The 72,089-nt window shown below is 31.6% G+C and overlaps 2 protein-coding genes and 1 long non-coding RNA gene across 3 annotated transcripts; all 3 read left to right on the top strand.

The window, feature by feature from the left end:
- The first annotated feature begins 26,846 nt into the window (after positions 1 to 26,846).
- On the top strand, positions 26,847 to 30,164 carry LOC143081797 (uncharacterized). Its single transcript, XM_076257493.1, has 2 exons — positions 26,847 to 27,100; positions 28,702 to 30,164. Exons 1-2 carry the CDS (start codon positions 26,990 to 26,992, stop codon positions 29,698 to 29,700), a joined length of 1,110 nt encoding a protein of 369 aa, XP_076113608.1. The 5' UTR covers positions 26,847 to 26,989; the 3' UTR covers positions 29,701 to 30,164.
- Positions 30,165 to 43,870: 13,706 nt separating this feature from the next.
- LOC143083349 (uncharacterized) lies at positions 43,871 to 45,312 on the top strand. Its single transcript, XR_012980658.1, has 2 exons — positions 43,871 to 44,179; positions 44,639 to 45,312. It is a non-coding gene; the product is annotated as an uncharacterized LOC143083349 (long non-coding RNA).
- A 9,245-nt stretch (positions 45,313 to 54,557) lies between these two features.
- Positions 54,558 to 71,378, top strand: LOC143081796 (uncharacterized). Its single transcript, XM_076257492.1, has 2 exons — positions 54,558 to 54,720; positions 69,367 to 71,378. Exon 2 carries the CDS (start codon positions 70,195 to 70,197, stop codon positions 71,257 to 71,259), a length of 1,065 nt encoding a protein of 354 aa, XP_076113607.1. The 5' UTR covers positions 54,558 to 54,720; positions 69,367 to 70,194; the 3' UTR covers positions 71,260 to 71,378.
- Positions 71,379 to 72,089: the final 711 nt, after the last annotated feature.

Here is a 72,089-nt window from a genome sequence, read left to right as displayed (position 1 = left end):
AATGATTTGTCCTCTTCTGTCATCCATTTACATAACATTTCCTTCTCTTTACCTTTCCATTCAGCAAACGTTTTTTTTAACTCTTTCATTCATTCAGAAAACATTTTTTTCTTCTCTATCATCCATTCAGAAAACGTTTCTTTCTCCGCTTTCATCCATTCAGAAAACGTTTTTTTCTCCTCTTTCATCCATTCAGGAAACGTTTCTTTCTCCTCTTTCTTCCATTTAGAAAAAGTGTCTTTCTCCTCTTTCATCCATGCACTTAAAACATTTCCCTTTCTTTTCTTTCCAAATAGTTTGAACTCGCGTGTTGACGTGTCAATTTAAAGGTGTTACAATATCGGCAAACAGGTCTGACTTGAAAACAACATTTAATAGCAATACTTTAAATTTGTAAAACCAATATTTCACCGTAATCCCATTTTTAGTCTCAATATTTATGATATGACCCGCTGAGTATCAAATATTTCAACATTTCATTATAAAATGTTTGTATAAGTTATTATGCCAATGATAGTATATGACATTATAGTTTCAGTACCGTAATATATGGTATCATACTTTCAATTTGATACGCTGTCTACATAAGTAAACAAAGTGGATTATCCTTACCTGTAAGAAACATATACATCTATAATTGATATGGCAATCAATAGCAGAGGATGGCACCCCGGACAGGACAATGACACAGTATGTACATCAATTTTTGAAAGTTTGACAAGTTATAAAAAAAAAAAGATAAGGTCTCATCGCCTTTGCGAAAACTCTTCAAAGAGACAAAATGACACTTAATCTAACAACTGCGTTGGTCAGTCTATAGCCTTCAACAATGAGTAAAACCTATACCAGAAGTACAGCTATGAATTTACAATATGACAAATGTAAAAAAATTCAGACGAGAAAACTAACGGCCTGATTAAAATACTGACCAAAATACAAATATGATAACGTCAACAAACGACAAACTAATAAAAGGTTGTAGTTCATGAGCAAAATACTGTATTCAGAGCAAGATAAAAATATTACTTTTAAAATTTAAGGTTATACATGGACCTATTGTTTACAGGTAATATTCTGATTTAGAACGAGGGTGAACGTTTTCAGTCACCTTGAACCTTCATGATGTTTTATGACAGTTGAACAAAAGTTCGTTAATGATCAACAGTATTGAGTATCGAGAGCACACTTTTCAAATTTTTTACATAAATAGAATTATTTTTTTAGAGTTAACATATTTCTACAGTCTAGGTTAAAACACATAATATTAGAGAGTTTAAAATAATAGGCAAATGTTCAGCATTTAACGCCAAATGCTCCTGCACGAGATATTGTCTGACAGATTAAAAAAAAAAGTTGGTAGGGAGATTTCAACATTTTGAAAATTTCTGCCGTTGTCAGATTTTTCTGTGTTTAGCATTTATAAAAAAATAATAAACGCATCTTATGGCCTTACATTTATAATGATAACAAAAAAATAAACGGTCATCATACATATTCAAACTCATTTCTGAATACTAAAATGAAAGTACTTCAATAAACTTTGAATCAATGATGTTTTTTTGTTACATGACTTGTTTGTGTAATTGTGTTCTTTTATCATTGATAGTTCCCTTTAAGCGTGTTTCCAGTGTTCACTTAAATATGCATTTTGTATCATGTATGAACATTTGTACATTTGTGTTCAAAACATCAATAAAAACCACGTATTAACTAGTTCCTGACTTGGTGCAGACACATACAGAATATAGCGAATTTGAACATCTGTCATGAGACAGTTATAATCTGTCGCTCCTCTTTTAAACATACGAAGATACTATACAAATCAATTGCAAAGGGCTGAACTAACAATATCGATAGAAAGCAGAAATACAAATGGCAAAAACACTAAAAAACCAAAATCCTCAAAAAGGATGGATTTCAAAGTATTAGCTGTAATAAAGCATTACACTTTCTAGTTATAACTACCCTGGATACTAAAATTCAAGTTTTGTTTCATAAACAGAACATTAACTGCTTATAATAGATTCAATACAACATTCAGTTTATTTATTATGAATCTCATACACGATAGTGGTGTCCATATTTAAAAATGAGTTCAGCATGTTAAACACTTTTCTGGTGATTCTAAAATTTTGAAATCGTTAGAACGAAAAACGTAGGTACACAATGTACATTTACAAATTGCTGAGATTTGGTAAGAATCGCAACAGTAACAAATCGACTTCTCCTTTTTTTCTTACTATTGAAAGATAGGTGTAAAATTGAGAATAGAAATCGGGTATAGGTCAAAGAGACAACAACCCGTCAAAAGAACAGATAACAGCACAAGGCCACCAACGGGGTTTCAACATAGCCAGTAAATTCTGCATCCGGAAGCGGGCTTCAGCTAGACCATTGAGATACATGTGTACTAGTACAATGAAAGTTGACGTCAAACTGAATTGTGGAATATATACATGATATACCTGTACGTGAACTGAAATGAAAACACAAAGCAAGTACTCAAAACTAACAAAGGTCATAGGCTCCTGACTTTGGACGGACGCAACAGTGCAATCTTTTTGAATTTACCTAGGTGAGAGAAAAAACCAATCATATGTTGGATTCTATAATGATGATAATATTTATTTTGTACCGGAATAAAATAGTACCAGGTAAAAGGATTATAATTTAAAACGCCAGACGCGCGTGCCATCTACATAAGACTCATGAGTGACGCTCAGTTCAAAATAGTTATAAAGCCAAACATGTGCAAAGTTGAAGAGCATTGAGGACCCAACATTCCAAAAAGTTGTGCCAAATACGGCAAAGGTAATCGATTCTTGGGTTTAAAAAAATCATTAGTTTTTCGGAAAATTTAAATTTTTGTAATAGGAATTTTATAAAAATTACCATTCATTAGATATTGGTGTTAACACCGTGTTGACGACTGGGCTGATGATACCCTCAGGGACGAAACGTAAACCAGCATTGGCATCGACACAGTGGTTTAAATAGTTATCAACGGTACCAGGACTATAATTTAATACACCCAATCGTGCGTTTCGTCTACATAAGACTAACAAATTGACTTGTTTGGCACCTTAAGGTTTGGGTTTTTTAAATTAAAGAAAAAATAAAAAATAAAAAAATAAAATAAAATGTCAACAAACAGACAAACGCTCATTTTACTAAAAAAAAAAAGAGACATACACACTGTAACTATGCCCAATTGTTGTCTATGATTATTCTCTTTAACTTATCTTTAAGTCTATATTATAATGAATAAACACTGAAAGTTTACTTTTAAAAATAAAACTTTGCTTGTATTAACCTAAAGGTGGGTAAATACTATCTTTTAATAATAAAGAAGACATAAGTACAGGAATATTACAAAATTCTTTGACCATATAATACCAGATAGATGAATATATAGTTCTTTAGGGAAAAAATATCAAATAATATAAACATGTGCCCTTTGTACTTAGAAGTTGATTTTGCAACACAACATTTGTTCTGTCACTTGAAATTGATCCCACATTAAAGGTATTTAAATTAAAGGGCTAACACTCATTCGAGTGGTTGTTCCCAACCTGTTGAATAGATTTCTTCATAACGACAATTTTCTTTTCCGGACCATCTTAAATGAAAAAGTTGAGACGTAAAACTATGCTTGAAACACGTGCGTCGCAAAAACGACTTTAAAGTACACTCTCAAATTTATAATCTATATCAAAGTCGAATTAAGTCGGAGATTTTTCTTGCTTTTCAACATTTTCGTAAAAACAACAGTTTTTCTTTCCAGACCATCGTTAATAATAAGAAAGAGAGGAGACGTCAAATGTCTGCTTCAAACACGTCCGTCGCGAAGTGGTTAATAAATCCTTAATGTGACATGTGCAGACGCTATTTAAACATATCATTTTGTCAAACAATACAATCAACACCTTTATTAAGTAGTCCTTTGTTTCCTACAGCTATAAAATTCAATCAGCTGTTTACCTTACAGAACGACAAATGGATTTACAAAAAAAAGAGATAAGGAACAGTTGTCCAGAAGTTAAACAGAGAGCTTTTGTTTCGAAGGATCTTACAAGGTGTTAGTCATTGTAAATTTGTGCCAAATATATTGGTTATTAAGCGTACTTCGATAATAATCGAAGGAAGAGCCTGTAAATCTGAATCTTTTAAATGTGCAAACTTGAGTTGAAACCAACTTTTCAACATCTATGGACTTTGCTATTTACCTAAATGAAAAACTAATATAATTTAAATAAAACAGAAGGAAACAACAGTTACCCAGAAGTTAAACAGATAGCTTCTATTCCAAATGATCTAAATACAATTTTAACAAATCATCGTACGGTAGCAAAGTTGGCCGCTCATTCAGTCATGGTACTTGTTTCACTCGCATGGTCTCGCCAATTGATGACACTTTTATAATGTTGCCTATGGAAATTGAACCTTCCCATGAAATATTAATAAAACAGAAAAAATCTTCTAAAACGGCTATTTAATCTACACAATCTACATTACAAAGCTCACTGTCAACTCCTCAAAAGAAAACTAAGTTTCAATTGTAAAATAAACTTCCCAAACAACCAACAGGAGGGATACCGGTAGTGAAAAAATTTGGTCAGGGAACAAGGCAGAGGAATCGCCGCAAAGTTAGCCTTCCTAACAATCTCCAAGTAGTCTATTAAAAAATTCGCTAACGGATTGTTGTTTAGAACCTAAATGATGCACAATAACATGCAAGAAATTGAACCAACTTTATGCAAACCGTTTGGTAAATTATAAGTGGGAAAGGTCAGTGTGTTATGTCTAGATGTCGTACTGGCCACCGTTTCACAAAGCCTTCTTAACTTACGATCGTCGTATCAGTTTACGATCTGTTTACGTGTGGTTCTACGTTCACGTTACGTGTGTTTCACAAAGGCATCGTAAAGAACTACTAAGTTGATCGCAAGTAACGTCCTGTGCATCATCGTAAGTGTATCGTAAACCGAGAAGAGTGCTTTCTTTCACGTCTGCACTTTTATCGATAATGGCATGCCAAATAAACATTTTAAATAATTATTACGGATGGCGAATTAGGATGATGTTTATATATAAATATAAATGCAAGTAAAGAATTTTAGCCCATTCAAGTACAATATTCAAGATATGACACTTTTATTATAGACATAAACTTTATACAGAATTTAGTACGATTAAAGAATTATGCAAGTATTCCTGGAAATTATTCTGCTTAACGAGTTTGATAGCATATTGCACAGGTACAAGCTTTCAAATACTTTCTTTCATTGAAATTAAATTACTACGATGGCTGAGAGGACATGGTATTTATTGTCCATTATATATATTAACAACACTTTGAACGAATACTCTTTTTGAATACAAAAACAGCTAACGAGGGTGTTTGTGTGTGTGTAAAAGGGGGGGGGGGGTCTTTATTTCTTTCTTCTGTATATTTTGTCATTCTGATCTATTCAGTAAGAAATATGATTATTTTAATATTTGAATTGTGTACATGACTGTGTCCCTTTTGTCACTACACTACACTACACAAGTGATTTTTATTAATATCTGATTGAAACCGAAAAAGGAAAAATATAAATATAAATATAAAATTGTATTTGTCATAATTTAGATACATGGGATAACAAGCAGTAGATAAGATGAAAGGAGTAGGTCCGGTAACGGCCGATGTTGGCCTTAAATTTCAAGCTCATCTGACGAAAGATATTTGACAATTTTTAAACACTTAAATGTCTATTTCAGTTGATTCAATTAGTTTTAGTGAAACTTTTAACTGATTTATTCATTAAAAAACGCTCCGATTATAGCTTAAATATGAAAAATCTATCAAATATGCCAAAAACTCTCACTTTCCAGATGGTTTTTGTCAAAAATGAAAGTGGCCGCATCTGTGTTCATCCACAACCTTTATACACTACCAATAATTTACCCACACTTTTTTGGTACATTTCTACCCTCGTGCATATCAGTACTGTTAGGAAAGACTGAAAACTTATAATGTTATACTTTCAATGAAATCAGTACTGATTTTGTCAGTACTGTTTCAGTACTGATTTTGACAGTACTGTTTTAGTACTGATTTTGATAGTACTGTTTCAGTACTGATTTTGATAGTACTGTTTTAGTACTGATTTTGACAGTACTGTTTCGGTACTGATTTTGTCAGTACTGTTTCAGTACTGATTTTGACAGTACTGTTTTAGTACTGATTTTGACAGTACTGTTTTAGTACTGATTTTGACAGTACTGTTTCAGTACTGATTTTGACAGTACTGTTTTAGTACTGATTTTGTCAGTACTGTTTCAGTACTGATGTGGACAGTACTGTTTCAGTACTGATTTCGTCAGTAATGATTCAGTACAGATTTCGTCAGTACTGTTTCATTATAACACTTTTTAAATCAGACTGTATCTGTATAGTGATGCCTAGTTGTTTTGTGTATTTGGGGTGGGTTAATTGTTCTCTTTGACACTAACCCCATTTCCATTCATTTTCTATATCGTGTTATGTTAATGTTTTCGTTATGTTTTTTTTTATTTCTCTGATTTTTGTTGTCCTGAAGTGGTTTTGCTTTAGATCCAGCTCTTCGACAGTTACTTTAGCCTTTTTTTTTTTTAAATATTCTGGCTTTATGTCATATTTATTGTCAGAATTGCATCTTGTGTGGTCTATAAGGTTTATGTTTTTAATACTTATTAATACTTCTATTTGACAATACCATATTACATGTATTTATATCTTGCTTGAGTCAAATCAGAACATATTGAACATTGGAACTCGGTATATTACTTTTGAGAAGATGGGTGGATGGATTGATGTTATGTGATCCAGTGGCAAGTTAAGTGCAGGAAGAGGACATGATACTCAGATATAAATACATCAAACACAACTTCCATTTCAATAAAAAGAATGAACACGAATGCGGCCACTTTCATTTAAGACGAAAACTGTCTAAAATTTAACTAAAATGCTAAAATTGTGAAGATTTCAGTAAGTTACCAATGACTTAATGGTGCCAGTGCCCGATATATGTGCATTGTAATGACAAAACAGCTCATATTTATGTAGCAGAAGCATTATACTTTCCAATAAATAACTAAAAGTTTACATTTTAACAATTTTGTAAAACTGCTATATTTTGGGGCCAAAAAGGGGTCTTACTGAACCTATTCCTTTGTTATATAAGATTTTATCTAGTTTGGGAACCGGTAGTTTGCGATGGGGAGGTAATAGTACTGAAAATTCGAAGCTGAACATTCATTTTATAACATGTACAGCAGCATTAGTTATCCGACATTTATACGTAGTAAAACAACAACTTGTTTACCCCCCTCCATAAAAGAACACCTGAACAATGTCATCCCTCCTCGAGCATTTGTCTTCCAGACCTTAGCAATAAATTGTTGTTTTAGATTTGAATGAATTATGGATCTTACAAATATGAAACTGAAGACTTAGGAATCATTCCGACGAAAGCGACGTTTTATTCTGAAATCACCTTTAATCATGTTATTTGTCCATAAATTTTGATATGATAAAGAAACTAAGGTTTTAACTCCATCAGGCAAAGTTGACCTTCGACTGATTTGGCTATTTATTAGTCCTTTTTGGCACAGATAGCTCTTCAATTGTTTCTATAAAAAAAGAAGATGTGGTATGATTGCTAATGAGACAACTCTCCAAAATAGACCAAAATGACACCGAAATTAACAACTATAGGTCACCGTACGGCCTTCAACAATGAGCAAAGCCCTTACCACATAGTAAGCTATGAAAGGCCCCGAAATGACAATGTAGAACAATTCAAACGAAAAAACTAACGGCCTTATTTATATAAATAAAATAAACGAAAAACAAATATGTACACATAAACAAACGACAACCACTGAATTCCAGGCTCCTGACTTGGGACAGACACATACATACATAATGTTGCGGGGTTAAACATGTCAGCGGGATCCCAACCCTCTCCTAACCTGGGACAGTGGTATAACAATACATTATAAGAACGAACTATAAAAATCAGTTGAAAAAGGCTTGACTCATCAGATGGACAAAAATACAAGTGGACGTGGTCGGGTACTTGTACATCCCAACAACAAAAAGACACTAGGAACAGATCTGAGAGTACTCGCAGTTAATTGACAGCCACTAACAACTAATAAAAAAATCATGCATCTCAGACTTCTGTTCTTTTTGCCTCCTTGGTTCCAAATATTCGGCTCTAAGCATAATTGATAAATAGAGAATCGCTCTTTGATTGTATGAAATTCATAACTAGTTGTTTTATAGTTTTTCTGTTATTGCAGAGCTTTTTGTTGTCAGATGTTTTTTTGGCCTGATATCTATCGCGAATTGTTTTATCAGTAATAATTTATGTCACAATGTAGGAGAAGAATGAAAGGTTAACTTTGTCTGCTATAGTGGACGAAATGGTAAGTTCAAGATTTGTCAACTCGTGCAAGATCGTGATTTTGGAGGAAAATACCGATTCTTGAAATTGAACATAATGTGCATGGTTAAAAATCAATGAACCAGTTCTTATAAGGACCAGTTCAACATTTTATTCAAAATGATATACTTATATCAATGATTAATTTGGTATGCAGAAAACACAGAGTTTAGTTAATATTTTAATCAACTTTGCTTTATATTCTCTCATATATCGGGTAATTTCAAATAAATACAGTCTTACGCGTACGGTCCAAATACTCATAACCATAGACACCTATCTATATTGTTGAAAACTATACTATATGTTGCCCTCTATAGATGTCCTTAGTTTGTCTTTGTTAATTGATTGCTGTCTTATTAACGTATAATCTGCATCTCCAACAGTTTTGTATAACTAAAACGGTGATTGTGTATGGAATAATTTTCTTTCTTCCCATCAATATATAACATATACTTAAAGGAAGATGGACCAAGGAGAGATGTACACAGGCACTTGTTTATATCAACGGAAAGTCGACCTTCCCATGAATAGAAACAGGCGATGTCCCTAAATAAAAATAAAATTAAGTAAACAGTAAAAAAAATGCTTCCCTTTTCAATTTTCTTCAAAATTTTGTTCTACTGTATTATACAAAGTCAAATTAATCTGCAGCTTACCCCCTCCAACCCCCCCCCCCCCCTCCGCAGTTTTGGTATTTATAAATAATCCACATTAAATTTTATTTCTTTCGATATTCTAATTAAAATATATTTCTTTTTTGGCAGAAATTACCAAAAAATAATTACTACCTTGTCTTGTTTGACTGTGAAATTAACACTGATTTCAGATTAACATTGTACACAAAAAAATATAAAGTTTTATGTCCCATCTTTTGATTTTGAGTAAGAACAAAGACATTTTACCCATGTCATGTGTTAAACTATTATAACTGTGTAGATTGTGTTGGTGCATAATTTTTATCAAATAATGATATATATTGTATTAATATGTTCATTGTGTTCTCTTTAAATGGGAATAGAACGTCCTTCTTTAAACGTTTTATCTATTACCACTGTGCCTGCAGTGATATAATTATAAATAGATGTCAGAACGCGGACGTGATAGAAAGCCTATTTATTATTATATTAAATTGTTAAGACGGACGCCGGTAGGAAATAAGATGAGTAAAAAGTGATTAATATCTAGGATTTGCATTATGTAAGTTGCTTGCATATACAAATAATCAAACGAAGAAAGACTTTAATTAAGTGTAGTTCTATAATATTGAAGATTCTTCTTCGTCTTCTAACATTTGAGGCATCTTGACCAAGAATAAAGAACGCTGCAGTCATGTTAGATGGATTTATTCATTTTCGTAGAAAAGCTACAATGGAGTTACTATAATTCCAAATCAGATTTTATGTTCATTGTGTTGAATAAAATATCCTTCTTTAAACGTTTTATCGATTACCACTGTGCCTGTAGTGATATACAGTAATTATAAATAGATTCCAGAACGCGGACGTGATAGAAAGCCTATTTATTAAATTGTTAAGACTGACGCCGGTAGGAAATAAGATGAGTAAAAAGTGATTAAAACCTTAAATTTGCATTACTTAAGTTACTTGCATATTCAAATAAACAAACGAAGAAAGACTGTAAGTTTATTTCTATAGATTCTTCTTCGTCTTCTAACATTTGCGGAATCTTGATCAAGAATAAAGAACGCTGCGGCCATGTTAGATGGATTAATTTATTTTCGCAGAAAAGCTACGATGGAGATACGACTGGGTATAGCTGTAGTAAGTTACGCCAGGTTTTACGCATTATTTACGATCATCTTAACTTACGACGGCTTTGTGAAACAGCTGTAAAACCTACGATTTATTTACGATGGACTTACGATGACACGTAGACTTACGAAGGCTTTGTGAAACGGTAGTACCCTGGTCATGCAAGAATAACACACGGAAAAATTATATACAACTATTATATATGCATTTGCAAGTAAAGAATGACACACATTTTAGTTTAATGTATTGACTTTTCCGATATTAAAAAGCAACAAAATAACAACTTTTAATGCATGTTTAATGTAAATGATATGTACAACGATGTATTATTCATTACAAAAATAAATATTTCTATTGAAACAATTTTCCATTTATTTAAGATTTGAATATATTCCAAAATACATTTGTTTTGTTTAAGTTTAAACTCCTTTTATGTTTTGATCATGTTATGTTATTGATAAATTATCAATTGTAAATATAATTTGCTTATTGTTTATTGCTGTACAGTGATATAAACTTGTTAGGCAAATCTTCTTTATTATAAGTTCACTTTGAATTTAACTTTTAGAGAAATGAAAGACTTTTATGTCATATTTAGATAATACAATGTTTTCATATCATATTGAAATTATATCTCGCCTTGATATAGCCTTTTTGTGCTGATGAGATGTAGAACAATTACCAATCAAACAATTATACAACCTATACTATATAGTTAGGTATACATCTATACATGACAACATGTGAAAAAAAAATGGAAAAATGATGCATGATTAATACTTAAACTATTAACCAATAACCAAATGTCCGGCATTTACAACAAGCAAATTACCGGCTCCTGACAGGGGAGAGGTAAATACTAGTAAGGGCAATGAATTCCTCAAACATGTGTGTGACTGATCAATCTGTCCCCTAACCCTGAAGATTGGTGTAACAGAACACCATAAGAACAGAGTGACACAATTAAATCAGCTAAAAAAGGATTTGAATTATCAAATCGGCACTATGCAAAAGCAAAAAAAATCAATAGACACAATGAATTGGTCTTCACAATTTGCAGTTACTGGCGTGATTGATGTCAATTGCCAAATATTTCGTGGGTGTTCTTGGCGAGAACAAGTGACGATACATAACTTATAGAGGTCTATCCGATATGTGATTTGGGATTTTGTCCTCCCACTAAAAAACGAAGAGATTTTGCATTAAAACGGAAATAGAAGAGTTGTGCAAGGGTTCTTAACGAGTTTTTAGATTAAACTATAAAACATTACAAATTATACAAATTCAATTTAAAGAAACAGAAAATCCTGACCTTGTGTGGTTTAAAAATAAAATTACCATCAGAATGAAGAAACAGAAGTGTGTATATGTGTTCAGCAATATTTAAGTATGTTTACATTTATGAGGAACATAATCTCATTATACGGGCAATATTAGTTATGTTACTACATTGGTAAAAAGAATATTTTTTTTTATGGACCTGACCTTCTTTAATGACATGACCACATAAAATACCGTGTGTAAAATATTTTTTTTTTTTTTGTGGTTGGATAAGGATAAAGTTTAGCATTTTTTATACGTCTATATACATATAGTTCGAGCTGAATATAATTACTTGTCAGAAATTTAAACTATTAATAATGTATTGTACTTTAATTACATACATTAATTTTTGGATACAACCCAACGCGATTCTTTACTATAAGAATTAAATTTAATGTTTATATCTCCATAAGTTTAAATTGAACCCATCAATCTGATTTCTGGGTAAGATAAATTAACTCGAAACAATAGCAAGCACACTAGTACATTAACAGGAAAATACAAAATGCTCTTAATTCCTAGAAATCATTTGCGTCTTTCATAATGACATTGATGTTAGTTAATGTTCAAAATTATGTTTTTTATTTATAGAATTATTTGGCATGAATAGTTGCAATGATAGGATAATGCATATGCATATAGTGGTTTATGAATGACGCTTTAGAGAAACATTCCTTCTTGGTAGTTGATATCATAGTTGTACATCACAGTGCACCATACATATATTTTCTAGTATGGGACTTGCATGCAGCTTTCTGCAATTGGTATATACAATTACGGCAAATGCTACAGTAAGTGTTTTACGTTTCTATATGTATTGGGAAGAATGAAACAAAAGTCCTTTATTTAAAGTGTACATGTTGAAATATAACGTTTAATTGCTTAAAGTCGCAGGACCATTTACCCGCTTTGTAATAACATGAGAAACACGACGGTTGGCACATGTGGAGCTCGATATGTATGCCCTTGATGGGGTTCGTGTTGCTATTGTACTTTTATTTGTGACATTTTTATTTATTGTGTCTGTTTGCTTTATCACACATATCTACACAGTTTCGTATTGCTGTGACTACAAATTACGTACGCTAATCCAACATATCTAACGTAACGGATTGACTCACAGATCATATATCACAATCGCCACTTCCTAGTGAGTGCGAAACAAAATCAAACAAATATGAAGGAGATTAGAAAATACAGACTATTCAGTAATAGCATATATAGCAAACAATATATTTTCAAATCTACTTACAGTTTAATGCATTTAAACAACTAGAATATCCGTTATTCGTATTCAACCCGTATTTTTTGTTTTATCATTTTTTGGTTCTATACCACAATATCAATTTATTTCCGAATGATCAGTAGAGGACGCATCACAATAGCTTTTACCTATACATAGGCCCTGGATTTATAATACTATATGTAATCAAGTGTCAATCCAATTATGTAATACACGAGATAAAGATAAAAGATAAAAGATCTAGGAAGATGTGAGTGCCAATGAAACAACTCTCCATCCAAATAACAATTTATAAAAGTAAACCATTATAGGCCAAGGTACGGCCTTCAACACGGATTCTTGACTCACACCGAACAACAAACTATAAAGGGCCCAAAAATTACTAGACATAAGTGTAAAACCATTCAAACGGGAAACCAATGGTCTAATCTATATAAAAAAAAAATGTTTAATTAAAATCTGTTTTAAAGTGGGTAAACCAACGGTCTAATCTATATATATATAAAAAAAAAACATTGATTAATTAAAATCGGTATTAAAGTGGGTGTGCTTACGAATAATCTCATGGATGCATAACGTGCATTTGACGTACACATTGTAATCCCGATTCGTACTAGTATATTGATTTTCTGTGATACATCCTCTTTTGGATCTCCAATGAAATAATTTTTAAATTGAAAGTAGTGAATAGATAGTCAACAGTAGACCTTATTATTACATCCAGGGTATGTCATTGTACATGTCAAAATGTAAGCGATAATTGTGTATTTTTACCAAATAATCTGCAATATTGTTTACAAGGAGAAAACATGATATTGTTTGTTAAAATCATCAGACCATCGCTTAAGAATAATACTTATGAACTGCATAATATATTTCTAATTTAATCACAGATAATTGTTTACGTAAATATACATGACATAGATATATATATAAGAACAAGTTGTTATACTACAAATGATTTTGTTATACACTTCATTTGGGAAAACGTCAGATACTCTAACACTGAATCTATAAAATGCAATGCAAAGATTCAATCTTGTTAGCAGTATTCAACAGGCAGGAGGCTTTTTGTAAATGTATTTCGTTAAGAAATCCTGCGTATGATTGATTTGAATGCATTGCATACTTAATTGTTGTACAACAATAAACAATCGATAATTTACATGAATAGTAGTTAAATAGATAGTCGATTAATAAGGATGGCTTTTTGTGCACGAGCCTCTATTTCGAATGTCATTTAGTTATACAAAGATGGTTACTATTAAAATTTTACTTTAATTGTAGGTGTTATCATGCATTGGAATGTTGTCTGTGATCACGTACCAAAGTTATTCAAACAAATGAAAACAAGAGGAAATGTTGGCTGAACCATAAAGAAAAAGAACATTTGGCTGAATTAACAGAAAACGAGAAAAACCAGCTGTCTAAATGGATAGAAAAAGAAAAGAAAACCTGTTCTGTATTGAAAGGAAAACAAAAAGATGAATGTCAAAGAAAACAGAAAGAAATGCGTGCTGATTTTGACAGGAAAAATGACGAAACGTTGATTGAATTGAAAAACAAATGGAAGAAATGTTTTCTGAATCAATGAAAAATGTAAAAGATGAATTAAAATGCAGCCAAGAAGAAACGTATGATGCAATGAAAATAAAGCAAGAAGAGGCTTTGTCAGCATTAAAAGGCAAACAAGAGGAAGCGTTGGTTGAATTGACCGAGAAAAAACAAAACGAGTTGGCTACATGGATAGAAAATGAGACTACAGCATATACTTTATTAAAAAGAAAACAAGAAGAAACGCACAATGAATTGAAAATAAAACAGAATGCAACGCTAGATGAATTAAAAAGTAAACAAGAGAAAACGTTGGCTGAATTGAAACGAAACCACGATCAAGAATTGTCTGAGTCGACAAAAAAAACAAATAGAATTAAAGAGTAACAATGAGAAAACAATGACTGCTTTGAGAATAAACCAAGAAGATGCTTTAGCAGAATTGGAAAGAACACAAGAGGAAATGATACTTGATTCCACTAGAAAACAAATTCATGAACTAATTAGTAAACAGGAGAAGACGACAGCAGAAATGAAAATAAATCTAGAAAAAACTTTCACGGATTTAAAAAAAAAACTAGAGAAAACAGTTCAAAAAGATAGGGATGACGTAAAAGAATCTAAAAACATCGAGGATAGGCTAAACACATTAGAAAGCAATCAAAAGGTCATTTTAAAATTTAAGGATGAGTATGAGAATTTTGAGAAAGAAATGGAAAAAGCTAGAATTAAACTAAAAGGTACATTGGGAAAAAAACCAGATGAAACATCTGATGAATCCACAGAAAAAGAGAAGAACAAGTAACTCAGTTCAAAGAAAAAACAGCGGAACAAGTAATTTGGTTATATATAAAACTTTGCAGAAATTTCTTTGTGAATCTAAATCTTTTAAAGATCAAACGTCATATTCAGCTCTTCTAGTGATTCTTCTGTTGATTCTGTGTGAAGGCATTTCATTATTTTGAAAAAATGAATGTCACCTAACAACCTCATTTTATGACTATTTCAAACTCAATTTCGTGTTTATCCCTGAAAAAAAAAACAACATAAAAAGGTTGTTATTTAAAAAATAAAATAATGCAATATTTTTGTTTACGTTAAACAACATGTTTGTATCTTTCCGATTCTGGAGTTAAGATTATTGGTGTTTAGATCTTAACAAGTATGATTTATTTCATTTCAGCTGCAAATATTACATAAGAACTAAATACCGTTTCAAGTTTAAACAAAATATCTGATACGGATTTCCTCCTAACAATTTAATGAAGGAAAGTGCTTTCTGCTATCTTTTAAGTAGAACCCATCAAAGAATATATAACACATCTTTTCTAAAACATCATTAGTAGTTTTCATGTCTTTTTATTCTCATTTATATTTAAAACGAGTGTTCGAACGTTACTGTACAAGTTTTCAGACAATTTCACAAAATTATCCCATTCTCTGCGTTAAAAAGTATGTTTTACAGATAATCTAGAATTTCACGTGTCCATTTGTATTCATCTGTAGCTAATTGCGGAACTTAATTTCATGACAAAACGTAATTTGACGCGTACCTTTAATTTGTTTCAATGAAATACGCAAAAAGCTAAAATCAACGTCAAAGACTTCTATGTGACAATGAAGTTGCGTTTCATGTAGCTAATGCGCTGAAATAATAGGTTGCTTCATCTTTAACTGATACATACTTTCATTCATTTATCAAATGTATTCCTGTGTGGCTTTTCCCTGAATTACTAACTTTATGTGGTGCAAATATACTTAATAGATAAAGGATACTTTTATAAAATAACATTTTGTATTTTTGTTTTTGTTTCTACTCATGACGTTTTGTTTTTATTCGTTTGTTTTAAAATGATTGAGAGTGCAGTAAGGTTGTGAATTGATCGCAACGCTCGAAGTACCAGCGAATCTAGTCGAATAGACTGCGTTACGGACTCACAGCGACGTTACTACGTCCATCACGTTCTTGTCGCGACCCAACCACGCTTCCAATACGACTATATCACGTTTATACTACGCTGTTCAAGACCATCGTACGATTTTAGCACGAACATGCCGTCCTTATAACGGTTTTCTTACGACCTAACTATGCACGTACTACGCTCATTTTCATTGTCAAATAAAAGTTCTCAAGATTTTGTTTGCTTGTAAGTAATTTGGACCTCTTGTTCTTTTTTCCAACGACTCAACCATGCTTGAAACATAAGTGTCATCCCTACCATCGTTCACTAAAGCATCGTCAATGGATCTTGACGGGCCAGCAATGGGTTTTGATTCAGTTTAAATTGGTCGGTCTGACATGCTTAAGAGAAAGAACCAACCAGGAACCAGTAATTAAACAGCTAAAGAGAAGAATAGGGCAATGGATTGGGCACACTTTGAGGTGTAGGTACCATAACTAGACAGGCATTAGAATGGAACCCCAAGGACATCAGATCTAGAGACCGGGGAGACCATTTCACATCTGGAGAAGATCAAGGCGCAAGGTGCTGGAGAAGATTGGATATACCTGGAGCGAAGCGAAAAGGATAGCCCAACATACAGTAAGGTGGAAAGCAACTGTGGCTGCCCAATGTTCCACAAGTAATGAAGAGGATTAAGTCACGTAAGTCATATCATGGCTGTTAGCAATATAGCATACACGATCAAATAATAATAATATTTATCATACATGTGTCGGTGATCTATGCACTCATATGAATTTACCGTTAACAGATCCTTGTACTCAACATAACTAGTTTTTAGCCAAATGACCCGTTTTGATGCTTTTTTTAGTCTTGTTTCCTTCCTATAAACACTCTTTACTCTTTGACCATAATACAGTTTTTGAAGGTCAGGTTCTCATTCTAGCACACTATGATGGGTACCTTCATATATGGTCTATGAATTTGACGCAAACAAATAGAATGGAGGCAACCGAAATCAGTCAAATTAATGAAATTCTTCCTGAGAGTGCACTAATATGACTAATATGACGCCATAATACCATCCAATTTGTCCTATACAGTAGCACACAATGAAATAAAGTATAAAACTTAACATATGAAAATTTCTGAACAAGTGGAACATATCAATTGGAAAATAGTTAGATTATATCTGCAATCTATAAACATCTAGTTAACATGTTAGTAGATACATATCCTAGATATGACAGGTCAATGTATATTATATTGTCATACTAAACATATTGAGTTTAAGGGTGTTTCTTCCCAAGAATTATGCAAATTGCCATCCCAGTACTACTAAATGTACATGTTCTTTAGATTGCGCTATGTTAAGTTATATAGCTTTTTGTAATCAATATTATAAGTATCGTATTTTTTCTAAAAGGAGGTAAACAATTTTACCATATGGCATCATTCTATGACTAAACCCAACGTCATACAATTAGCTATAAAAAGCTCACGGACATGAGCTAATTTCTACAGATGAATCCAGACCTTGTAAAAATCAAGATTGCAGCGTTTAAATTATCAGATACTATAAGTACATTCGTTCGATACCAAATGCGTACAAAAAACGCAAATTACATACATGTTTATAATCAAAAAGTATAATAAACTCGTAACTACAGTAGAATAACAGAAATATTTAGATACTGTTACACACGATTATGTACTGAATAATGTGTATAAAAAATAAGTAGAAGTAGTAAACTAAGCTCTATTGTGTGTGCAAAAGTCTTCTATTATACTTCACGTGTTTTAATATACACTTTTTATATCATGATGTATATATTGAAAACGATTCTATGATAAACAGACCTTTAGTTTAAAGTAAAATCACAATAGTGTACTTTTGTATAAGCGAGTATCTACGGGCAATCGGTTAAATTATTCACACATTCAGGTACTTAATTAAGTAAAATTATTGTTTACAAAAAAGAAGATGTAGTGTGACATGTGTGATTGTCAATGAGAAAACTCTCCACAAATAACAAAATGACACAGAAATCGACAAGTGAATATCACCGAACGGCCTTCAACATTTAAATGATTTTAAATAGATAGTTGGAACTGAATTGTATAAGTGATGAGGCTATGCACATCTTATTTTATAATTTTTACCATTGGAATTTAATTAACCTATTTTAAAAGTTTACAAAATATCACTGAATCGAAAGTTATTTGGTGCAAATATCATATTGTTCTCATTTATTGAATGAACAATGGAAAAAAATGGGGAGAGTTTAAGATTGGAAAGTGAAACTTTTTTTCAGTTTATTTCACTTTCTAAATTGAGGTACATTTCTCATTGGTTCATCTTTCTCTAAACATATAACCTAGGGGAAGAAAAGAAATACATCTATATTTAAAAGTTATGATTTTGCATACACCTTTTTGAAAGTACACCAAAATGGAACTAAAACTGTAGGAGATGTAGGTTATACGTCAATAACACAGCAATCAAACGAAAAAAACCAACCAATGACATTTAACAGGCAACATAAAGATTTCAACAATACTAGTAGTTATAGATGTCTACACAATATGTCAAATTCTTATTCATTACTAATTTATCTATATAAAGATTTTCTTGAGGATTAATTTATTTATAGTTGTGAACCTGCTAACATATTTACCCCCGCCACATTCTCTATGTATGTGCCTGTCCCAAGTGAGGAGCCTGTAATTCAGCGGTTGTCGTCTGTTTATGTGTTACATATTTGTTTTTCGTTCACTTTTTGTAAATAAATAGGTTTTCTTGTTTGAATTGATTTACATTGTCATTTCGGGACCTTTCATAGTGGACTATGTGGCATGGGCTTTGCCCAATGTTGAAGGCCGTATGATAACCTATAGTTGTTAATTTCTGTGTCATTTTGGTCTCTTGTGAAGAATTGTTTCAATTTGGCAATTATACCACATCTTTTTTTTTATTGTAACAGAAATGATAAAAAAAAATAAATACATGAAAGTCGAAAAAATATTATATGGTATGTATGACAGAAAAAAAGGGCTTCAGAAAGGTTTTCCTTAAATATCAACTGGTCACTTTTAGATATTTCTTCACTTAACCAGGTCATTTATGGTAAACTATACAGTTTTAAACTCAGTGTCAGATCCAGAACTCTGTGTAAATGGAGGGGGGCTCCAGTCACACTTTAGTGATTCCCGATATAATCAACCAATTTTTCCCACGAAAGGGGGGGGGCTGTCCCCCCAGGATCCCCCTGTGAAACTGATCTGGTTCTCGGTTTTAACAATTATTTAAAGTATCAAACAAAGAAAAGTAACGCAAAACGGGCATAACTCGGGAACAGTTAAAGTGACGCCAACTAAATTCAAACTTGATCTCTGTTTTGTGGTAATAAGCATTGTGTATATGTTTCATAACATTTGGTTGAGGCAAACTAAAATTAGAAAATGGAAACCAACTTTGTGACGACTTAAGTACTAAGGTATGAAACAAAGAAAAGTAACGCAAAACGGGTATAACTCGGGAACAGTTAAAGTGACGCCAACTAAATTCAAATTGATCTCTGTTCTGTGGTCCCCCCAAGGGTGACTGGGGTATAGAAATATGGTCACTTGGTCTTCTCCCGACCGGCAGTAAAATATTGCCGAAGTGGGGCGTCCGTTTGGCTGTGCGGGATGTATCAAGTTCGCAGTCACGTCCGGTCAGAAGGGGGACGTTAAATCCGATGCCTCGTGTAAAGAGAGTGCCACGCTCTTTGCACGTTAAAAAACCCTTGCAACAACTCTTTGAGGGGTCCGTAGGTGGCCTGTTGCAAGGCAACATTTCTGTCCCTATCCAATATACCCTCATTTTCTAGTGGCAGTCCAAATTTCCCCGACCCTATATGACCTCTATTGTATCAACCTACCTATTGTATTTATTGTGAACTTGTTCTCGTCCTGAATATGCATGAAATATTTGCCACTTGACGTTAAGCAACCAACATTCAATCAATCTGTTTTGTGGTAATAAGCATTATGTATATGTTTCATAACATTTGGTTGAGGCAAACTAAAATAAGAAAATGGAAACCAACTTCGTGACGACTAAAGTACTGACGGACATGGGTGAAACTTATGATATGAGACAAATCTTCACAAGAAACGAATTGAAACATAAATAAATAACCATAAGTCACCCTACGGCCTTCAACAGTAAGTAAAGCACATACCACATAGCACCATATGAAGGCTTTGTAAACAGATATCAAACTAGTTGAAAAAAAAATTACTTAAAATAAAAAGATCATGATTGTTTAATCAGTAACTGTTGTTATGTTATTTGGCACATGTCAATCGGTTCATTGATTTTTTCGGCATATCAAAGAAAAACGGACACGTGTCTAAATGTTGTATTCCTCCTAATTCACACTTTTAAAAATCACTATTCCTTCAATAGATGGTTTGATTAATTATAAATTGGTTTTATAACAATCAAGGTTAATTAAAAATTCACCTAAAATTTACCTGTACTTTTTAAAAGAAAATATAGTTGATACACTGTTTACACCTTCTAGTCCTTATTGGCATTGTATAGGTCTTTAGTGCACTAAGGAGTCCTTAGCAGTGTTTAGACGTACCGTTTTCTTTTACGATTCTAGACCAAAATAAAATTTGAATTTTGAGATATTGAGAAAAATCCAGGAATACAAATTTTTGAGGAAACCATGCACCATTCAGCAGGCCTACATTATTAACTCTGTCTCTCCATCTAAAATTTCTATGCCATACTTTGTTATCACAATAAACAAATGACCCGTTCATGAAATCAAGAGATATAAGTTGTAAATATAAAGAAATATGATTTTTGTTGATTATGGTTGAAAGAAGTCCACTACAGGGCTGCAAAACAGATATTATATTAGGTACATAATGGTTTGTATCAAATCTGAACTTTTTTGTTCCCATGGTTACCAAAAGCAGATCAAGTGTAAATTAACTATCTTACTGTTGAGTATATTATTCAAACTCAATTATTTATATGCATCCAATACCTAGAAAACCATGAATTTGATGCTGATTCTGAATTAATTCAGCAATTTCAGAACGGTTGCTAGGGCTTTTTTTTTTGGTTGCTTTGGTCTTTCAGCCACTTAAATTAAACCTTATATATTTTTTATCATTTTCAAACAAATCATAAGTTTTATTGTCTGCTAAATTACATTAATTTAAAAAAAAATAGCAAAAATTTTGATAATGAACAAGTATAGTGTTTTTGCCATTTTTATGAATTTTACCAATTTTTGTTGCCATGGTAACAAAAAATTAAAAAAAAAACCCAGATGTTTTTTTCCTGTTTTTAATAATTCAATGTATGAACTTTAAGATGCAATCATAGTTTATAATGAACTTGTCTGCTCAATGTCAATTTTTCTTGATTTAAAGTATGATATTTAAGCTATTTTCAGAAAATGTCAAAATGCAGATTTTTGCACCTTTTTAAACACCATTTTAGCCTAATATCAAAAAAAAAATTTCACAACCTCAACATCAAAATATATACTTCAAATAATGCCTAATTATATGTTGAAATTATTTTTTTTTTTGAAATTGTCATTATCATGAAATTGCTGCAACCAAAAAGTAGACATTTTCCAATTTTCATGCCTGATTTCATCATAAATTCCTCCAAAAAATGGCTGCATGTTTCCATAGCAACCGTTCAACAAAATTTAAAAAAAAAGCGTGCAAACTTTATTTCAATCTTAGCTGCCTATTATGTCAGTTCTGAGACATACATGAATCACCCCCTGCCTGGATCTTACAAATAGCTGTACTTAAGTATACAATCAAAAAATAATTACGCTTATATCCCATGTGATCAAAATTAGATCTCGAAAAACATATAAAATATCCAAATATCTATTCGTTTGATGTGTTAGAGTTATTGGTTTTCCAGCGGACAAAATATGTCGTACATTCAACAAAACAAATCCAGATTTTTTTTTAACACGGGCTAATTACTTCTTGTATTTTAACACGTACATTTGCTTTGAATACCTTTCCTGTGAAGCAACTGAATACCAGAAATTAGGTTATGTAAACTTGAATCGACCCATTTGTAATTTGGCAAGCTATCTGGTGGTAATGGTGATATTATAAGATGTATGGACTGTACATGGATGGTATTTTTGTATTGAAAACCGCTACTAGAATACTTATCAAGGTCAAAATATGCACTGTTTAGAAGTTCGCTATCATAATAAAAAGAAAATTTAAGAATATTATAATTAACATGAGAAACGACAAAAAACCCGAGATATATCACTAGCACTTGAAGTCCTCCGCACCAATCGAAGACATACAGTTTCCACAAATACTTCTCAATGAAAATGTTATCTAGTACACTTGAAACAATAAAAAACATAGTGATAATTTGAATAAGTCCTACGAGAACAGTGGAACTTTTGGAGTGTCAATAATTTGTTGAAAGTACTTTATAAAAGGCATGCACATATTTGTACTTTCTTAACTGTTCGTAGATTTGATTTTTCTACCCTATATACCCTATTGTACAACAAAATCACTTACCCTATTAAATGGTCAGAATGCAAATATAATATTCAAATAACTAAGGTATGTTGAGTAAAAACAAATAAAAGAACTATGTCAATTGGACCTGCTTTGATATGATACCTTTACTAGTAAACATGTTTGTTCACTTTAAAAATTCCGTATATCACCAATCCTTTGAAATTCCAAATATCGCCAATATACCGGAATTACATTTGCGGGTTTACTCTGCACAACTTATTGCAAACCTGTTTCTTCATCGTTGGAATAATAATTTCTAAACTATCAAATCAACATATAATATAAAAAAAATGATAATTGACGATATCAGCATGTACACTAAAGAACCTTATCGTGTTGAACTAACAAAGCTTAAACATGTGGTTTACCTCAACAGCTAACTCAACTTTTAGACAGACTTTGTTTTTTAGAAATGATGTAGTATGATACTATTATCAAGTCATTTTTTGGACTTGATATTGATTCACTCATAATATGGCATTTGCATCGGAAATTAAACAAATGTATTATTAAACCCGTTGTTGGCATGACGCAGGTTATGTTCTTCTCGTTTTATTTATGACGGTGTGGTACTTAACCATAAACAGAGAGTACATCAATTTTTATGACAAAGACATAATCTTTCTAACAGTTTTGAGCTGGATGTCAATAACTACTAGTAGTCCTTTGAGATCTCACAAAACATGTTTAACACCGCCGTACCGTTACGCCTGATCCATATCAAGAACTTCTCACCTTCGTTTGTTTTGTATGTTTGTTTTTAAATTATGGTTCATTTATATGTTTTGGATTTAAGTGTGGTGTCAAATTTGCTGACTAATTATACATTATTGTTTATAAGCCAGCTAAACACTGCCTACGGGAGCGTGTTGTTCACGCTGCTCTACAGACCCATTCGTTTGTTTTGTATGTTTGTTTTTAAATTATGGTTCATTTATATGTTTTGGATTTAAGTGTGGCGTCAAATTTGCTGACTAATTATACATTATTGTTTATAAGCCAGCTAAACACTGCCTACGGGAGCGTGATGTTCACGCTGCCTTGAAGACCCATTCGTTGCCTTTGGTCATTATCTGTCCCTTTCACAAATTTCTTTGTTTTTAATTTTCAATTCTGTTTTGAAATAGATATCAAACTGGCACTTTGAACCATCGGTTCATATTTATATTAGTAAGTAAATAATAAAATATGTGGTACATGTATGCGTGCTAATGAAACAACTGTCCGTCCAAGTTACAATTTATAAAAGTAAACCAGTATAGTTCAAAGTACGATCTTCAACACGGAGCCTTGACTCACAAGAAACAGTAAGCTTTGAAGGGCCCCAAAATGACAATTGTAAAACCATTGAAACATGAAAACCAACGGTCGAATCAATATAAAAACAAGAAACAAGAAACACTTATGAACCACATCAACAAATGACAACCACTGGACATCAGGTTCCTGACTGAGAACAGGTGCAAACAAATGCAGTGGGTTTAAACGTTTTTATAGGTAACAACCCCTACATAGAAACGAAGTTGTTGATACAATTGCCATATTCCTGACTTAGTACAGGACATTTTAAGAAAAACATGATTGATTAAACCTGGTGTTAAGGCTAGCTAAAACTCCTGATTCTATGGCAATGTTACAAAATATCGCTAAAATTACAACAGTACATGACAGAAATATAGCACAACCAAACGCAATAATACTCATTACGGAGAAACGCACAAACAAATAATACATGTATAATAATCGTCACCACATATAAACCGCATAATAGTAACGAACATACATAATCATGATAATGTTGAATACACGTTTAAATATTAAGTCAATCTAAAATTTCTTTTTTTTCGGCATTCCATGGTTGTTTCAATGTATATTTAAAATGGTTTTTGGTTTTTTGAATTATCATGTTTAAAGTCTGCCTGTTATTACATTTAATTGATATGAATCCACATTCTATAAAGGAAAAAAAACTAGTATGCAATTTACATAAGAATTTATATTTAATGGTTCATATATGGGATCAACTGGAATTTACGAATAACTGAAGGGGTGACAACAAGATTCCCAACTTATCCTTACTACCATGCTTTTAATGATATCGAATAATATAACTTGTTATAATTTTTAAAAACGACAATATCGAGCTTGTTTACCGTTTCAATGTATAAGTGGGTTGGACATCGAATATTGAATAGAAAAAAAAATCCAGTCGATAACTTTAAACCCATCTTTAAATAAACTAATCATAGATACCAAGACTAAATTTTATATATACGCCAGACGCGCGTTTCGTCTACAAAAGACTCATCAGTGACGCTCGAATCCAAAAAAGTTAAAAAAAAGTGGGCCAAATAAAGTACGCAGTTGAAGAGCATTGAGATCCAAAATTCCTATAAGTTTTGCCAAATACAGCTAAGGTAATCTATGTCAGAGGTAGAAAATCCTTAGTATTTCAAAAAAATCAAAATTTTGTAAACAGTTAATTTATAAATATAACAATATCTATGATAATTAATGTCAGCACAAAAAGTGCTGACTACTGGGCTTGTGATACCCTCGGGGAAATAAATCTCCACCAGCAGTGGCATCGACCCAGTGGTTGTAAATAAACTTATCAAAGATACCAGGACTAAATTTTATATATACGCCAGACGCGCGTTTCGTCTACAAAAGACTCATCAGTGATGCTCGAATCCAAAAAAGTTTAAAAAAGTGGGCCAAATAAAGTACGAAGTTGAAGACCATTGAAATCCAAAATTCCCAAAAGTGTTGCCAAATACAGCTAATGTAATCTATGCCTGCGGTAGAAAATCCTTAGTATTTCCAAAAATTAAAAATTTTGTAAACAGTTAATTTATAAATATAACAATATCAATGATAATTCATGTCAGCACAAAAAGTGCTGACTACTGGGCTTGTGATACCCTCGGGGAAATAAATCTCCACCAGCAGTGGCATCGACCCAGTGGTTGTAAAAAAAACTCATCATAGATACCAGGACTAAATTTTATATATACCCCAGACGCGCGTTTCGTCTACAAAAGACTCATCAGTGACGCTCAAATCCAAAATTTTTTTAAAAAAGTGGGCCAAATAAAGTACGAAGAATGTGCAGTTTCGAATATTTACACATTATATTTCAGTTAGTTAAAATATAAATATTGTATGTCAACACTGTGCTTTGAATTTAATTCCCGCAGTATCGAAATGTCTAACAATCGTGACATCGACTAAGTAGTAAAACAACTCATCACATATATCAATCATACAATTTGGAATGCCAAACCATTACTCTACATCAATATATACACGTAGACCACAAGAAATTGTCAAAATTCTAAATTGATAATCACCTGTTATTTTTTAATGCAGACAGTCAAGCATACCACTGAACAGGATTGTGCTATCATACTAATTTTATATAAACAAAACAATGTCTAGGAATGTTTTGGGGATCAATAAGTTAAAAATCACCACATCATGTTGATGTGTTGGAATCAACAATCATTTTTTAAATAGAATTAGGTATGCTATTAACATTTGTCTAAATAAGAAAATGTCAGGAATATGACAGTTGTTGTCCATTCGTTTGATGTATTTTATCTTTAGATTTTGCCATTTGATTAGACCTTTCCGTTATGAGTTTTCCTCGGAACTCGGTATTTCAGTGATTTAACTTTTTACCTAATTTCAGATAACAAAAAATTATAGTGTTGCTTTCAACTACTATATTTTTTTTAAAAGACGTCCTTGTCGCATTTTTAAAACATTTAAGCGATCAAATTATAACCCCCTACACATGAGTTCAAACTTCCGTTATTTAATTTCACAATACCTGGTATGCTATACAAAACGTCTGTACTTTATCCGGTACAAATACACGAAAGGTTTTTAATTTCTTAAAATGTAATTGATCCTTTCAAGATACATATGAAAGAATCCTGTGTTCATAATTCTGGGTAGTATTCTATAGAACCTCGGCGAATGAAGGATTATAATAATGTTATAAAGCATACAGAGTGTAACAAAATTTGTCAATACTGCACGCTTCTTAAAAACATTCATATATTCATAGTTGAAAATTGAAGCTTAACAGCAAATTTTGAAGAATACGACATCTTTACATTTATGGAATGCATATGGAATACATTTTCTCAAGATCCATTGCATGTATGGACTGTTATGGATTGTAAAGGGATAATTCTACAATTGGTCCATACACTCATGGACAATGCTACAGTAAGAGTTAAATATTTCATTATTAGTTTGTCATAATGATTTAAAAAAACGAAATACATATATCTATGTGTAAATTTCAATACATGTACAATATCATATGTAGGTACTTAGTGCTTTAAATTTTCAACAGAATATGTAATTCATCCGGCACATGATGTACAAACCGGAGCTTCAACTATATGCTAGAAACATTAGGGAAGCTACTATGAAAAGTGTTAGGTGTTGAATAACGTAGTAAACCAAAAAAAAAAGAGTAAATATGTCATAAATTTATTTGTTGGTCCTACTAACCTCGATTGTCTTGCCGTATGCCTATGTTTATTAAGCCATGTGTCGGTCATATTGTAAATTATTACACAAAGTAAATTAAATAACAGCATATGACAGTATTTAAAAAATAAAGTAATCATAATGACTTTATATTATTCAAATAAACGATCCGATCGATTTAAAACTATACGGGTAGATTGCATTATTTATTAAAAAAATTACGATATAATGTGAATAGATACAAATTAAAGATCGGTTAGTATAATATTATGAATCTTAATCAATAAGCATTTAAATACAAAAACAAAAGACCCGACGTCTTGTTATGTATATACATTTATAAAAAGAAACATAATGTGTTGGTTAAACAAATTTAAAATACAAATCATTGGTCTTTTATTAATGTGATCGTGTATGTTGGTAATATTTAGGAAGCGTTGCAAAAAAGCTGTTCAGACAGAATACACAACACGTTGGTGTTGGTTAAGATATAAGATAAAGATATTCATCCTCACTTTCATTGATGGGTCTTAAAGTGCATTTTGGTTTCGATTTTTTTCTTTCTTGTAGGCAGTGCTGTAATCTGAAGTCTTCAGTAACTATCCACCCCTATTTTTTTTTATTAAAAAGTGGTACTTTGTTTGTTTGGCTGTACTACGAATTTACGTTCACTTACATTTTCATTCAGTTCTGGAAGACTAAAACACTTTTTACAACTTCATATACACATAAGAAGTGTGTTGATTTACGTTTTTTTATTGAGTTAAGCTTTCCAATTGATATTGTATCGTGTGGTTTTCTATGTTGTAATGTTATGCTATTGTTTCAGAAAAAGGGAGAAGGTTTGATACCATTAACACGTTTCATCCCGCTGCAAATGTCCTTAGTCAGGAATCTGATGTACAGTAGTTGTCGTTTGTTTATGTAATTTATACGTGTTTCACGTTTCTCGTTTTTTATATAGATTAGACCGTTGGTTTTCCCGTTTGAATGGTTTTACACTAGTAATTTTAAGGGCCTTTGTAGCTTTTTGTTCGGTTTAAGCCAATGCTCCGTGTTGAAGGCCGTACATTGACCTATAATGGTTTACTTTTATAAATTGATATTTGGATGGAGAGTTGTCTCATTGGCACTCACACCACATCTGCCTATATATATATATATATATGGTGTAATTGCAATTCACATATATCGATCGATATTATGCATACATGTGATACCTATTGTTGATTATTTAAGATAAGTTTTCTTGCAGAAGCGTCTAATATAATGGCCTTTAGTCGAAGTATCTTTAACATGCAGTTGTTTTTACTTTTTTATAACAATTACAGATGGTTTCATGCATTGGGGCATTATCTGTTACTACCTACCAAATGTATTCTTACAAAAGAAAACAAGAGGAAACGTTGATTAAACAGACACAAAAAATGTTCGCTGAATTGGAAAGAAAGCAAAAGGACGCATTGACTGAATTCACAAGTAACGTGCAGAAACTGGAAGTTAAACAAGCAGAATCGATAGAAAAAGAGAAATCGATGTTGGCTGAATTAATAGAAACAGGACAGAAAACAATAACTGAATTGATAGGACATGGACAGAATATCTTAACTGAACATTTTGAAACGTTAGCAATAGAGAAGGCCGCATTAGAGCAATCAATGAAATATGATAGAAAAACGCTGAATGTGCAAGCTGCATGTATGGAAAAAGAGAGAAAACAATCAACTGAAGTTATAAGACACGATAAAGAAATGATATTTGACCAATCAGCAAAGATGAAACAAGAGAAGGAAACCTTCAATGAATTTAAATTTAAAGAGAAAAACGCGTTAACTGAATTGATAGGAAGAGAGAAGAGCACGTTAACTGAATTGATCAGACAAGGGGAGAAAACTTTAACTGAACAAGCTGAAATAAAGTTGAAAGAACAGGCTGCATGGATGAAGACTATGAGGGAAACGTTTACAGAATCCATAAGAAAAGAGAAAGACACTTTAATTGACCTATCTGCACATGCAAAAAAAGAAATAACTGCATCAATAGAGAACGAGAAGGACACGTTTATCAGATATGCTGAAAGGATAGAACAAGTGAAGGATGATTGGGTTAAATCAGTCGAACAAGGGACAGAAAAAATGTCCGAAAACACTGCTAAAATGAGAAAACAGACAGAAACCTTAATCAATCAAACTCGAAGGATAGAACAAGTGAAGGATGATTGGGTTGAATTGGTAATAAAGGAAAACAAGTTAAATGAACAAACTGCACAGATAGAAAAAGAGATAAAAACGTTATTTTCAAAATCTAAAAGGACAGAACATGATGACTGAAAGCTTTGCATGAATTGATATTAAGAGAGAAGACCAGATACATGTATACCCTACAAGCTGAACACATTTGAATTGATATTAATCCCATTCGAGTTTAGATCGTAAGTTTGTTCCTTCTTAAATATACAGGGTGTAAAATGTTCATTTTTCAATGTCTGTGTTGTTTCTACAAAAGAAGTTATTAGAATTATTATTTGCAGATGAAAGTATTACACTACCTCCTTCATACGTTTTTGCTACTGTCTATTAACTTCGAGTCTATTTTGGAGTAAAAGATATTATACAGTCTATTTCACATATTTCCAGACTCAGAAGGTTATTGTAGTTACAATTTGTTGATACGGACACTGCATGTTAAAGAAACTCACCATACTTTTATTCTATACGTTATTATGTAAAGACTTACCAACGAAACCAGGCTCCATAATTCACATTTAATAAACTGTAAATTAAGAAAAGAAATAAAAATCGGGTGATTGTTTTTTCTATGTTTTCTTCGTTAGTTATCGATGTTTTATTTGTTTCTCTTCGACTAATGTCGTATAGTATAATGTAATAGTTATCAACGAAACGTCTACCAGCAGTGGCAACGACCTAGTGGTGTAAAATAGTTATCAAAGGTACCAGGATTATAACTTAATACGCCAGACGCGCGTTTCGTCTACATAAGACTCATCAGTAAAAGCTCATATCAAACACTTGAAAAGCCAAACAAGTACAAAGTTGAAGAGCATACAAGGAAGTATGATTATCCATTGTGCAGAAATTAACTTTTAAGTTTTAAATGTTTTATATGAGTAGGGATATGTCAATAAATTGAAAAAATTAAAAAGTTGTATGCAGAGAAACGATATTGGAACCGGTTTGTCATTAGACGATACGTCATTAGACCTGATGCTTTTGACGACTTTTTGACGACATGTGTACTAAACGAAATCTCTGAGGTAGATCGGTATTGGATAATCTACTTTTCCAAAAACATTGTTGAATCTTTGAACGCTTTTGATGAGCAAAAATGAAGGCGTAGCATACACATGATCAACACATTCCTGTTATTATTAACTAACCAAACAAATAATAATCTTCATGTACGACAGACGAAACTTACTGGACGTGCACGTAATAGTTCTCTCGAGACCAAGCATTTTAAAACGTACGATGATAAGATACTTGAGTGTATATATTAACGAACTGGACGTAAATATAATTGACAAACCTTCAATGGTCACATTTACTGATGGAGAATGTACTTTAGTTCCTTATAAATCATTGAATCTCTCAACGGAGACAATTCAAAGTGTACATTATAACTCATCATAGACGACGTATGACTGATTATTTTACTATGAAAACCCTCTGGGTCGTAATGGTGTATTCAGAGAAATATCTAGCGATTACAATTCATGATTTTAGATATACCATTTGCTTTTTCTGGAACTAAAAAAAACTGATCTTGTAATGAAAGTTATATGCAAAACACATCGTGAAGTATTCCCCAGTGGCGGTAGCAAAGCATGGTACAATTTTAAGGGTATAACTATATCGCTTTGTTTAAACTATATATTTATAATCATTTAAACACTAATTTGACCAAATCTAATACCTGAAGTTGTAATCCGTACATTTTTATAGACTAATGCAAAAGTACATACATTTCACAATTCTTACTATTGCTGTATCAATGAACTGTTGGAAAACGTCCAGGAATTAACAAAAGATGAATGACAAGATCGAATAATTTAGTTCTTGAACGGGTAGATCGGTTTATGATTTTTATCTTTTCCTTTAAAAGTTCGGTATATTTATAGATTTTGAATGAATGGAAATTCAAGTTAACTACTGTACAATGTAAGAGGAACATTTTTCTGAGAACTTCTTATTATGCAACTGGTTGACATATTCTTGTGGTACAGTGCACAACGAAGAAGATATATCATTGTAATGTTGACGACTTAGAACAAAACACTTTTTTAACCATTGAAAACATGTTTTGTAATTATAGACACATAATGAAAGATGCATTTCAAAGTCATCCCACACCTTTATAGATGATTATTCTATACTGTAGATTTTTGTTTGAAAAGCTTCGACAGAATGACAAAAACAAAATAAAACACTTTGAATGAATAAAGTTTCTTATTCCAGGAAAAGTTTACCTTAGCAGTATTTGGCACAACTTTTTGGAATTTTGAGTCCTCAATGTTCTTCAACTTTATACTTGTTGGGCCTCATAACTATTTTGATCTGAGCGTCACTGATTAGTCTTATGTAGACGAAACGCGCGTCTGGCTTATTTAATTATAATCCTGGTACCTTTGATAACAGTGTGTAAACTGATTAAATCAATGTTAATCTTGGCCACGATAAAAATTCAAATAAAATGTGCAATATTTTACATGGCCACTAAATCCTAATTGTAATTGAGTGATGCATATAAATACGTTCACCCTATTTCTCTAATATGAGAGGTTGGGAAACGTCTTGACCGATATACATGTTGATGTACGCAGTGGTCCGAAGCAATATAAAACTGAAGAATTGGTGAAAGTTCGGTTTCCCATACGAAGTGAAATAATATACGACAAGATTCGATAGTGTATCTTCTGTTTTCCCAGAAATTATAATGCAAGACTGATAATTTTTTTGTAGGCTTAGTTTTCTATACTTCACATGCCAGTATGATTTACTTTAAATACATTACATTATCATGATTATCTAAAACATATCGATTGTCTTTTTTTCGTTCCTTACTGCTATCTTTCTATTATTTTTATAGAAAAAACATATACATTGAATTAGTATAAGAACGGTGGTATTAGGAAACTGCCGTTCAAAGTCTGATCACTTCAAAAACCTTGTTCAAAACAAACACCTGGATTAAACATGTTTTATGTATCCGGATATTGTTTTAACTTTTACTTTTGACAGTATATCAATTGGTGTTACTTACATACCTTTAATAGAACTTTGGTTATTTCCTGGATTTTGATGTAATCCACGATTCTATATTGAAATTTTATTAATTGCTGGTGTCATTCTTTTGATATGGTTTTGCTTATAATATCAATGTTGATGTTTCATATGTTTTACCTACCGATATATATATATTATACGTAATTATTGCAAATCTTATATAAGAGTCTATATACTTAATAGGGTAAACTGAAAATTTCGGCCTTTTACATCGATTACTGTTTCAAACAATAAGCAATTAGACAAATTAATCAGTTCCGGAATCATCCGATGCAATTTCATTTTAGTCATGTCATTATATGTCACATGTAATCTATTACCTAATCTGTACGTTGCGCATCTGTAAGGCGCATCAACAAACGGTGTATTTCGGGATTTACTATTTACAGGGTCATAATCACAGGGTTGACACTACTAAATTCAATTATTGTCACATTATTTCATATTGTTGTATTTTAATCAGCATGACTTTATAAAATGACAATACGAATACTATTCTAGAAAGTTCCTGCTTAAAATAAGGCATAGGTACAGTTTCCAATTTGTTCGCCGACATGACGTAAATACGGCAAATCGAAAAAATAAACTTTATTGTAACTAACATAGGACAATTATTTTGATTAACAATAGGTCCATTACATGCCTTTTTGTTTTCCAAAAAATAATATTACCAATAATTGATCAGTTCCAGGTCGACTGGTTCAAACAGAAAGAGTTTGAAAGCAGAGAAAACTGTACATATTATAATCAGCACAACTTTATCAGATGACAATCACAAAATAAGTTATTTTAATTCAGTCATGGACCTGCGTTATCGCGGATGGTTCTAGTATATTATATGTTTATTTATATCCATTCAATGTGATATTTTCAACAAACTATTCAATAAAGTCGTATTTTCAAAACAGAAAAAAGGTAATGCAATGTTCAGTGAAAAATATAAATGCATAACATAAAACAATTTAAAAATCAATGCAGAAGTTGGAAACAAATAATTTGTTCAAAAAGTTATGTAACCGAATTAAATGCATGACGGTGTTTTTACAATAACCTATGTTATAAGATACATTGTCCATTCATTTCGCAATGTGTACTATTGATTTATCACAAACAAATCTTTCAAAAACTTCCGTGAATATATAACAGTGAATTTGCAGGAATAACTTAACATATTCATATGGCAACTGGAAGATTGGTATTTTTTTTAAGTTATTTTTTTCGTTTTGAAAGCCCGCATATTTATAAAATATAAATGAATTCAAAATATTGTTAATCTATTTATAAATAGTAGGTGAGACACTTTACTTAGAACTATGTACAGTGTTATTGGTTTAATTTCTGGGTCGCCTCACAAGTATTAAGTAGCTAACATTACAATTCTGTGTAGAACAAAACGCTTTTCTTAGAACCATTAAATAATTTAGTAATGAATAGGGTTGAATTTACTAAAATTTACTCACACATGCATGGACGACTATTCGATAAAGGTGAGACCTTATAATACTAAAACAAGTATATCAAATCTGAGTGTATATGTTTAGCTCATAATGTTATGCAATTTACCTAAATACATTTTTTAAATATTTTTGGTAACTAAATATATAATCTCAGTCTATTGAAGAGGCGAATAGATGAAAACGTTACTTATATGATTTTTGATTTTATCTAACATGAACGAGTTGCAGTGTGGGAAATCTCAGACGAATATTTACATTTGTATGAAGAAAGGAAGATTTCTAGTTTTAAAATAATGAATATTCTTCTTAAATCAGAACAAAATTCAACACATCAAACGTCTGCCTGTATAACTTTCTCGAATTGTGTAATATAATAACAAGCAAGTTGTTATACATATACTGAAATCGATATTATTGATTTAATATAACATAAAGGCACGTTTTGTCATTTGTAGACGTAGACATTCAAAAAATGCCATGTAGCAAAATTAGTAGAATGCAATTTCGATGATTTGAATGTTTTCTTAATTAAGGAATACCGCTATATTTTTACATAAAAATATGGATGCGATATGTTTTAATATAATAGCGATGTGTTTTCAATATGAACAAAATTATGTATCAATATTTTTCATATATATCTGCGAATGTTTTCTCACATTAATAAATACGATAACAAATTACAACGTATGTAACGGAAACATAATTCACAATTATAGTTGCTGGCAGGTTTAATGTTATACATGTTATAGGCAAACTATCACTAAAATGTCGTACCAGAAACAAAATTTACGCTTAAATATAATAATCATGTCGAGAAATGTCGTTTTACCTTATCCATAGTTGACAGTGTTAAAAGCCTGATAAGTCCATCATATGATAGCACAGAGTAATTAAATTTTCAGTAATGATGCTAAGGCGGAATTCAAACGGGGTTATTGTGAATATTCTACCGACGTATTTGATTCTATCGTGGGTCATGCTGTAAATATATCCAATATTTCTATTATTCCGTTGCCACTGGACGTTAAAGGAACATATATTTATTCTAGTGAGCTTCCTCCAGGCATGCTTGGAGGATGCTCCGAGCCTTTGAGAGAAGCTTATATCGTTAATACACCATAACACTCCAATAAATGTCAATCAAATTGAAATAGAAAGGTTTATAGTTCAGAGCTTTAATGGGCCTTTTGTGAGCCTTGTGTACGCCTGTGATAATAAAGTTTTACTATGTTGCCCTAGAAAATTATTAAATTGACACATAACTAGATATATCAAAACTGGATTTTAAACAGTTTGGGACAATTTGTCAAAATTAGAACGAAAACTCTATAGAACTTAATCATAACGATACGTTTATATATCTAAAGCAGATAAAAATAACACAACAATGGCTGTAAATAAGATCGATTACATCAAAGCAGGAACAAGTCACCTAAAGTAATCATTACTTAAAAGTAGATAAACAAACTGCTAATGTTGTTGTCAAATCTATAACAGATATTTTTTTTAAACTAAAAAGGAAAAGACAAATAGATTCACAAACTTATAATTTCTTGAAGAATAATAACGACTCAAAACATAGACACATGTACCTACTAAAATCAATCTAGCAATAAATATTGAGGCATTTCGAACTGGTCAAATAGTTGGCAACATAAACATTTCTTAACGACCAATCATGAATAAGTGTTGAAATATAACTGGATCTAATTTTAAAACAATTATTGATGAGGCATCACTTTTATATTCAAGATACTAAAAACTTCATTAATAAAATAGAGTCACACGAGGTCAAGAAAGAATGCATTCGCATTGCCTATGATGTGAAGTCAATGTACACAAATATGAAGATAGATAACTTAGAAGAAACAGTTATAAATGCATTAGAATCAGTTCTCAAAGAAGAATATACTTTAAAAATTTCCAACTTTAAAGATTTAACGGCATTTGTTAAATTAAAACTAAGAAACAATGAATTTAGTTAAATGGACAGTTATACAACAAAATATAGGAGCGCCTATTGGGGGTATATCTTCTCCAACATACAGATTTACACCTGTCTGTCCTATTAATACATATCTTCGATAAGTTCCAATGGAGAAAAAAACATCAAATTACACTGTCAATAAAGAGACGACGGTTTTATGGTCTTCACATGTACAATAAAACAGGTTGTAGATTTTTCTTACCATAGCGAACAAAATTTACCATCTGTCTAAATTCACATTTGAGGTGTCTAGATTTAGTATGAACTATTTAGATACCGAAGTGTACAAAGGTGAAAGATTCCATAATAATATCATTCTTTCCAGTGGAACTTATCGAAGATATTTATTAATAGGACAGACAGATGAAAAGTGCATTTCCGAGAAAATATTCATTGTTTTTTAGGATTGATTTAACAAATGCCATTTAATCCTTTTTTTTGGGGGGGGTGGGGGGGGGGGTTTAGAGTATGTCAACTGATTCTTATGCATTGATAACTGTTTCTTTTTTTTCTTTTTCTTTAATAAAATGATATATAGTCAAAATGATCCAGCATGACTCTATGAATTAAGCAAACATCCCAAAAAATATGATAAAAACATTATAATCTAATTTTTCAACACCAAAAAATCAAAAGAACATGTGAGACTCGAACCCTTTCTTTTTTTTAAAGACTTGAAATACATTTATTGAAAATCACCTGAATATAATGTACCTTGTATAACCCAGGGAAGTATACACAAGGGGCCCTGTGTTTACAATGATCCAACGTCCAGGGATAAACGGTGGACTCTATTATATAAAAAAAAAACTATTTTATATTTTTTCCATACATAAGTTATACATTCATATTAATTACACAGATTGAGTTTGCGAATAAAATACTTATGATATTTTACAGTAAATAAAATACATCAAAAGTCCCCAAAAAACACACTATAATCTATACAATAATTTACCTTTACCTATAATTGATATTTTGGATTACATTGTTCATGTTGTTATGTGTCGGTCAGTGATTTTAAAGGTCACATGCTAGACTTTGTAAATGCGTGTATTTTATATTTCTATCGTTGGATGTATTATGTTCTAAAAAGGAAAGGAAAGTAAGTACAAATTATTAAGTCACTTACTAATGTATAAGATTTATTATAAATTTTATTTCAGCTGCAAAATTTTCTTTTTTGGAAGATAATGATTTGTCCATAGATTCAATTAAACTGCCCAGTTCCCGTTTGCATATGATATCAATTGCCTTGAAGTAAAACTTTTAGACTGATATTTGATTATATTCCTACATTTCCAAATAATCCCTTTAACTGTATTCATAATCGTATTAGTTATGACATTGTACTTTTTGTTGTAATCGTACATTCCTAGTATGATAAGTTCTTCGCTCAATGGAATATATACTGTGTTATTAAGTACATTATATTTTTTAAGAGCATAAAAAATGTGTTCCCAAACAACCATAATAATGTTACAGCTGTGAAAAAGATGTATGAGAGTTTCGTTTTCTGTTTTACAAAAATGGCATTTGCCATTATTTGATTTGCCGATTCTAAATAGTTTTTGCTCCGTATAGATAATGTTATGAACAATTTTCCAGCTAATTTGATTTGCTTTCCTAGAGGGCATACTTTTATTTAAATTTATCCAGATCTTTTCCACGGTAATTCCGAATTATAGTCAATATTCCATTTTATTTGACAGTTTGGAACTATATCTAAATTTAACGAATATTGGATTAATTTCAAAGATATCTCACTTGGGAATACTACTTTATTCTGTTGATCGTAGAATTCAAATGTATTTTTAATGTAATAACCATTTTTGGGGGGTTCGGGATCAACGTGGGCGTTTTTTAGTCTGTCCTTGAACAATTTTGGAATAGCTAATTTCAGCCTTGTCCATTCCGAGATCCAGTTTCTTTTATCTTTAAGAGTATTGTATATACAGTTGTCGCTTTTGATGTTTTTCGTTTCTTCATCCCTAATATCTTTTATTGTATGAATTCTGCTTTTTCCGAGGTTAGCGAAAAAAATAGGTTTTTGTTGTATTGAATTTATATGTTTCCAAAAAATTGTTGGTTTAGGATATCGTTTTTATTCATTGGACTTTGTTTACTTAAAAATTTTGACCACGTTTTAATTAACTCGAGATAGTATTTTGGAAAATTTTCCATTTGTAATCCTCATAAGTCCGAACACTTTGCTAAAAAATTATCACAATTATATTTGATATCAAACTTCTGTAGCCACCATTTGGCTATATTGTTCCAGTTATCGGTTTTTGATATTAAAATCTTTTGCATACTTTTGATTGGTTTGGATTTAATGAACGAGTCTATATTGATCATACCAAGCCCCCCCCCCCCTCCTCTACCGGAAAGCAACACACGTCCCTTTTAATTAAATTTACTTTTCCCTCCCATATAAAATTCCACATGACATTGTTTATTTCTTTTTTTATATTTTTCAGGTATACCTCGCATTTCGATTTCGAACCCTATTTTAGATATAATCAATGATTTGAATATTAAGACCCTGCCCTTCAATGTTAGGTAACGAGATTTCCAAACCTCAAGACACGCCTTAATCTTCTTTATTTTTTCTAACCATATAGCTTCTATATCAACACTGTATCCATGCATGACTCCCAATGTTTTAATTGGTTCGCTTGACCACTTATTTTTTTTCTTTTTTTCTTCTCAGTTATCATCTTCATAGTTGTGTACATTGACGTTACATCATAGGTAATAAGAATGCATTCTTTCTTGACCTCGTGCGACTCTATTTTATTAATGTAGTTTTTAGTATCTTGAATATAATAGTGATGCCTCTTCAATATAAATAGTTTTCAAATTAGATCCAGGAATCTTTCAAGGCGTTTTGTAGTAGAGTTACACTAGATTTATTGATGATTAGTCGGTAAGAAATATTTATGTTATCAACTATTTGACCAGTTCAAAATGCCTCGTTAATTATTTCTAAATTTATTTTATGAATTTAAATGTGTTTTGATTCGCTTTTATTCTTCACGAAATTGTAAGTTTGTAAATTTATTTGTCTTTTCCTTTATAGTTTTTTTTAAATTTATAGATTTGACAACAACATTAGTAGTTTGTTAATTTATTTTTAAGTAATGATTACTTAAGGTGACTTGTTCCTGCTTTGATGTAATCGATCTTAATTACAACCACTGTTGTGTTATTTTTATCTGCTTTAGACATATAAATGTATCATTATGTTTTAGTTCTATTAGAGCTTTTCGTTCTAATTTTGACAAATTGTCCCTAAACTGTTTAAGCTCTAGTTTTGATATATCTGGTTTTGTGTAAATTAAGTATTTTTTAAGGGCAACATAGTTAAACTTTATTATTTCAGGTGTACAAAAGGCTCACAAAAGGCCCATACAAGCTCTTAACTAAAATACCATCTGTAATTCTTATAAAAACAAACTTGAAACAAGTATTGAAAATCCATACTTTGCTGCAGAATTTGATTTGATCTTTTGTTCGGGTCCGATCAGATATGACTGCTTGGTAATGAATATCCTACATTATTGAAAATTAAGCGGTTACTCTGAATGTTTTTTTATAGGCTGCATTTTGTGATTTTATGCTTTATTTTTGTCGTGTCCATTGCTCCTTTTTCTTAATATTGTCAAAGTCTGTTTTGGAATTAATAACAAAATATAACCAACATAATGAAGAAATTGAATATGACTTCAGCTTGATCTAAATCTTTTGTGGAATTTGTCACTGACTACATATTTAAAATAAATACCTATAGCTAAGTGAATAAGAAAAAAATACTACCAAGTATAACATGTATAACGAAGGAATCTGGGGCCAAAAATAAAGGATGTTTGTAAAGATTTGTATCGCAAGTGTCAATAGGTATAAGACAACTGTTTGTGTGAAGAAGCTAAAATCTCATCTTGTAAAAATCTTCTTCTTTTTCGTTCATTAATGAGAGTGTGGATGCTGATTCCGAAATGTTCTTACTTCAAAAAAAATAATTCTCTATTCTTTATCTAGATATAGGAAGATGTGGTGTGAGTGCAAATGAGACAACTCTCCATACAAATAACAATTTAAAAAGTAAACCATTATAGGTTAAAGTACGGCCTTCAACACGGAGCCTTAGCTCACACCGAACAACAAGCTATAAAGGGCCCCAAAATTACTAGTGTAAAACCATTCAAACGGGAAAACCAACGGTCTAATCTATAATTTACCCATTATTCTCTAGTATTTATGATTAATAACCTCATTGCTTGTTCTATTAATCTCTGATTTTTTATCCATGTTTTTCTATTCTTTATGCTTTTTGTCCATGATTCTGTAGTATTGAATCATTCATGTCTATTCTGTAAATCATATCCTTACCCTCACTCATTACTAATTAAAAACTGAAATTAAAGAATTGAAATCAGTAAATGGTTTATATAAACCAAAACAAGAAACATATCGTTCTGGTAAATATATATAGGGAAAATTAGTTTCAATCAGTAACTGGTAACCAATCAATAAAATCATTACTACTTTGAGACGACTTCTTACATCTCACCTGTGTAGTCGTTGTCAACTGTAGGTGTAGACAATTGATGAAAAGGTTTATTATGAGGGAATTTAACAAGTCAGAATGTTCATTTTTTATAAGGTCATGTTTTGTATCAACAGACAAAAGGAGCATGCTTCGATACAATTTTGATAGATTTAAATAAATGTCGTCTTGGGTACTATTCCAAATGAGTTTACAGGCTTTAAGAAACGACTGTTGGTAATAATTAGGTATGGAAAATAAAGTTTTGATTTTTATATGTTCATATTATATAATCATGTATACTGAGAATCTACGTTATTAACATGTTAACATATATATGAAGTTATGTGTCATTAGTTTGAATTCACGTACTATAATATTACCTTGTGAATAGGTTGGTTTATATCTTTCGATATATAAAAAATGCAACAGACGTTAATCCGACTATTTGTATGGGGAATAGTATTCCTTTTATACATTAGTTGGTGTTTACTGCTGGCATTTAAATTGACAATGAGCGGTTTTAATCCAATCACCATCATCATAATAAAAATCAAGTATGTTAATGTTTCCATACGGAAGTTCAAACAACTTTGTTATCTTTGACGTCTAATTTATAGTATGCTGTATTCACCTAAAATTTTAAATCTTTTAAAAAAGAAAAAGAAAAAAGCAAACACATGTCTGGAAAATTTGATATTCTTTAATTATTTCTGTTGATGTCAGTAAACTGTTTAAACGTCAGTCATTGTGCTGATTCAATGTATTGATCTTCCAATTAAACAAAGCACAAGGGAGACGGGGTTATATCAATTTGCCAAATTAGGTTGTCAACATGGTTGTGAAAGATGTTAACATGGTAGTTTTTTTTTCTATCGAAGTGGGGACGTTAAATGCGAGAAGGATATATCACGCTCTCTGAATAGATACAAACGCTTATATAACAATCTTCACAGGGTCAAAAGGTGTTGCAATAGCCAAATTTCTACTCTTATCTAGAATATCTGGGTTTGGTTTTTTTTTTTGCAGAGGCAGTAACAGTGTGTTGTCTTTCATTTCTGACACACATGAAAAAAAATATTAAAAAATTGTAATATACGTGCATATGTTAACTTTACTTTTTGCAAGAATTCTTTATCTTTCAGGTATTATCATGGATTGGGATATCGATGGTCATTACGTACCGAAGTTTTTTTCTCGACTCAACTATAGGGATAAGCCAGATATTTTATCCTAGAAGAAAACCTTGCTATGATATATCCGAGTTAATTAGAAAAAACATAAAAAAAAACATTAACTGTATCAATAACAGAAGACACTGATTTTATGATAACATGGATAAAAAGAGTCGAACAAACGTCAATCATTTGGAAGACCGGGGAAACAAAACCTTTACCTGAATCAATAAAGTTTCAAATGGTATCCGTGAACGGGAACTCAGAGGTTGCGTACCAAATAATGGTATTACCAAAACATACACCCGATAAAGAAGCGTGTATAAAACAGATAAAAGGAAATGAAGAAAATATGACGGATTGTGACGAAGAAGAAAATAACACGTTAACTGAATGGCTAAGTCAATACAAGGAAACGATAATACAATCGATAAGAAAGGATGCAAAGACGTTTATTGAAATTCTAAAAGGTGATAGTAAATTTTTAGATGAAAATATAAGAAAAGACATTGACAGTTTAACTAGAACGCCGCGGTTATCATGTAGGGGTATGTGTAGATATTGTACTATTATTTTAACAAAAACAACAAGTAATAAAGGAACGTCAACAGAATACATACTACATGACAAAGAAACGTCAACAGAATGCGTACTACAGGACACAGGAACAGACAATAAACCGCTAACGTATTGCATACTACATAACACAATAATTGAACGGATTCAATCAAACAATGAATCGCCTCCTGAATGTATATTAGAAGATAAAGTAACTATGACTGAAGGCTCACTCCAGGACAAAGAAACTATGACTGAAGGCTCACTACATGACAAAGAAACTATCATATCTAATTGATTTGCATATCTCGCATCTAAGTCCGCCATAACAAAAAATAAATTTTAGAATTATCACGTTTTAATAGTACTCACTGATCTTCTGATCAGTTTAACACTCACTTGTGATAAGCTGATCATGTTACAACATTTGTTTTAAAAATTAGTAAATAGGTGTAAAATTTCATTTAAAAAATAGTAAATACTGGTAGTAACTGGGAGGTTTCAGGAATTACTTGGAATTACTAAGTGCATATGGAATAACGTGTATTTCTAAATATAAGCATTACATGTAGTTCCTAATTTCATTTATTTACTGTAACATATATACAGGACATGCATATTCAATTTATGCAATTTATTATAATTTTTTGTTGGTAAAATTGGCTGTTCTCTTTTTGACAAGATCGTAAACAAAAATTAAACAATTTGAAAAAGCTGACAATCAAAAAATATATCTCGATGTGTTTTTACTTAACAGTAAACTCCTTCGATCGCTTCAAAGTACAATAGTGTTATTTTATTGTGTTTTATTTTTTGTTACCTTTTAAAATAACGAATCACTAACCTGCTGATCGACTATATACTAAAAAAGTGAATAATATGCTTATTCAAATTTGTATTGATAATCTTTTTTTTACAACTTCAAAATGTACACCTTACCTGTTTATTTTGTTATTTATTTTATATAGGTACATGCAAATTGATTAACCTCCAAATTAAAACAAATATATGTTTATATATGTCTTTTGATAAAGTAACCCCAAGAAACAAACTGTTCATATATACCATTTGTATACATGTACATAAAAAAAATTATAATTCATTGAAGTGAATTTAAGTAAGTATACAAAATATACATAAATAAGGCAATTTGATACGAATGCTTATGATATAACTCTCCCCCAAAGACACAATGTTTACAATATATATAGCATTTGAGAAAATTCACGGTTACACTTCTGAAATTGATATAAATAGTAAGATTGGGTATGAATGTTAATGAGATCATTCGCCATCAAAGATTCAATGTACACGAAAAAGATTGCTTGTCAAAACCACAATGTTGTTGTGCTTATTTCTTTTAATCATTCATTGACATTTTTAATCATTCTTATTTTTTTTTAATTTACATTTTATAATTGTCAATTAATAAGCAATCAATAATTATTCTGTTTATATTCTATAGGGCTCTGTTTGAACCAGGATGTCCATCAGCCTTAAATATAACTTCAACAAAAGTTGAATTAAAATGGGAAGAACCAAGTATAGGAACCGATTTTATACACTTTTATCAGATATTCTGTGAGGAACAAAGCAGCAGTTGGACACGTTTATTTGAAACTCCAAAACTTGCTTGCAATTATGTTGTAGAGGGATTAAAGCCAAACGCCGAGTATGCATTTAAAATTCAAGCCATCAAGAACGGGGGAAATAAAGGAACCATCAGTCAAACCTTGACAATATCAACATTGGAAATATCTTGTGATAGAATGGCCGAGTTAGTATACGTTTCGTTTTACTTTGCAGTGTTAATATGGTTTACGTTCATATTGACCTACTTGCGTAGCAAACACATTCCGCATTTGGGTTTGTACTAAATCATATGAAATGCACAGAAATAATTTTTAAAACGTTACCATCAAATCTAAAAGAAGCAATAAAGGGTACCAAATTACAGCATTTAAGAAAACTCGCGATTACACTAATGTGATTAAGAAAATAAAACAATTGGGTATGAGTGCTAATAAGATAATCAAAGACACAATGTATACAAAAGTGATTGCTTGCCAAAACCAAGAAACTGTTTTCGTTTCGAAAGCAGACAAAAAAAAAAAAAACGTGCTTGTTTCTTTTAATCGTTCATTGACAATTTATGTTGTACTTCTTTATTTTCAATTTTCATATACTAATTGACAAATAATCAACAATCAATCATTATTCTGTTTATATTCTATAGGGCCCTGTTTGAACCAGGATGTCCATCAGTCTTAAATATAACTTCAACAAAAGTTGAATTAAAATGGGAAGAACTAAGTAAAGGAACCGATTTTATACACTTTTATCAGATATTCTGTGAGGAACAGAGCAGCAGTAGGCGATGGTTGTTTGAAACTCCTAGAAATGATTGTAATTTTGTTGTAGAGGGATTGAAGCCTAACACTAAATATGCATTTAAAATCCAAGCAGTCAAGAACGGTCAAAACAAAGGACCGATCAGTAAAACCTTGACAGTATCAACATTGGAAATATCTTGTGATCGAATGGCCGAGTTTTTATATGTTTTGTTTTACATGGCAGTGTTAATATGGTTCACGTACTTATTTTGTTATTCTCTGACAGCAACATAAACTATGTGTGCCACTATTTGTAAATATTTCATTATTCGCGAGAACAAAAAACAGGTTAAAGATGGAAAAATTTTTAAATAATGTTTTTTACGACAAAATTCGACAAGCATTGAATGCGTGAATATTGTTTGAAATTTGTCAGCTGTAAACAATTTATCTGTTTTCTTTAGTGAAATAATAGAATAAGAAAGTGTTTGTTTTTCTTTAACTAGATATTAGAATTTATCCATTTAATCACTTTTGAAAAATTACAAGAAATAAAATGTTTAATATATGAAATTTTTATTTTTTTGTTGTTATTCTTTTTATGTTCAGTTACTCATCTGACTTACTTCATTCAGTTGAATCTATGCATCTTCTTATTGAATGAATGCCAAATATATACAACGGATTTAACTTTTTAAATTCTTTGAAGTGATTTGATAAAATCTTGATTTAACGTGATTAGTTTATTTTGTTTTTTATTTCTCTCAATTGATACGATATTCCCGGGCTTGTATTTTCTATTATGATTTCCTTGATAGAGGATTGCTTCTCACAAGGAAGCTATTAAACCAAGAGTTCCAAATGGTGAAGTTGAAATCATCCCTTCGCAAATTTTTATACGGACGCCATCACGTGTTTGTTGACCGTAATGGAATAACCGTTTCACAGATTATATCGGACATATCCCTTATGTCGTGACTAAAATAGCCTTCCCTTTCACGAATATGACCTACCGAATTAGACTTTTTACCGGATTTTTAATAACATAAGCAACACAATGGTTGCCACATGTGAAGCATGATCTGCTTAGCCTTCCGGAGCACCTGATATCACCCCCAGTTTTTAAGGGGGTGGTATGCTGTGTCTTCTATTATCATTTGTCTGTTCGTCTTGTTATTTCTAGCCATGGCGTTGTCAGTTTATTTTCTGTCTATAAGTTTGACTCTCCCTCTAGTATCTTTTGTTCTTCTTCTTTTTAAAGATGGCTTCAGAAATATTCTGATGATATGATTTCAACTAGCAATGTCAATCAGATGTAGACGCAGCGCTGTTCGGTAAGACCTAAATTTTCTGTAAAATGTTCAATCCTACTCGCAAAACGTTTGAAAATGTTCTTTAATCTAACTTTCATATATCAGATTGTAGTGAGTGCAAATAACGCTATGAATCTGAAATAATTGATATTGTCAAATATGGAATTTCTGCTTCATATATTGATCTCTTCTTTGACAATGTCTAAGTTGGACGATTTCAAACATGATAATTTCCACTTTCCAAATGTCGTCAAATTTCTATGTCTTATCAGAAACACATAATCTGTACCATCTGTCCCATCTTTGGCGTTTTCATGTCTGAGTTGAAAGGTTACCAGTCTAGTAGTCAGCACTTTGGTGTTGACATGAGTATCATTTACATGTTTTTGATAAATTTTCTGTTCACAAAACTTTGAATTTTAAAAAAAAAAATAATTAAGGATTTTTTTACCCGAGGAATAGTTTACCTTAGCCATATTTGCCACTCAATTTTGGTACTTTGGGTCCTCAATGCTCTCCTTTATACTGGTTTGGGTTTATTACTACTTTGATCGGAACGTCACTTATGATTCTTCCAAAAGAGGGACGAAAGACACCAGAGGAAAAGTCAAACTCATAGATTGAAAATAAACTGACAACGCCATGGCTAAACATTTTGACCTCTTGGTTTAATATCTTCCTAGTGAGAAGCAATCCTAATATAAGATGAAATCTTCAGAATTAAGTATAAAATAAAGAAATATTGGATAATTGCCGTTGGAGTTTATTGATACATTTTACCAGTCTGTCAGAATGGAATCAGTCGGAGACTTGTCAATACGAGACATAGATATTAGCTACTATCTATAAATAACCATAACCCATTAAACATGCCAAACGATTCTGACATTATAAAATGTTAATTATTTAACAGAAAGAAAAAAAACCGCATCCTGATTAATGGAAAAACAAATAGGACAAATCTCCTAAAATATGATGCAGAGAACAAACATCAACGTAATAAAAGTTCCAGTTTATTCCAATCAAATAACATATATATATACGACGGCAATACGTGTTAAGAAGTGATTTGATAACCGAGTGGTGCACAATGAGCCTAGTTCTTCACACAGCCCTCCTCGTGTCCGAGGCAGGCAAGAAAGCAAACATCATTAACAATTTTAAGAAAAAGATCTACTAGAAGCAGGGAATATTGACTTAAAAATCAGTAATCATAAGCATTATCAGTTTATCCCTTGTGTAATACTTCGTAAAAATCAGTAATCATAAGCATTATCAGTTTATCTCTTGTGAAAATTCGGGCAACTTATATTTATTTATTGAAACAGATGAATGAGTTCATCATTGAATGTAATACATTTCAATAAAAAATGATAATCATTCTCCACATCTTCAAAATACACCGAGTTCAAGCACTGTCATTTAAGAAAGTAACCTAATACGATCCTGATTCAATTAGTTAGTGGTGTGATGAAATTCTGATATCTGTTAACGTTGGGGTCCCTGTTCAAAACCCCCCATATAGTGCAGTGACTTACCGGATAGCACGAACGGATGACGAACGGATGAAAATAAGGTTGTCCGCTAACACTATTTTTCTCCATAGAGGCTCAAGTTTCCCTCCGTCGGAACATTCACCGATATATATCACATGAATACCAGATATGTAGGCTACAGGATATGAGACGTACGGGTAACAGATAGAACGGACGAGCATCGTATAAAACTGGCAGTCAACGGACAACCGATCCGTTATACAAGTTTTAAAACCGTTCAAAATTTTGAACATGATTCAAATTTTCCACCTGACAAAACGGACTCCACCGGGCGTCAACATATTAATAACAGGTACACCAGGCGAGGAACGGAGTTTAACTGATATGAACGGACACGAACAATTTGTTTAAAGTAACAAATTGAGATGATATCCGTAACTGATCCGTGCGCGTTACGGTGTGAAATTATGATTGTTCGTTCTAGGAAGGAATGGCATGTATTTTTTCACCTATCTTTAAATGTTTTATCTGATTGGCTTTAAACTTTACATAATTCTTTGTTAGTATAGTCTTATTAATAATTTATTATGACATTTTTATTTAGATATTTAGGTTCAAGAGATATGGTCTTCTTTTGATAAAAATTATTCAAAGGGGGAATATATTTCTCACATGTCGTGTTGTATTTTGAAAATGCCTCTTATAGTTGGCTTAACACTTTACACAATTGTTATGGTCATGTTCCAGACCATATGAGTATTTGGACCATACGCGTACAGACGGACCGTATACGTAAACTCATACGGTCTGACCATACGCGTACAGTCGGACCTTATGAGTTTACGCGTATGGTCCAGTACGAGCTGATTATACATGTGATTGGATCATATGGGTTATATTTAAACAATTAATCACAATCTTTAAATTTAGTTTTTTTCAAATTGTAAGTTATTATTACAATTAGATGGATAAAATGAACAAACGAACACTTGAAATTAAACATTTGTTTAATTGTATATCTGAATCCTATTTTGGTACACTCGCCCAAGGTGACACTTGCTACAACAAGTAACGTAATATTTTTTACATTTAAAAATTACGGGCGGAACCAGCCATTTTAAAAAGGGGGTTCCCAACGACCAGAGTAAAGGGGGTCCAACTTGATGCTCCCATACAAATGCATTGATGGTCAAAAAAGAGGGGGTAACAACCCCCGGAACCCCCCCCCCCCCTTTCACCACCCTGAATCCGCCAATGAAAATGTACATGTTTACAGTTCATGAATGTTCCTTTGCATTTGGATTTTTTTGTAAAGTTGCTAAATATTCTAAAACAACTGTCCTTCCATATTATGTTTACTTCAGATATCTTCAATTCAGTGATCATAATTCAATTAATGTTTAACTGATCGACATGCTAAATACAAGAGATCAACAGAGTTGATTAGCGTGATTTTTTTTTAAATAGTAAGAATATAATGTTTTTATTCCAATTACAATTGAACTTCTGTATATTAATTTGAGAGTTGAGTTATGTTGTTCTGTAATATGCATTTGTATCTAATAAACTTGATCAACGTCTTAATATTAGTCAGACCGTACGCGTACGGTCCGACCGTATGAGTATTTTGAAAAATACTCACATTCAAAATGTTCATACGGTCTGGAACAGTGACATAAGACTTTTGGGTGAAACTTTATTATTTCAAACGCGCAAGGCGTCTTTTGAATGCATTGTTATAAAATTGAGAATGGAAATGGGGAATAAGCAAAGATGCATTTAATAAAGAATTGTGAATTGAATTTACTTTTGCATTATTGTATTAAAATGTACGAGAAATCGGTTAAACTATTCACACCTTTGGGTATGTGTTTTAAAGCCTTTAAACGATGCATAGATAGTTTGAAAATTGGATTGTTACCTTTAAATCGTAATATGTTATGCAGCTCTTATTTCATAATACTGACGTTTGGCAATTAAATAAGGCTATTTGTTAAGTTTACAAAATATCAAATAAGTTCTTTCTTGATAAAATTAGCTATTGTATTCCAAGTATGATATATGAATGAAAACAATCGGTAGACAATGGAGTTACCTGAGCAATAGTAAACACATTGGACAATTATAAGGTCATTTTTATCTTAACAGCTGATAAATCGTTTAGTCATTTTCCAGACTTTTTAATTGTTAAAAGTTCAGAAGTGTTCAAAGCTTTCCCTCATAATTAATCACAATTTAATTATTAAGGATGTTCGCTTGTAATGTTTTGGGATTGTAAATTTTGAGTTTTTATAAAATTGTAGAACTCAAACTTAGGCTGTACTAACTTAGAAGGAATATCTAAAACAAGCCCATTTTAAATGGTGATTCAGCTAAACTTCTTTACACTGAAATGAACAGAATCTACAGGTCTACTAGCGTCCAGTTGAGACATAGTTGTGGAAACTATCTATCAATTTCTGTTTCATTTTAAAATTTACGCTTACCTTGTGACTTAAACTGGATTGTTAGATCAATTATAGCTGTATCATAAACAAATCATCATTGCTTGCTTAATAATAAATGCAAGATAACGTTCAGTTTATTTATTATGAATTTCATATTTTTTCTACAAACACGCTAACATTGTTTATATTCAAGTTTGAGTTAAGAGCGACTGAATGAGTACTTCACTTGTGATTTTAAAATTTTCAAATCGTCAAACCGAAAACGTAGATACATTTGATCAGAATTACAAAAATAACGAATCAAAGTCCTCCAGGGTTGTTTAACATATTGATATATAGGTGTAATATTGAGAATGTAAATAGGGGATGTGTCAAAGAGACAAAAACCCGATCAAAAGAGCGAAAACTGCCAAAGGCCACCAATGAGTCTTCAACACAGCTAGGAAATTCCGCATTTCGTGAGCTTTCCAGACCACTCTTAACAATTTCTGTTTTTGACAAAATTTACTGCACGTGGAAACCTTCACTATTGTATCAATCTCCTGTCTCTTTAAAACATTATTTACTGTCTATCTCCTTTTGAATGATTTTTCCTCTCTCTATCTTTCACCAGCCCAGTAGCCAGTACTTCGGTACTGGCATGAAAATACGGATTTTTTGTGTTATAAAAATTTGCTGTTACAAAATATTAGAAATTATTATAAATTAAGGAATGTATCTCCCTCATGCAAAGCTCTGATTCCTTTCACGGATTTGGCTATACTTTTTGGACCTTTTGGATTATAGCTCTTCATCTTTTATATAAGCTTTGGATTTCAAATATTTTGGCCACGAGCATCACTGAAGAGACATGTATTGTCGAAATGCGCATCTGGTGCAAGAAAATTAGTATCGTTAATTTTATTACTACCACTGGGTCGATGCCTCTGCTGGTGGACTATTAGTCCCCGAGGGTATCACCAGCCCAGTAGCCAGTACTTTGGTACTGGCATGAAAATACGGATTTTTTGTGTTATTAAAATTTGCTGTTACAAAATATTAGAAATTATTATAAATTAAGGAATGTATCTCCCTCATGCAAAGCTCTGATTCCTTTCACGGATTTGGCTATACTTTTTGGACCTTTTGGATTATAGCTCTTTATCTTTTATACAAGCTTTGGATTTCAAATATTTTGGCCACGAGCATCAATGAAGAGACATGTATTGTCGAAATGCGCATCTGGTGCAAGAAAATTAGTATCGTTAATTTTATTACTACCACTGGGTCGATGCCTCTGCTGGTGGACTATTAGTCCCCGAGGGTATCACCAGCCCAGTAGCCAGTACTTCGGTACTGGCATGAAAATACGGATTTTTTGTGTTATTAAAATTTGCTGTTACAAAATATTAGAAATTATTATAAATTAAGGAATGTATCTCCCTCATGCAAAGCTCTGATTCCTTTCACGGATTTGGCTATACTTTTTGGACCTTTTGGATTATAGCTCTTCATCTTTTATATAAGCTTTGGATTTCAAATATTTTGGCCACGAGCATCACTGAAGAGACATGTATTGTCGAAATGCGCATCTGGTACAAGAAATTAGTATCGTTAATTTTATTTCACCGCTTTTGCTTTACAAAGACATTAAAATGATTATTGCTGTTTGAGGTATATCACAACAAATAACATCTCATGGTCTTGGGTTAAGTTGTACTTTACGGATGAAAATCGTCCAAAGAAACATGATATATTCCAAATATTGATTTAAACTACTGAATCAGAAATTGTTGTTCGTGGTCCATTTTTTGTTCGGTATAGCATTAAAGTCATGTATCTATAAAAATGTTTGTCATTCAGATCGGTAACGAAAACAAAATGAAAGCACGCAAAAGATAGAAATACATAAACAATCATTACATCGGTATAAGACAATATTTCACTATAAATGATATCTATTATCAAAATACTTGTTTCAACACGGAAACAGATATTCATTTTACCTGGTTTTTATAAGATTCATAATCTTGATACAAACCAAACAATAGGTCAGTTATCATTGAGAAACAGCCTATACAATACCATGAGTAATGTCCCTCTAAGGTTTCCAAAAAATATGTTTATGTTGTAAAATAACTAATATCGCCCATTATATGAATTTGTTCTCAATGAATTAAAAGTAACAAGATATGTATGGTCGAACTGTAATGCACACTAATCTTCCTGCATGCTGATGATACGTTTATTTTGGACCCAAACAAGGTTACTATTTTTTTTGTTTTCTTTAAAATGAATGTGTTGGATTTGTAATGCAAGATAGTTTACTCTAAAACACATACTCTAAGAATAACTGTAACAGCAATTCCCAAAAGTGACTTTGGAATATAAATAAAGTTATTTCGGACTTCTGACAGTCAGTTAAATCCTTAAAAAGTGTTGAGTCCTATTGTCAGCAATCTCCTGTGAAATGGGACCGTAACATTCGATGCAACGTGTACATTAATAACCCTTCCTTTTCTATATTTACGTGTCCCTTGTCATTTGTTGTGAATTCCGGACATTCGGTGTTCGTTAATTGTTTAAGTTCTCTAGTTTTACATATTGTTATGGGTAAGTCTTTGATACCTTTCTATAATTCCTGAGTTTTGATAATTGTCGAAGGCCGTACAATAACATATACTCACTATCTTCCACCTTATGTACCATAGTGGACATTGACTTCATCTTTTTTCTATAACAGAAAATATTTGTCAAGTTAAAGACTTGGTCTCTTTTAGAAAGGAAATGTTTAAGGATACTTGTATTTGTTGACAATCATAATATATATATATGATATGTTTGTATTATTGCATTATAATTAAGCATTGGGTAATTATCTGTGACAACATACCAAAGTTATTCTAAACACGTGGAAATATCTGCTGGATTAAAAAAGTTAACTTGAGGGAACGACAAGCAAAGAAAAGGAACTCGTCTGGTACCTAGCACGCTACTATGATATGAAGTAAAACGAAACCATGGGATGAACAGATATAACACAAAATATTAGCACGTAAACGGAAACAGCTGTCGGACAAATAACTAGAAGAAAATTGAAAAAATGATAATAAAAAAGAAAGGAAAATTTTCAACAGCAATGATATAAAGAGACGAACATGGTGACTGCATTAACAAAGACTAGAACGTTTAAAGAACAAACTGCAATGATAAGAGGAGCAAAAAGAGTTTCTAGGGATAGAATATGTTAAAAATAATTTAGTTGATTTAGTGAGACAAACACGTTCATTGAGAAATCATCACAGAAAGGAAAAGAGACGGAAATGCTAATTAATCAAATTTTAAGGATAGCAAATGTGAGAGATGGTTGAATTGAATTAATAAAACATGCGAAAAGATGTTCACTGAACAAGCTGCAAAGATAAAAAGAAAGAAAGGAAACGTAACTTAAACAAGCTGAAAATAGAGCACAAGTCGAGGAAGCGTCGTTCGGTTGTGTTTAACGGCTTCATCTTGCTCGTTTTTTTGTGTTTTAAATATTTAATGGTTTCTTATTAATATTTTCAATGTTTGGTTCTACCAATGATAGACTTGCCTTTTCTTTGTACTGGCATACGTTGTTAATTTTAAAAGTTCTTACTCGACAAATATGTTGTTTTAATTTTAATAATTTCTAAAGGTTACAACAGAGTCAACAATCATTCTGTTTTTATGAAATGCCTTTTTATTTGATATATCTTATCAACATAGAGTCCACCCTCGATAAGCAGAAGTTGAAGGAACCAGTTAATCTAGTTGACCTATCTGAGGTATCTAGTCATCATCCTCACTATATTTCAATGTTTGATGTCTATTGTCGCCTAATACGTTGCGGTGGAAGACTTCTTTTGTAACCAATCCACGTTTATCGATAGTACATGTACATATATTTTTAATAAATTCAATCTTTTCCAGATATTTATAGTCGGAAGATAGTTGATACAATTCGCTGCTTTATGGAAAATCTTATGAAAATGGCCGTTTCTGAGTTTGCATATCATATCGGTCTCTCTTATAGAAAAACTAGCACATTTGATCGAGATAATAGATGCTAATGGCGATTAAAATCTGAAATGAAAGTGAATTAATATGAAAAAGGCAAAAAACGTTAACCTAGAAGTATACGATGTTAAATCAGAGACGAAAAAGAAGTATTTCAATGTCGCTGCTAATGCATCATTTTGAATGGTACTTTTGACCCCGGATTTTGATTATCATAAACATTACCTGTCAGAAATCAAAACTATTTTATACCTTTTACATTCATCAAATGCAGATATTCTTGCATGCTACTCGACACAATTTCCTGATTATAAATGAGTTAACCGATTTAATTGATCTATCGTAATACATATATATTTACTATTTGATTAAACTTGATACGCCCATATGTTACCGTAATTTAAGTTTGCAATGTAGTGTTTAATTTTCTGGATTGTATTTTAAATATCGTGATTTTTATACAGGAAGTGGTTTGATTATCTACTATTGCATAATATTATAAATAAGTCACGCTTCTGAGAACCCCATGTACATGATATACATTAGACGATGACATTATAGGTTTACACAAGAATGTGATAGACATCTCCCCGTCTCTATGGGTTATCTATGGTGCACTCTTTTCCAAGATCCATTGCATACATGGATAGTTTTCGATTATAAAGGGACAATTCTACGATTAGCTGAAACGCTTATGGACAATGCTACAGTAAGTGTTACTTTATTTATTAGTAGAAAATGAAAATAACTTCATCTGTTGATATTGAATTATTTGATACTTACGAACAGAACGAGCAGATATAGAATAACAGAATTCTCCTCCAGCGTAAGCGGGGCAACACAAGTGCACAAGTAAATATAAATAGATAATTGAGATATCAACATAAATGGACCTGCCATATATATTATATGCTCGCGCGACATCGAACCCTGTCATGTGAAAAAAGTAAAAATATTAACAAATACATCATGGTATGGAAAACAATCTGAATCGACGTAAAGCATAGGTATTCTATGTATGATTTCTTTTGTAGTTTGAACTTCCAATATTTTATCAGTTAACTCGATTTAGCAAATAGGTTATCAGTATTTTGTATGATACAATTTTTAATATATACTACAAAGCAAAGATACAGATAAAGCACTAACTGAAATAGGACTTGTATAAGATGTATACAACAAAGCTATGAATCCCAAGAACAATATAAACACTATTTGCGTACATTTCAGGAATCTATAACTCTGTTTTTGTCTAAATATATTTTTTAGGTGCACAAACATGCATACAGATATAAAAGAAAAGAGTAAAAAAACTAAAATTCCAAACGCAAAGTCCATTATCATATAGCAAAATCAAAAGCTATTACACATCAAACGAAAGGAAATCAACTATCAAATGTATGACTTGTTACAAAACCAATCTATCGCGCAGCATTTTAAAACGATCAAAATGCAGAATGATATAAATGTTGTTAGTTTGTGTCCTTTATTAAGTCACTTTCAGTTGCTCCATGGTTTTATTTTTCTTCGGAATTAAAATGTAATCAACAGACTGATATTTTTGCCGTCAGCAAGAACTTACATAATTTGGTGATCATATTACACATTTAATAAATGTTCATGTAGAGTTAACAAAGCCACTGCTGGCAATACTTCAAAACACTATTGCGATTAGTTCGCATTTCAACATTTGCGGCTGTCTTTTCTAATAATGCTCAACGCTGAAAACCAGAATGAATAGAATTATTAGAATTAAAGGGAACGATATGATCTACTAAACAAAACAGACATCAATGGTCTTTTGTTATCGTATGTGGGTCAAAATCATGTGTATTTTCCAAATTTAAATGAATAAGATATAAGGATCATTGACTACCTATAAGGTCTTTGTCAAATGAATATAAAGATTAAAATATGCATTATTTATGTCTGTCATATTTTGTTTTCGTAATTTGTTTGGTGTTCAATTACATTGTAGGTCTTAGTTTTCAAAATTGAAATGGTTCTAATTTTTTCTTATCGATATACGGTATGGGTTTTCTCATTACTTAAGTACCGATCTTTGTAAAAATCATGCAGAAGGTGATTCATGACATTTCACACTTTATCATAAAAACTTTGGTAGAGGAGAAAAATTCTGTCTTTATTTTTCCTGTATTATGCCCGTTGCCATGGTAACCATCAAATCAACATTTTGCCTGAATATGTGAAAAAGACCCTTTTTGAAAATTTAAAAAAAGGGAATTTAAAGTCCCATAGAAATAAAGTTAATCAATACAAACAATATGTATATTTACAGTATTGACAAACAAAACCCAAAACTATATAAAAAAGTTAGAATTGAGAATTTACTAAATAGTTTGTTTCCATAGCAACCATTTAAACATTGTTTAAGTTGGCTCGGCCCTTTACCAATGCGCATATTTTAACGCATGTTTCTTACGACGAGTGCCTTGGAAACGGTCGCTTTAAGGGATCTTCTCAAAATTAGCTTTGACGACCTTGGAACGCGGGCGTGTATGAAAGCACCCTTGACGATGTAAACAAGTGATGCAAAATGTTCTTCAAAACAGGAAAGGGTACGAACGGTCAGAAATTCTGAGTGCTTTCTTCATTTTTCGCATAAAAGTCTAAAAGGAGAAAATATACCTGATTTAAGCATAACATTAAAAAAAAAAAGAAGATATAAATACTGACAAAGTCACATGTATGACGTCGGCGGTATTTGGTGCCGCTTCGCTCCCAAAACGCATTGTCACCTTACACGGTCGCCTTTTGGGTCCGTTCGTACCATATTTTGAATCACTTAAATACCGGTTGAATTAAATGATGTCTTGGGGATTTGTTTTTGAAAATGTTTTCCCAATGACGCAATGATTAACTGTAAACAAATGATAGCGATGTAATTTAAACAACTTCATGTCATCGTACAGCTTTCAAAAACAGGTAAACCTTTGACCCGTATCTTATATATGTGTATACATGTCACTGCCCGTATAGTATGCTTTAAAAGCATCGGGTCGTGTTTATTTTCATGCTATAATCCGTTTGGCGTTTTATAACAGTTTGTTTCTGTCATAAATCTATTTAAAATTTGAAATATCTTTATTTTCAAGTATTTTTAGGAGTTTATTCCCGAGTATGCGATATATTTTTCCACTGCAAAATTTTGATAATTATAGTTAAATATTTTTTATTTTCCCCAAAACAAACTTGAACATGCCAATTTTCTAACAGACTTAATACTTGACAGGCACACCTAACATTTTCATTTAAAGATTTGTTTACCTGCACGAAAATCATCTGATAATTTTTCTCGTATCACAATTCCATGATTTCCGGAACACTAGACTAAGTCCTATAATCTAAGACCTCGGGGCCAATGTTTTCTCTTTTTATGATACTTTTCTATTACTTATTTAATTTGCTGAATTATTATATTGTTGATTTGCAATTTTCTGTTGTATCTATCAATATGTCAAACGAGTTCATATATAAAAAAAAAAGAAATATCAGCATTAAAACTAAAATAATTGAATCAGAGCACTGAGTATTATTAAAATAGACTAATGGATCCAGCAACTTATTTCACTAAAATGATTATTTGTTTTCCTGCAGAAATAAAACGACACTTCAATAATTTGCTGCTTTCCGACTTTTCATATCGTATGGTTAACATAGAAATAAGACTAATCTGACAGATGATCCCTTGATTATACAGGGTGTTCAAAAAGCTGGATGTATATATACGAAGCCTCGTAAGGAAAAAAGGGGGAATTTTGCCTACACATGCACCAAGCATAATTGTCCATTCATTTTCTTATGGCAGTCCATATATCTAGCTCCCGTCTTAGTTTGTATAACTTTCATAATTGATACTTATATGCATGTTCTCATCCGTATTATGCTTGAAATATTTGCCAGTGATCATTCAGTATGTACAAATTAAATTTTCATTATGTGCAATCGTATAAAAAAACGTAATTTCTGGGACTTTTATTTGTTTGACTATGTGGTATATCAGTTTATAGTAATTGTTGAAGTCCGTACGGGGACATAATTGTTATCTTTTATGTAAATTAGTCTCTGGTGAAGAGTTGCCTCATAAACAATGATACCCCATCTTCCTTTTTTATACCCTACGCAACGAAGTGGCGCAGGGTATAACGTTTTTGACCCGTCCGTCCGTCCATCAGCCAGTCTATCAGTCTTGTTTCTTGTCATCACAACTCCTCTCAAACCGCCCAACAAAATTTCATGAAACCTTTTTAGATAATAAGGACATACTATGCAGATGTGCATATCGACAGGAAATTACGACTCAAACTTTTTCTAGGAGTTATGCCCCTTTGAACTTATTTGCTTCAAAATACTACTGCAAGTTTGTCATCGCATCTCCTCTCAAACCGTACAATAGAATTTTATGAAACCTTTTTAGATAAGGACATACTATTTAGATGTACATATTTTTTTTCTAGGAGTAAGGCCCCTTTGAACTTATTTGCTTCAATATACTACTGCAACAGTTTGTCATTGCAACTCCTCTCAAACCGCACAACAGAATTAATTTCATGAAGCCTTTTTAGATAATAAGGACATACTATGTAGATGTGCATATCGACAGGAAATTACGAATTATTTTTCTAGGAGTTACACCCCTTTGAACTTATTTGCTGCAGTATACAACTGCAAACAGCTCGTCATCGAAACTCCTCTGAAACCACACAACAGAATTTCATGAAACTTTGTAGATAATAAGGACATACTATGTAGATGTGCATATCGACAGGAAATTATCATGATTCAATTTTTTTCTTAGTTATTTTATTTCTCCAGTGGAAATGTTGGGACTGACTTATTTGGTCTCTTCTGTCTCATTTACAATCATATCACATCCTCTTATTTGATATTTTAATTTGTTATAATACATTTAATAATCATTTCATACACCAAATATACATCAAGATGACCTATTGATTACACACTATAGCATATTAAAAGAGGACTTACTGTAATTCAGTGGTTGTCGTTTGTTTGTGTGTTACATATTTGTTTTTCGTTCATTTTTTTATATAAATAAGGCCGTTAGTTTTCTCGTTTAAATTGTTTTACATTGTCTTATCGGGGCCTTTTATAGCTCACTATGCGGTATGGGATTTGCTCATTGTTGAAGGCCGTACGGTGACCTATTGTTGTTAATGTCTGTGTCATTTTGGTCATTGTGGATAGTTGTCACATTGGCAATCATACCACACCTTCTTTTTTATATTTACTGTTGAACAATGAACCATACAAATGATTATGTGGTCAATGACAATTGCCAGACAGAATTGTAAATTATTGCACGCAAATAGTTTATCTACTACATGTACCTTTTAGTATTTATTATTTTCGAGTATATGTCCGACATGTTGACGACAGACAGTCAATGGTATACCATATTAATGTCCTGAAAACTGGCGTAAAAAAAAGGCTCAACTAAATCATATTTTTGAAACGTGATTGATTTTATTCCTCTAATATCTATGAGATCAAATTTATAAAACATCTATTAATATAATTAATTTCAATACATCATGTACATGTACAATCATTAGCTGATCAGCTCTATAATTTTCATTATTTTTATTTTTTTATAAGACTCATATATATGATCTGTATTCATCATTGGGACAAGAAGCTATATATATATATATAGGTGAAGTAGGTCCTTTTGATTGGATTTTTTGAAGGATTTTGACAGCACTAAAGCATATACATGCAGTTCCAATTTATAGTTGATCTTAGCTCCTTAAGTGGATTGTGGCATCACATATTGCATATACATGTAGAATGTTGTTCTTAAGTTTCAGCACTTTACGCATAGTTCCCGGTTGCAAGACTAGAATATGATACTGGCTTCTCATGAAATTCTCTCAGTACTTTGCCAATAGTTTCCAAGTAAAGTTGAACATTCCAAGATCACTCCTTCCATTTGCAATGTACATGTACAAATGTACTTGCAGCCTGAAATTAAATATCAGAGTATTTCTGTCAGAAAATCAACAATTATTGACATTCAAAAGCATATAGATGTAGACTAGTTCATAATGGTAAGGTGTCCATGGGACACAAATGAGCAGCCGATTGCATATAAAGGATGAAAAGAGTGACACCACCCAAATTTGTACTTGATCTGAGTGTTGCTGTAGTAAGCATTGCATATAAGTTTCAGAACATTTGAATGAAGCAAACTTGTGTTAAAGAAAGGAACAAAAATTCAGCATTTTTTTAATTTGTAAAGGGGCATAACTCTAGAAAAGTAAAAGCGAACCCACCAAAAATTCAAACTTAATGTGTGTTTGTTGGTACAATGTAGTAAGCATATATATGCATTAATTGTGTATTAGTTTTATAACATTGGTACTGGCATTGGTAGAGGCAAACTGAAGCTGGCGAACAGAAACCAAATTTGGGAGGTACATGCAAGTTTAATAAGACTGACAATGCAAGGGTAACCTTAAAAGAAGTAGAATGGTCTAAATTATTATTAATATGCATTTATTTGATAATACGTTCGTTTTCATGTGTTTTTGTTTTCCCTTGAGAACACATAAGTATTTTTTATAATTTAATTTGGTTGAATATATATATATATATATATATATATATATATATATATATATATATATATCGAATTTCTGAACAGAAAATAATAAAAATATATTTTTTTTTTTAAATGTAGATATATATACAATATATTTGAACAGCTAAAAATCTCAAGTGACAAATACTTATGGCCACATTCTGTACATGTTAAACCCTGATACTTCTATTACTAGACCTTAAGACATTTTTATATACCTAACAGAATTAGGGGGGGGGGGGGTTTAATGTAAACAAATTGTGATTGATCAAGACGAATCTTTCAATAAGATGTATTGCCTCCTACTGTAAGGTTTATCATTTACAAATTATGCCAATTATATCATATTCTCAAGAAAATAAACAAGTCAATCAAAACCGGACCTTAATTGAGGGGTGGACAGGGGTAAAGAGACAGGGGAATGAAGGATCAGAGAAAAGGGGGTATCTTGGAAATATATTTTGTCATTTTTATTTTGTCTTGGGGCAAGGAGATGGAAGTATTGAAGTAAATAAGGGGGGGGGGGTTAGGGTAAAAAGGGAAGGGAAATGTAGTTGGGGCTAAGGAGTAGAAACTGTCCCTAGGGAAGTTATGGGGTACCCCACATACATATGACCTTAGTCCGAGATTACTCTGACGTCTAACGGCTGTTTTGCCAGACAAGCTTGGGCCGTGAAGCTTGGGCCGTTAGACCGCTTGTCTGTCAAAACATCCGTTGGACATCAGTCTCTCGGAATCTCGGAATAATATGACCCTAACATGTCTAACTTGGCTACGAAATTAGATATTAAAAATGATGATTAAAAAAGACTAATTAATTGACACTAACGGTAGCGTCAAAATGACAGTAGATCACAGTAGATGACATCCCTTCCTCTTCGGCCGTTTGCCCACTGATATTTTGCAAAACTACCCAGACATGTTTACAACTTGTCTGTAAAGGGTAAAATAAACACACAAATAAGATACCAGCTATAACGATCTATAACATTAATCATGGAACAGAAATTGAGCCCGTGCAAGGTTTCAGCCGCAGTGATTTTCAACAGTAGCGAGTATTTTGAGACAACCCCCAAGTTTGTATTTTTCGTTATACTGATAACATTTGGCTGTCTAATATATCGAAATCTATGTTTTCTTATGTAATAACTCTACCTTCATTGTTGTATATTCGCCACAATGTCTGTTATGCATGTTGATGGTCGTATTCATCAATATAGTATGCTGCTCGGCAATGGCGACCTTGAAATTCCTCTAGTCCGATAATGGCGCCAAATTAGAGGGAAGCAACTCGCACCAGACAAAATTACCGTATTTCACCAAAATAATCAAAATTTCGCTTTTTGATAACAAACAATAATACGATAACCACATTTATATTCAACCATCGTTTATTGATATAATTACAAACATTATTTTATTAAAGCCATCAACAAAGAATTCACAATTAAGTAATTGATGGAGTGCATTGAAATCAGACCTTATGGGGTAGAGGGGTTAAACAAAAGCTCGTAACTTTTTTAAAAGCCTGGTGACCCCCATTTTATTTTACCTTAAAATGTTCGAAAAGTTCATAGCGTTGACATATCTGTTTTTAAAAAAAAATCTACCGGGGAAATTTTACGAAAAATCGATTAAACCAATATTTTTTGCCTTAAACTAAAATTAGAAAATACAAAATTTAGACATTAATCTGAAAATAAAAGGATTCTTAAGTCAAAAACAACCAAGGGAAAGGTTTACATTTCAAATTCTAATTTTTTTTCACATAAAAATCATACTGACTTGGCTTTAAAAGTCTTTGAATTTGATGTAACCGTTATTGTTGGAAGGGTGGGCATGTTTGGAAATAGGGTCAAAATCGCACATTTCGCTTCAATTTGAGGGGAAAACGAGCCTGGTGACCCCCTTTTTTCTTTGCATTTTTGGATTCAGCATAAAAAAATCTACAGAATATGTGAAAATAAAAAAAATCTACCGGGGGTCACTATTGGGGTGAGCCACCTTAAAATGTATTAAAATTCGAAAATGAAAAATTTCAAAAACTCCTAAATTTTAAATCTTTTATCTCCCATGACCAACAATACCATGACATTTCATTGACAAATTTTGAAAGATCACATTCTATATATTCATAAAATAAAAAGAACGTCGTGTTTTTTTTTTCTTTTAAAAAAAAAATTGTCAAAAATTGTCAATTTTCACCAAAATTCAGATTAACAATCAGATGAATAATCAAAAATTTTGAATTCAAAAAGCTAAAACATTCCATTTATACGTGCAATTCTGACACACATTTGTTAATTTTAAACGAGAATATATGATAAATGAATATATACTTTTACAAAATCAACAATCATCACTCTGGGTATGGTGCACCCCCCTTTTTTCGATTTTTTTTTCTTCAAAATTATAAAATTTGTTGAAAAAATATGTGGTATCTCATTGTGTTTACTTGTGAACTAAGTATTTTAAGAATTTAAGCATAACACAACTTCTTAAGTTGAGGGCAGCATATGTACCCCCTCCCTTCAATCTTAAGTGTAATATGTAAAATTTCTCAGAAGTTTTTAAAATGGTAATACGCATAACCCGTTGTCATGTCTAAGACTGATGCTGTCAGTAAAAAAGAATAATGTTGAATCCAAAACTTTATTACTATTAAGTCTATGTATAAAAATAAGAGGATGTGTTGTAAGTGTCAATCAGACAATTAACTCTCCACCAGAGAGCAAAGACATAGAAATAAACAACCACAGGTCACCGTTTATTCTAAAAAATTCCTTCAACAATGAGCATAAGATGATTATCTATAAAACAAATCTTAATGAATATTAAAAAAATAATAGCCAAGGATGCTTTCTCTTTCAAAATGGCTATAAAGAAGTTACAGTAGCAATTCAATGCAACTCATTGTTGGTTTTTTAAAAAAGATTGATGCTTTAAAAACTTTAACCCTAGGCTAAGATCTGCTAAGCAAGAAGGCTCCCCCTGAAATGTCTGGTTGGTTTTATTTATCATTAGATTACTTTTGAAAATTTGCAAGCGTTATGCAAAGATTTTAATACAAGTTTCATATTAACTTAACATTGTCAATGTTCTAAGAAAATGAGGTCAGGGTAAGATAAACGCTGTCAACAGACGAAAAAGAGAGAACGGAAACGGAAAATTCAACATTTTTCTCCATTTTTAAAGAGACATAACTTATTGACAGTACATGTAACACAAAAAAAATTCTAATTGTTTTGAATTTTATTGAAATAAGCATTGTGTATAAGTTTCAAAACAAGTTGTGGCAAACTTAAGTTAGAGAACGGAAAAAAAAAGTCAGCATATTTTTCCATTTGTATAAGGGTATAACTCTGGAACGGACGTACTTACGGACAAGGGTACAAATTAATGCCCCTTTGCTACAGTGGGGGCATACACATTTTACATGTTCTATCTGAGGAAATATATACCAACGATCTACATTAAAATGTGCAAGAATTTGTCAATGTTTCTATTGTATATGGTGGGAAAGGACAGCTTTTTTTTTTTTTTTTTAAACCTAACTAAATTATTATTTGTATATGGCAGAATAATCGCTTTTTTATGGTTCTCAAAGCATATTTTTCTTATGGCCTTAAGGAGAATTTGCTGGTCCTAACTATTATATACTGTTTTGATTCTCAAACCTTTATGACAACCATGTGCAATGCCCATTCATTGAATTTTGCCTAATTTAATCAATTGTTATATTTACACATGTTTTTTCTCCAACTTTAATTTGTCTTTACCAGATGTTACTAAAATTATACACAATGCTTAAAACTACCAAATACAGATCAAATTTGAATTTTGGTGGTGTAACTTTCACTGTTATTTGCAATGCCTTTTTATAGAGGGAAATCGTTGCTGAATTTTTGGTTTTGTATTTCTTTCTTTAGTTTGCCTCAACCAAATGTTACGAAACTTTTACACAATACTTATTACCAGAAAAGTTAGTACACAATTGGTAAGTGTCACTTTTACCGTTCTTCAGTTATGTCCGTTTATAACTTTTATGATATGCAAGTGGGAGCATCATCTGTGTCCACTGGACACATTCTACATGTATTTCAAATCTTTTAGAAAAGTTAGATTATTATATATTAGAATAGAAAGAAAGGTTCTGTAGTTCTTCTTCAATTTCAATTTTAGCACAGTTAAATCGACATAGTGACAAATAAGTGTTCGCATAAAGGTTTCGATACATGACGATTTACATGGGAGGTAAATAGTAACAGCCATTATGTGTACATAATCTGACTCAATAATATACTAGTCCACAAATGAAACGATACAAGGCAATGCATTTTCCATAGATAATGAAATTGGATACACTGCACCAAGATTTAAACTGTCTAATTTGTCTAATCTTTACATAGTGTTATTATCTGATCTATTAAACCCCTGATTTAAGACAAAACAAATATTTTATTTTTTTATTTTTGTTATATAAAAAATAGCATTTTTATAAAAAAAAAAATCGAAATTAGAACTTATTTTTTTTAATTTAAACATGTAAAACATGGTTTGCTTAACATTTTGATTGTAATACGTTCTTGTGTCCATCTGAGAGTCCGTGTGTTTGTCTGTCCGGTCCTTGCAGCGCTCGAAAATGTACAAATCCTGTCAGATTTTTACGAAACTAATACCATAGGTTAATATAAGTAATATCTCGAACATGTTATATATTGGTGGCCAATCGACTTTTAAAAAAACAGTTATAACCCTTAAAATTAATAAATTTATGGAAAATAGCCCTTTTAGCGCTCCCACATGTACAATTCTTGCCAGATTTGTAATAAAACTTGTACACTAGTTTAATATTAACCATATCTCGGATAAGTTCTATTATAATGGAAAATGGACTTTTTTAAAGAGTTATGACCCTAAAAAATATTAAAATTTATGAAAAGTGACCTCTTTATCGCTCTCGATGGTACATGTTTTTTATTTGTTATTTTCAGTTTATTTCTGATAGAACGGACGTAGTTTTTCAGCTCACCGTTTCAAAGGAACTGTGAATTTTGCCATCACTTGGCGTCCGTCGTCGTCTGTCCGGTGTTAAATACTTGAAACATTTCCACTGAAACTACTAAACCAATTCCAGCAAAACTTAAACTGAATGATCCTTATGATATCTAGAATAAAGTTTGTGTTTTATTTTCTATTTTGTAAAAAAAAAAACTGACCGCCATGGGTAAAAATAGAACATAGGAGTAACATGCAGTGTGTAGCTTATATCTCAAACACTAAAGGTTGCATTTCTGTAAATATTGACAATGCAATTTCCCATAGGAACTCCTTTTACGGCTAAAATTGTACCACTTTTACTATGAAGTTTTGAAAAAAAATCTTATCCTAAAATTGAAAGTTCATATGCACCACAATTTTTTTCAAAGGTCAAAATATAGGGCTGTGCGGCATATTTTCAACGTTTATATGCCCTGAACTTCTCAGAGTTTAAACTTACACTAATTTTCTTAAGTACCCCTACCTCGAATGAAAGGTTACCACAGATTTCAATGTAAACAATATGCACGTGTTTATTTACTGGTAACATTCCCAAGTTCTGTCTCTGCGATATGGAACACAGAGAGCATAACTGGGAACCAGTATGTAAACAAAATTAATTTTCTATGAATATTCTATTACTCCCCAAAAGAGGCGTGTTTTGAGAAACATCTGTATTTACAAAGTGCAACCTAAAGCCTTAAGAGCAAATTTTTAGATGAATCTAACAACCCATTGTTGGGTTGCTGCCACTAAATTGTTAATTGTACGGAAATTTCGCAGTTTTTGTTTGTTATCTTGAATATTATCAATGACAGAGATAAACTGTAAACAGCACAACTTTTAGCTAAGTAAGATCTACAAATAAGTTTACATGAATAAAATTGTCCAATTAAATCCTAATGGAGTTATAGCCCTTTAATTTTTTTTTTCACAATTTGTTCATCTAGTTTGCTTACTTTAGAAATAAATCTTCTTCTGAATATGCGAAATCAATTTCAGCCCAACTTGGGAGTTTCTTGTATAATTTTTGTTTTGTATTTCCTTCTACTTCAAGAAACTTAGCCACTATGGTTAAAATGGAACATAGGGATAAAATGCATTATTTGCCTTTGAAGAAAAAACGACAGATACAAAGAACATTTAAATGGAATTGTTTGGCCACTCATTGATATATATTGAAAGGGACAAATAATCATTGAAGCAAGATTTAACCAAAAATTACAGGTGATCGATTCAAGCTCTTTAGAGCCTGTTGTTTAGAGTTAAAATTTGAAGACACTCTGATACTAATTTTATTTTACATAGATTGAAATGAAACTTGGACAGAGTCTAATTTTAAAGACCATGAAATAGAAACTGATTTTCAATTCCAATTTGCACAAAACAAGTCTATTTAGGGACGCAGCTGTCCAGCATTCAGTCACCAGCCTTTCGGCTATTCTCTGTTGTTTGTTTGGGTCGTTTGTTTCTTTGACACATTCCAAATTTCTAAAAAAAAAATTATAATATATAAAAATGGTGTAGGAGGTTCTATTATTGCCCTCATCCTTTGAAGAAATTTCATGTTTGAATGCTCAAAATGTTCACAATTGAATTCCATCTTTTAAATTTTTAATATTTAAAAAAAAGGGGGGGGGGCACCAAGCCCGAGAGAAAAAATGTCCTTCTCTACCAACTTATCTCTATTGTTACGGCCAGAAATCGCCTTTAAATTGTAGCCAACAAAAGACACAAATCAATAATAAAATTTAACAATATTTATTATACAAAAGTTTACAAGAAGTATTACACAAATATTACTGTCAACTTAACTGTCAAAATATGAGTCCAATCTTTTATCTTTATCTGTATCCGGATATCTTTTGGAATCCAATCTGAATATTACGGTCATAATCCAGTATGATGTTGTTTGCAGAATAAAAATGTCAATCTAAATGCTATGAATATTAATGTCTATCGATGTTTAAGTCCAAATCCAAAAGTTAGCGTTTAACTTTAGTTTCTGCATATATATAATTGTCAAGGAAAATTCTAGAACAATCTATACTGGAACATCCTAGAAAGTTACAATGGAAGTTTCTAGTAAAATGTAGACGTTTATATAACGCATCTTTTATTAGGATCATTCTGGAAAGTTCCAATCATTCTGTAATTGTTCCAGTGATTTCTAAACTGCACAGTTCTAAGATTATTCTGTAAACAACTATCAGGCCATACAACACAAATTAGGCCAACATAAATAAATACAATAATTACAATATCATAACACTATCAATCATATATTCTCATTAATAATTAACAAATTTGTGTCAGAAATGCACGTATAGATGGGATGTTTTAGCTTTATAAGTTCAAAATGTTTCAGTATTCATCTGTTTGGTAATCTGAATTTTGGTGAAAATTGACAACTTTTTACTAAAATTATTTTTTTAAAGAAAAAAACACACGACTTTTTTTTTAATTTTATGAATATATAGTATGTGGTCTTTCAAAATTTGTCAATGACATATCATGGTATTGTTGGTGTTCGGAGATAAAAAGATTTAAAAGTTTAGAGTTTTTGAAAATTTTCATTTTCGAATTTTAACAGATTTTTAAATGGTTGCTATGGAAGCAAACTATTTAGTAAACTCAAAATTATAACGTTTTTGTATAGTTTGGGGTTTTGTTTGTTAATACTGTAAATATTCATATATTGTTTGTATTGATTAACTTTATTTCTATGGTTCTTTAAACCCCTTATATTTCAATTTTCAAATTCTACTTATGGACGTATTTAGGCAAAATTTTGTCAAGACGGTTTCCATGGCAACCAAGGTTTCTGGAAAAAAAATATATATGAAACCTATTTTCTTACCATACCTTCCTCATAAACAAAATATAAAGACATTTGAAGAGGGGTCATGAATCTCCCATCAACATGAACCTGCATGATTCTTACAAAGACCGGTACTTAAGGCTTTAAGGTAACCTATTATTGCTTACATCTACTCCGTTTAAACTTTGGTGTATAGTTGTGTCATTGCCAATCATATCATATTTACGTATATGTACACATATATATACTCGACTTGACCATACATAGTTTAATGGTTGTACATTCATTTAAAGAAATCTTTTTTTGTAAAAACCAAAACAAATATAAATATTGAAAAGAAAGAAAAACAAAACGGTCTTAAAAATGCAAAATTAGAAATGTTTCAATGGTTTGTTTAGGTTCAAGTCAATCCATAACAAATATGAATTTGCACTCGTACACAGTGAAACGTTTAAAAACTGATCAGCATTTAAGAACATAAACAATTTTATATTCAGTGTCATTATGTGGTTTATACATCGGAATATGCAACTTTTATTACTTACATGTATGAAACCCTCACTTATATCAAATTTGTCATTACTGCAATGAAAACAGGATCATTTTGAAAAAAAATGAACCCCTAAAATCAAAAGCGGAAATTTTTTGAAATTTTAATAATTTTTGAAACAAACCGATTTGTAACTGATAATGTTGGAAGTTCTCTTATTTATTATAACCTATTAATCGTTCTTGAAAATATATCGGTCGACATTACACATGATTATTTATTGGGGTTAATTGACATGAGATTTAAAGAGGAGCTTATGTTTTTAATGGTAAAAAGTCTAAAATTCTGAGTATCAACTTTCATATTTTTACAATTGCAGGTCTTTTCATGCATTGGAGTATTGTCTGTGATTTCGTACCACAATTTTTGTAAATTACGAAAACAACAGGAAACGTTGGATAAATTAAAAAAAGAACAAGATGATGTACGGAAAAGAAATCAAGATGGAGTATTGGCTGAATTGGTAGAGAAAGAAAAAAAAGTGTTAACTGGATTAATTGAAAAAGGGAAGGAAACATTGATTGAAGAGCACAAGAAGTTGGAAAAAGATATAAAAAAACAAATGGAGACGTTGGAAGAATTGAAAAGAAAACAAGAAAAAAACATAGCTGAATCAGGAGAACAAGAGAGAAAAAAAATAACGGAATTTGTAGGAAAAGAGAATGAAAAGTTGACCGAAATGATTAGAAAAAAGCAGCAAAAAATAGCGGAATCATTGGCTGGAACAAAAAGAGAGCAACAAAATGAATGGAAAAAACAAGAGAAAATCTTGGCCGAGTTAAAAGAAAACCAACAGAAAAACATGGCCGAATCGGGAGAACGTGAACAGAACAAGTTAACGGAATTGATAGGGAAAGAAAAACAAAAAATGATTAATTTGATTGGAGAAGAGCAAAACAAATTTAAGGAATTATTGGCTGGATTTAAAAGGGAGCAAGAAAATGAATTGAAAATAAGACACGAAAAAATACTGGCTGAATTGAAAGGAAAACAAGAGAAAACCATGGCGGAATCTGAAGAACAAGAGAAAACTAAGTTAACGGAATTTATAGGAAAAGAGAAAGAAAAATTGACTGATTTGATTGGAGAAGAGCAAAACAAACTTAAGGATTTATTGGCTGGATTTAACAAGGATCAATAAAATGAAATGAAAAAACAAGAGAAAATATTCGCTGAATTGATAAGGAAACAAAAGAAAACCATAGCCGAAATGACAGAACAAGAGCAGAATCATTTAACAGAATTTACAGGAAAAGAGAAGGAGAAGTTGGTTGCATTGATTGAAAAAGAGCAAAACAATTGTAAGGCATCGTTAGCCCAACTTACAAGAGAGCACGAAAAAGTACAAGAGTTAACCATAGCTAAAGTGACCGAAAAAGAAAAGAACAATATAGCGGAGTTAATAGGAACAGAGAGGAAAACGTTGAAAAAAATGGTTGAAGAAGACCACAACAAATTTAAGGAATCGTTAGATAAACTTAAAATAGAACAAGCAAATGAATTGAAAACTAAACACGAGCAAATGTTGGCTGAATTGAAAGCAAAACAAGAAATAATCCTAGCTAAAGTGACCGAAAAAGAAAAGAACAATATAGCGGAATTAATAGGAACAGAGAAGAAATTATGGAAACAAATGATTGAAGAAAAGCACAACAAATTTAAGGAATCGTTAGATAAACTTAAAAGGGAGCAAGAAAATGAACTGAAAACAAAAGTAAAGGAAATGTTGGCTGAATTTAAAGGAAAACAGGAGAAAACGATAACTGAATTCACAAAACAAGAGAAGGACAAGTTAACGGAATTAATAGAAAACGAAAAGACTAAAATTACCAAATTAAACAGAGAAGAGCAACACAATTTTATTGTATGCATACAAAAAGAGAAGGAAACTTTGGCTGAGCGAAATACAAACACAGGCGAAATGAAAAAACATCAAGACGAAACGGAAATGAAGAAATTGGTTGAGTGGAAAACAAACCAAGAAGACATGTTTTCTAAATTAAAAACGCAACAAGAGGAAACATTGAGAAAGTTGGTTGAAGAACAGAAGAATACGGAAACTGAATTCAGTGAAAAACAGAGGAGAAGTCTAATTGAAATTATCGAAGAGCAGAACAAAATTAAAGGAAGTACAAAGGAAGACATAGACGCTTTAAAAGAGAACTGGAATCAACTCAAATCGTTTATGAACAACCAATTGCCATCTTCTTGAATTACTTATTAATAATTACGTTACATTGTACGTTATAAAACAAAATACATATCAATCACTCGATTTGTTAATATACCTGAATGAAGGAACAGGTAACGAAATACATATTTTAAAAGTAATTTTGAAGAGTTTAAGCCTGCTAAAATAAATACAGTATGTTTTTTTTTAACAAAACTTCGTGTTTGATAGTTGATTCAAGGTGTGTGAAAAATATATACACGTTTTAATGCATTTATTTGCCTACCAAAACATAAAAAAAATATACCAAAGGGACTTTAATACTTATTTGACGAAAATAAACTAACGACACCTATGTATATCAACTTATAACATGTTATAACATGTTATCTTAAAACGAATCTGTATTCGTCATATTTATTCTATACAGGTTTAGGAAAAATAACAAAAAAAATAAAGTAGAAAACTTGTTATCAGATGTTCCAGGTTTATCATTCAAAACGTCAGACGCGCGTTTCGTCTAGACTCATCAGTGACGCTCATATGAAAATAGTTAGAAATCAATAAAGGATAAAGTTGATGACATACAATTCCAAAACGGTTGTGTCAAATAAGGCTGAGGCAATCAATATATGAGATCAGAAATCCTTAGTATTTTGAATAACTTTTGTATACAATTAATTTATAAAAAATACATAAAATTGATATTCATTTCAAAACCGAAGTGCTGACTACTACGTTAAAGAGCAGTGGCATACACTCAGTGGTGTAAATAGTTATCAAATATACCAAGCTTAGAAGGTGGTACGCCAGACGGGCGTTTCCTCTACACAAGACTCACCAGTGACGCTCAGATCATAATAGTTAGAAAT

The sequence above is a fragment of the Mytilus galloprovincialis genome, chromosome 7 (assembly GCF_965363235.1).
Source record: "Mytilus galloprovincialis chromosome 7, xbMytGall1.hap1.1, whole genome shotgun sequence".
NCBI lineage: Eukaryota > Metazoa > Mollusca > Bivalvia > Mytilida > Mytilidae > Mytilus > Mytilus galloprovincialis.
Note: the sequence above shows the minus strand (reverse complement) of the source record. Positions and strands in the feature narration are given on the sequence as shown.

Coding starts and splice junctions, on each gene's coding strand:
- LOC143081797 (XM_076257493.1), top strand. CDS start 26,990: ATGGAATGCATATGGAATACATTTTCTCAAGATCCATTGCATGTATGG. Junction 27,101..28,701: donor CACTCATGGACAATGCTACA/GTAAGAGTTAAA, acceptor TAACAATTACAG/ATGGTTTCATGCATTGGGGC.
- LOC143081796 (XM_076257492.1), top strand. CDS start 70,195: ATGAAAAAACAAGAGAAAATATTCGCTGAATTGATAAGGAAACAAAAG.